Here is a 72,089-nt window from a genome sequence, read left to right on the forward strand (position 1 = left end):
TTTGATTCCAAATTGAAGACTATCTTGACTACTGATGCCAGTCTCAAAAGTCTTGGGGCTGTATTCTCTCAAATGGTGAATGGGGAGGAAGTGGTTGTGGCTTTTGCTTCAAGGCCCTTAGTGAAGCAGAGAAGAATTATTCTTGTATTGAAAGAGAAGCGTTGGGAGTATTTTGGGCTATTTATCATTTTAAGTTTTATTTGTGGGGAATTCCATTTGTTGTTAAGAATGACCATCGTCCCCTTGTGCACATATTTTCATGTCACCAAAATGATCACATGACCCCCAGGTTGAAAAGGTGGAGTGAGGGGTTACAAGAATATAACTTTGTGGTGCAGTACATTTCGGGGCGGAATAATAAGCCTGCTGACTGCTTGTCACGTTTACCCATAGATGGTGAACATGTTTTTGAAGTTAGTGAGAGTGTGAATTGGGTAATTGAATCATCAATATCTAAGGATGAATTATTGAAGTGTGTTGAGAGGTGACAGGATAGTTCCACCAGGTGATTTGAGGGAAAGGATTGTCAATTTGGCTCATGAGGGTCACTTGGGAAGGGGCCTCACCAAAGTGCGTGTTAGAGAGAGATACTGGTGGCCTGGAATGGACCGAATGGTTGAGTCGATAGTGAAAGATTGTAATTTGTGTGCTGTTAATGACATGTCTCGCACCACATCTCATTCTCCTCTGTCTCCAGTGGAAATTCCATCTGCAGTATGGACTGAAGTAGGACTTGATATTGCAGGTCCTTTTTAGTTGATGCCCTGGTATGAAAGATTTGATATATTGTTAGTAGACTATACCTCAAAGTGGGTTGTATCAAAGTGCATGGGGGTAGTCAATTCTAGGTCTGTTATTGAGTTTCTTAAGGATGTATTTGTTTCAGAAGGTGTTCCTAAGTACTTAGTTACGGATAACGGGGTGCAATTTACCTCTAATGAGATGGATGTTTTTCTTTAAAATCTTGGAATTATTCATCAGAAAACAGCTCTTTATTCTCCCCAGGCCAATGGTCTTACAGAGAGGATGAATAGAGTGGTGAAGAGTTGTGCACAACGAGCTCTGGAGTCTAGGGTTTCGTTTAGAGGTGTGCTGAGAGAAACATGGTGGGCACATCGCACAGTGCCTAATGGAGGAAGAATAGCCTGTTCTAAACTAAATCTGGCTTGGCTTCCACTGAAAGATAGTGGGAATAGTGTGGAAGGTGATTTGGAAGATGATTTGAGAAGGAAGGAGGTGTTAACTAGGTATCAACAGAGATATAAACAACGGTATGACAGTAAAATGGGTGTCAAAATGAGGAAGTGGAATGTAGGTGATTGTGTGCTAGTTAAAAAATCTAAACATGCTTACAAAGGCACTTCCAATTTTATTGGCCCTTTTATCATTGTCGCAGTAAAGAAAAATGTTGTTACTTTAGACAATGGTTGCACTTGGAACATGTCCCACTTGGCCAAGTGTACTGAACTGAAATGGCGCAAAGGCCATTTCATGGACACTTCCTCTAATTGGGACTTGAGTAATAATTCTAGAAGACCAAGACATCTGCCTGGAAAGTTCAAGGATTATGTTATGTATTAGTAAGCCTTGATGTTTTGTATTAATACGTTGTTATTGGTCTTTGTTATTTTTAGTTCTTAAGGTTTAATTTTTTTTATTTTAATTATTATGTATGGGGGATGTATTATAATTTACTTTCTCCTTAAGGAATGTTTAATACATTGCATCATTCTGTGAGTAATGATATTCCAATGTAAACTGTGCCAGTTGCTGAGCTGTAGCTGTTGGTGGTTGTATATAATAAACTTGCTCTTGAAGTCATGAAGAATTGAGCACTTTTATAAGTATGTACCTGTTCTTGTTCATTTAGAAAGTGTGTGCTAGGCTGCTCTGTGGAAAGATAAGCATATTTTTCTCGTGAATGGAGAAAAGATCCCAAAATCTGAAACCCTTGGCAGCTAAGCTTGGATAACTAGCCAGGGCGAAATGCACTGTTTCTTTTGAGAGATGGAAGTTCATATTAAGAAGAATGCAAGTTGTGGGCAACTGTTTTAGAGTGAGAGAGGTTGAATTAATTATTTTAATTGATTTCAGGGTTCGTTCCCTCTTTCCTGCTGTCCTTCCTCACAACCCCTTCCCTCGAGAGGGCACATTGAAACTCTGTGCTATCGTGGCAAGCAGAATTGGTGGTGCTTAGAGGTGGTCCTATTAACCATCACCCTGACCCTGAATATTAAGGATGCTGACACTACTTTTCCTTGGCGTGTCATTCCTGGTGGCCCTCAAGTAGGTGGCTGTGCAGTGGTTGGTACTGGAATCAGTCATCAGCGGTTTGCTGTGACTATGACTGGGGCTGGTGGAGTTGTACATTTTTGGCAAGGTTGTGCTACTCGGTATTGGTGTCTCAGTCTCTAACTCCGGTGCCTGTGTCTTTACTGCTATGCATGCACGGCTTCCCAAGTCTTGTTTACTTGCTCCAGGCGTGTGGGGTTGTGGGCTGTGCAGTACCTTTGATCCCTCCTCAAGGGTCTCAACAGTGGCACTTTTGTAAATAGATCAGTGTGGAGGTAGAGCAATGATGCTGAGAGTTACTATGTGTACAATGCAGTGGCTTTGGTTTAAACGTTTCCTACTTGTCTGCATTATCTTTTATATGCTGTCTAAATGTACCAACAAACGTGATTATTTTAAAAAAAATGTTCCATGTACCTTTTTTGCATGAATATCTAGTTGCTTCCCTTCATGAGTTTGATGTACAGTATAATTTGTTGAGATAGTGTTTTAACATCCTATTGTTAATGCTATGGGCTACAATTTAATTAGAATTAGAGTGAGATGTATAGTGCATATAACGCCATTACATGTAATAGGACGCATATTGAACATTTCTGTACAATTGTTCTAACACGGGAGGGTCAGTCCCTGACAATGAGGGGGAGTCAGTGGGTATATGTGCAGGATTTTAATTATTACTAACAAACACATGCCGCATATCTAACCATTTTTACAAAAAAATGTCCTGCATATTTGCACAACAAATCTTCGTACACATTTTGTTTAGTTATTGTGACATCTCTGATTGGAATTTCTGTTGCATGTTTATTAAATGTGAGAACTGAACTTTCGGCACCTGTGGGTGCTTTTGCCCATAGTATTGCCTTTGTCTGGTGTTTACATTTACCCCTGACATACTTCCATGGCGACTTACCTATTGGGATTGTTTTTGTAATAAAGTATCAATGGTACTAACACCTATGATTGCTTATTGGTGAAATATTATGGCAATCATTCGGCCCTTTCTACAGTCACCGTCTCATGATCTTAATTCTACCAACACTGCCTAATTTGCTCTGTGGTCCTTTTGGTCAGTCATGCAGCTTTGTTGTCATCTTTGAAACAGCCCTATATCAATATTTTGTGGGATCTGGGACATTCTGAAGGTATTGCAAATAGCTTTTCACTCTGCAGCACACTCCTCCACATGGATTTCTAAATCTTTGCATCCTCAGATGTCTCAAGTGCCATTTTTAGGTTGCATATTCGAGACCTCTTGTATATACTTCAGTGTATACTTAAATGTGTATGTACTTTGTGGGCTTTGGAGATAAGCCCTAGGATTTGTCTGCTTCTGCTTAGGGACTTTTGTTTTCTGTTCAACTGCCTCTATTTGACTGTTTTGATAGAAAACGACCAGTAGAGGTCAGTAAAATACCAATATTTCTATCTGCTGAGGGACTTTCTTTTTTTCTTTTTCTGGTACTACCTCTATTTAACTTTCTTAAAAGAAAACGACCAGCAGAAGTCAATAAAATAACAGAATCACTTTAGCGTTCTCTAGATTCCAGTCCATAGAAATTGTCTTCCATGAGCACCCGTTGAAAATATTTTTTTTTCAAATCTTGTATTTTCAGTGATATGACTACCAAAGGCCTTGATTTTATATTTAAAACAGAACTTTGGACTATACCATTTCCCACTGAAAGGCAATTTGTGTTCCCATACCTGGCTAGTCACACACTTTGGTGCTTACTTTTCCTCCATGTTAAAGAACCCAGGCTACTGTGCTGCATCGCTAAATACATACAAGGTCCGAAAGGCGAGACTGATTGCATTGCAAATGCTTGTTTTCATATTTTTTGATACTCCAGTGAAATCCTCTGTGCCTCTGTTTTTCCCCTCCTACATTCCACTTGTCTCATTTCCTGCTTTGCTGATTTCATCAGTGGTTGACGGACCAACAGTAACAAATCATTCACAGTTTGCATCTGTGAGAAATTCTCCCTTTTGTGTGACCACCTCTGCTGATTTTTTGCTTTTTGATATTGCTGTTTTTTTAAACTCTAATCACTGGGGCACTGCTGTCCAGTCCCCTTTGTATGTGGTCTGACCTTTAAAGCATGGTAAAACTGGCTAATCCCAAGTGGTTAACTTTCCAGTAAAGCCATTATATTGGGAAATATACCACTGGCACAGAATGTGGGGAACTACAGTACCTATAGCACCATCCACTAGGCTGACAAGGAAAAACATTGTTTCAGGCGGACATGTGTAGCATGACTGCCACATATTTTAAACCTCCAGGCAAACTTGTCAAAATAACCCTTTTTGACAGAATGGAGCCCCACTTTTAAGCATTAAGAAAGTCACCACAGATAGGCTGATTAACTCACAAGGTAGGATGTCTAGAATTAAAAAGAGGAATATGGAGGACTTTTATGTTCTCATGTTCTCATGTTCCTCGAGTGACTAGCCCCTAAAGCTATTTTAACTCTAAAGGGCTGTAGTTGATACTACGGCCCACATGCATCATTGTGTCATTTTGCATTTCTTAATTTGCGAAAAATAAGGAATCGCAAATTAAGAAGTGCAAAATGCTATGCATCATTTTTTTCGGTATTTCTTTGTGATTCGGTAAAAATCGAAATTTTTACCGAATCCCAAAGAAATACCGAATTCTTAAGTTAATTTTCGCAATTCCCATTGATTCCTATGGTCCAAAAGGCCCATAGGAGTCAATGCAAATTGCGAGTGGCACTTAGAAAATTTCATGGGTGCAGGGGGGGGTCCAAAGGACCCCCCCATGCACCCCTGAAATTTATTTTTCGCATCATGTTTCACACACACATGTCCTAAGGACATGTGTGTGTGAAACATGAATGTTGAAAAAAAAACATTCAAAGCATTTTAAACACTTTTTCCAAATTTACCGAGTGGTTCAACCACTCGGTAAATTTGGAACCCTAATTGCGAATTTCCACTTGTCAAAGTAATGATGCATTGCTTTTAAGAAGTCGCACATCTGCGACTTCTTAAAAGCACCCGCAATTTTAGAACTCGCAACAATGTTGCGAATTCTAAAATTGCTTCATGCATCCCAAAAAGCACTTTTGCATTCGCAAACGGCCGATTTTAAGGAATCGCACCGTTTGCGAATGAAAAAGTGCTTGATGCATGTGGGCCTACGAGAAAACTGAAGTTCAAATAAAATACTGTTTTTGTTAACTTTGGTTTGGAATAAAGCACGGATGAAATTCAACCACTGTTTGTAATGTGTATGAAAAATGACATTCAAGTAACTTTTAAAAAGTTAGACTTTGCCAGCCTGAAGCTCCAGTATGCTAATTACCAATTGCCTACAGCAGCTGTCGCCTATGTTTTTCCTTGAATGAGATGCAAACGCTGTTTCCAGAGCAGAGCAGTGCCTTATACCTTGCAGCATGAAAACCTGGGTGTGAGGTATGTGACTCCTATCAGGAACTTTTTTTCTGATTCGTTAGGGTGTAGCTAGGACTCACGCCCACCCACTGGGTAATGAATCCTACAAAGGTAACACATTAGCAACAGCTCATCAGGACACTTTCTGGGGCTTTGGCAGAACAGAAGAGGACTGGACCTCCTGTTGTGACCGGTATGGAGACCTGTGGGGCTGGATCTGCTCTCACTTGAAACCAGGACTCAGAAGTGGGCCCCATGGGTCAGTTGGCTTACCTCCAGTGTGGCTGGAGTGATACTACAAACTTCAAGAAGCTCTTTTCCTGGAGTGACCAGCTGACCAGTAGCCACTGAACCTGGCCTGCACATTGGCTGTGGACTCTGCTGGAGCGAGTACTGGCCCTAGGTTCTGTGCCCAAGGTCCTGGTAGCCTTGTAGGAGACTGAGAGGAACTACTCCAGAAAGTCTGTGACTAAAAAATGTTTTAGACTTCCAAAACCTCGAAGCTTCAGTGGGACCTCTAGACAAAGCTATCTGACTTCAAGAGGACTTCATCCAGACTTTGTTCGACCTCAACCAGGCTTGCTGCATCTGAGGATTTTGACTTACTTAAAAATGACTACATCAGAAAGTAAGAACTTTTACCACAATGACACAGTGGGTGTATCCCACCTCGGCTCCATCGCATTGGCCTGAAATAACATATAGGTCTAGATAAAGTATGAACAATGACTTCTGACTGGTGCTTCAATTTTCTTGAGGTGTTTTTCCATTAAACGTTTTTAAATCATATCTTGGGTTCTCCTTATTGGATTTTAATAATGTAATTTTTCTAATTATATTTTTTCTTTTTTTCTTTTTTTTTATTAATCATCATCAATTTATCAATTCATTAATACACATCCTTAAAAGAAGGTCAATATCTAAAGTCGACATGAGTTGTCATCATACACTAATACATATCTTATACAATTGCAATAAATCCTTGTTGCAACACTCATTTTAATAGAAGAAAAGCAACATAAAAATCATAATAATCATTCCTTCCCATTAATTCACCATTTATGCAACCCTATTCCCATCTTTCCCCCTTCCGAAAGGGACCCCCCTAGCTTCAGCCGGGGAAAATGTAACTTATACCTATACACAGCTAGTTACTCTCCAGCCTACGTTTCCATTCTATTACTGGAGCCCAAATACGCTTACCTAGATGCTTTGCTTTCCATCCTTTTTTCTCATATAATCCTTTCTCCAAGCTATATATAGCTAAGAGCTGTGACAGCCATTGTTGGAACGATGGGGGATTAGGGTCTTTCCATGCGGATGCTATACAGATCCTAATGATGGCTGCTGCCAAAAATAGAAATTCATGGTGAGCTACAGAAGCTCCCTCCCTAGCCACTCCCAAAATCATTAATATATTAGTGAAGCTTATCTGAACCCCCAACGCTCGTCCCATGAAAAGTTCTATCACATTTTTAAAGGGGGCTAAAGTTGGACATGAAGCAAACATGTGAATCGTATCTGCTTCCACACTTTGGCAGAGCGGACAGCTTACACTGCTTCTACCACCCCATCAAGCTATTCTTTCTGGTGTATAATACAATTCATAGATAGTCTTATAATGTTGGGCCTGGAGATTTGCCACCTTTAATACCGTGCTTGCCAATTTGAGCGAAGTTTCAAGCTCATCCCTTACTGTACTCCCTTTCATCCTCCACTTTGCTGAGAATTTCTCCATATCATCCTTCTTATACTGGCTCAATTCCACATATATCTGTGTGATTGAGCATCCCTCCTGACTTTGCAATTGTTCCATGACCACTTCTCTTTCAAATCCCTTAATCCCTCCTTGTTTATGTGTCAGGGCCGACCTAATCTGCAGGAATTTAAAGAAATCTCTACGTTCTAAGTTACATAAATGTTGTGCTCTATCAAAAGAAATTATACCAATAAAATCCCCAATAGTCCTGACACCAAGCTCATCCCACAAGTACAACAAGTACAACAAGTACAACACACATTTACATTTACATCATCTCATTAGTGGCAATGTAGTGAGTCATTCTCCCAAGTACCATTTTTTTCCAGATTGAGGTCCAGACCACTATTGCTGCCCCGAGCATCTTAAACTTGACTTTCTTATAATAGCTTGCCTCGCTAAACCTTAGGAGCCAGTTATGTGCTTCGCCATTTAATAGGAGTTCATAAGTATCTGGTATAACCTCACCTCCCCTCCATTTATCTGTAATTACCCCTCCCAGTAACCCTCTCATGTACTGGAAAACCGATGCCCAATAGTATGCCCTGAAGTCAGGCACTGCCCAACTCCTCTATCTCTAGGAAGGGACATAAATTTAATGGTAGGCAGTCTAAATATCGAGTTGTTAATGTCGAAGTACCATATTATCGAGTCCTAAAAGTCGATGGTAAGAAATATCGACAACCAAAATATCGTTGTAGAAAATATCGATTTATGTGTGTGTCAATATTATCGAAGACATGAATTTCGAAATCAGTAATATCGAAGCTTAAAATATCGATAGTCAAAAATATCGATATGTAAAAGTGATGTTTTAAAGTAAGTTAAGTAATGATATAGTAAAATGTTGTCTATATATAAGGTAATTTATATATATAATTCCAATAATTGTAGTTAGAAGTGTAGGAGCGGGATGTAGAGTTTATAGGGGATAAGGGTGGGTAGTGTTTTAAAAAAGTATAGTGTAATTATGTAATATTAAATTTCGAATTTTAATTAAAATTGTACATTTTCGAAATTAGATTTAAATATTTGTAAAAGGCGAAATTTTATATAAATTTATGGAGTATTGTTAAATTAATTGTAGTTTGATTTTGTGTATGTAGTACAAATTTTTGAAAATATATATTGATATTTAAATATTTACGAAATAATTTTATAATAATTTTAGGAGCGGGATGTAGAGTTTATAGGGGATAAGGGTGGGTAGTGTTTTAAAAAAGTATAGTGTAATTATACAATTTAAAATTTCGAAATTTCATTTACATTTCTAAATTTCGATTATTGAAATAAATGTTTGAACTTTTCGAAATTTTCTCGAAATTTTGGGAGTATATAAATAAAAATTTAAATGTTCTTTTGGGTATGTACTAAAAAGTTTAGAAAATATTAAATTTTTTTTAAAATTTTATAAATATTTGTAAAATAATTTTAGGAGCGGGATGTAGAATTTATAGGGGATAAGGGTGGGTAGTGTTTTAAAAAATATAGTTTAATTATAGAAATTAAAATTTCGCATTTTAATGAAAAATTCTAACTTTAGAAATTAGAAATAAATATTTGAACAAGTCGAAATTATATCGACATTTATGGAGTATAGTACAACATTTTTTAGTTTGATTTTGTGTATGTACTAAAAAGAATTGTAAATATAAACTTTTTATATATATTTAACATATATTTGTATAATTATTTTAGGAGTGGGATGTAGAGTTTCAAGGGGATAAGGGTGGGTAGTGTATAAAAAAAGTATACTGTAATCATACAATAATAAATTTCCTATTTTATTAAATTATTTCTACATTTCGAAATTTTAAATACATATTTGTTAAATGCGTAATTTCATACACAATTATGTTATGTTTTTTATTTTTGTGATTTTGTGTATGTAGTAAAAAGTATTATAAATATATATTTTCGTAGATATTTAATAAAGAAATGTATCATAATTTTAGGAGCGGGATGTCGAGTTTATAGTGGATAAGGGTGGGTAGTGTTTTTCAAGGGAAATTTTTTGGGTTCAGGGTCAGTTTTTAGTTTGTGGGTAAAGGGGTATTTTAGGTTTCAGGGTCAGTTTTTAGTTTGTGGGTAAAGGGGTATTTTCAGGTTTCTGGGTCAGTTTTTAGTTTGTGGGTAAAGGGGTATTTTTATGTTTCAGGTTCAGTTTTTAGTTTGTGGGTAAAGGGGTTTTGTTAGTGTTCAGGGTCAGTTTTTAGTTTGTGGGTAAAGGGGTATTTTTAGGTTTCAGGGTCAGTTTTTAGTTTGTGGGTAAAGGGTTTTTTTTAGAGTTCAGGGTCAGTTTTTAGTTTGTGGGTAAAGGGGTATTTTTAGGTTACAGGGTCAGTTTTTAGTTTGTGGGTAAAGGGGTATTTTTAGGTTTCAGGGTGAGTTTTTAGTTTGTGGGTAAAGGTGTTTTTTTAGAGTTCAGGGTCAGTTTTTAGTTTGTGGGTAAAGGGGTATTTTAGGTTTCAGGGTCACTTTTTAGTTTGTGGGTAAAGGGGTTTTTTTAAGTTTCAGGGTCAGTTTTTAGTTTGTCGGTAAAGGGGTATTTTTAGGTTTCAGGGTCAGTTTTTAGTTTGTGGGTAAAAGGGTATTTTTAGGTTTCAGGGTCAGTTTTTAGTTTGTGGGTAAAGGGGTATTTTTAGGTTTCAGGGTCAGTTTTTAGTTTGTGGGTAAAGGGGTATTTTCAGGTTTCAGGGTCAGTTTTTAGTTTTTGGGTAAAGGGGTATTTTCAGGTTTCAGGGTCAGTTTTTAGTTTTTGGGTAAAGGGGTATTATGGTGTTCTGGGTCAGTTTTTAGTTTTTGGGGTACAGGGGTACAGGGAAAAAATAAATTAAGATTAAATTTAAATTAAATTAATTAAATGATATTAAAATCAATTATATTACATTACTTTTTTTTCCATTTAATTTACGATAGTAATTTACATTGAATTAATGTCCTGCACTTACTCAAATTAATTGGTGATTGGAGTTAGAATAGTAAATTAAATAGGTTCTGTGTCCTGCACTTACCCTAATTAAATGGTGATTGCAGTTGTAATAGTAAATTCTTAAAGATTTTTGACAAGCAATTACCTAAAGTAAATGGTGACTGGAGTCGGAATATTAAATTTATTAATTCTGTGTCCTTCAAATATTGATATTATATGTATATGGGTGTATGATTAATAACTGTTATAGGTTCAGTGTATAGTATGTACTCTAATTACATGTGGTATATAGAAATAGATAGAACATTACAGTTATAATACATTAGCAAAAATATATAAAAATGATTTTGTAATAGGTAATAGAAAATAATTACACAATTTTTGTTGACTATAATTTTTTTATTGAACAATTGAAAAATACGATCACATATACATTTTATCAAGCTATGTTTGGTATAAATATTAAAAAAAGAAGGACAATGTTCTTTTAATAATCACATTTTTGAGTAGTTTTCTTGAAAAGTACTTTTAAATTGTAGAGAAAAAGTGGTTAGTTAACATAATGCAATGTATGATATTATACATACATAATATAAATATTATTTCTTAATAAAACATTAAACATGTGTAATGAAAAACATAAATCACAAAATTTCTATAAATATAGTGATATACAGATGATGATATTAATATATGAACACTTTTAAATGTATAATGTAATATAAATATCTTTAATACAATATTGTTATGTATAATTATTATTATTAATAAATATGTTTAAATAATAATAATATTCACATATTCGTCATATTGTAAACAAGTAAATCAGGAAAACAAATACAATATTACACATTTAGTTATATAATAATTTTAATAAATATTACATTAAATATTTATACATTTTTATACTTAATGTAATAAATATTAAAAGTATGTAAAATATAATTAATATAAAGCAAAAAATATGTACATTTCACAATGTACTATGCAATTTTTTGTACATTACACATAATTTCGAACCATATATATAACAATAATGGACATTTATAGTAGTACTTTTCACAGTTACATATAATTCGGTTCTTTTATTTTGTAACCACTCTTTGTCTTTTTGCGTTATTTTGGGAAAGAGAAAGTCGTGGTTGGAAGCAGGTTCACGTTTGAGTACGTACGATTCTACTTTTATCTTTTTAAAGTATTGTAACTAAAAATTAAAGGTACTCCTTTGTTATTTTGGGGTTGGTAAATAAAGTATGATATAATGGAGTGGACTCAATACGTATTTTCGTTAACAAGTTTTTGGGCCATTTGAAATAGTGGGAGTTAATGAGTATGTGGTATCATTTAATTAAAAATAAAACAAATCGGAATGTTATGTTTATATATTATGGTATACTCGTTAGTGTTATGTCGGTGGGATTGTTTTGAATTTTTTTATCTCGTATTTTGAAACAGCTATTTCCGTTTCCGATTACTCTTTTTTTTGGGAAAGGAAGTGTGTTTCAGTTGTTAGAACGGAGATGTATAACATTCTTCCTTTATATTTTGAGTTCTCTGAAATATTTATCACAGTTTAAGATAACTGTCGTCATTTTCAATGGCATTTAAATAGTCGTTTTATTTGGATGATGGATAGTTTTAGCACAGTTAATAGAAAAATATTTAATGATTTGTTGGATTAAGTGTTTGAGATTTACACATTGTATTGTCGGTAAAGGATTAATCTTTATGATGTTCTATTTAAAGGTAAGTTATTCATTTTTATTATTTTGTTTGGATGGAAACAGTATTTAAAAAAAAAAAATTCATATAATGATATATTTATTTAGTCTTTTTATAATAGTGTAAAAAAATAAATTTGACTAAATAAATATAGATTTATTATATTAGAATATGTGTGTTATCATATTCTGGATATTGTTTGATGTTTATCCATTGATTTACGTATTGCAATTAGTTTAATGTTTTGGCTATCATTTTTAAATATTCCAGTCCTCTTGTTGTAGGATATAGTTGGACTTGCTGTTGAAGATATAGATACATTTGAGCAGTTTGTCTAGAGATTTTTGGTTTTAGTTGTATGACAGATTGCTCTATACGTAAATCCTGAAAGCTTTGCTCTTTTTGTATAGCTGTGAGTAGCTTGTGTAATGTGGGTGTTGTACGTCCAGTAGAAGAGAGGAAGGCATTGTGCCAACCTTCAACAGCATTGTTCGTTTTTGCCTCTTGGTTCAGCGTTGGTAGATACACATTCCACCAGGGAATTAAAAATTTAGGCTGGCGTCTGTGGCCTGACCTATGTAGTCTTCCTACCCAGTTGTCCTCAAAGTAATCTAAAAGTGGGGCGAGTCTTTGCTCATTTTGGGTGTAGAAAGGACTTTCAATTAATAGATTGTAATGTTCTGCCACATCAGTTACTGGTACATATGCCAGAGCAATGAGATTTTTGATTTGGTATGCAAAAGTTATATTTGTTGCATACTCAACACTAAGGGCAGATTTTTGTAAATGTCTCCAGAGACATTAATTGAAATGAAAATACCATCCTTGAATGGATGTGTGTGGGTAACTTTTCAAAATAGAATTAATCATAGCTTGTTCGAAGTCTATGATGATTTTCATTGGGAAGTAGTCAGAAGTTTGTTCTTTTATTTTTTGCAAAATTTCTGAGTAAGTTGTGGCTTGTTTGTTCGGTAATAAACAGTATATGAAGGGGATACAGGTATTATGATATTGCCCATGAATTGTGTATAATTGGTAGAAAGGTTTTGGGCATATAGAAAAAGTTCCATCCATCATCCAAGTAGCACTTTCTGTTAATTTTTTCATATTGTTATTAGTTGCAAACATTATTATTCTTTTGTCCTTGCTATGATTATCATACAAAATAAATGGCTCGTCATTATGAGTGATTACAAGCTCAGGCGGAATTATGACTTCCTCAAAAGTTCTAGGAGTTGGTATATTGGGTCTACTTGCTTTCTTTGTCCTTGCTATTGTTCTTTTAATGGAAGCAATAGATGGTAGCTGACCTCTTGCTTCTCTGGGAACTTTAGGTAGTAATTCTTTCAGAATTACGTTGGTAGGTAGTTCTGATCTGCTACTTAATTCTTTGATATTCTCGAGAGTGGATCTCACTTCGATTTCCGAGATGTTTGGTGGGTGATTATGTTCAGTGGTATTAAGAACACTAGTTTCCCTTGTTGTAGCACGGCCATAGCATTTATTGGAGTAATATTTCGTACACTTCCAATTTACTTTTAGGTCTTTTTGTTTCTCCTGAGTATAAATGTAGCCCATATAGCATAACAAAAATTTGCCTTTCTGAGATGTAATAAATCTTGCATCATCAGTCATTCTTATTTATTTATGCGACTTTTAAAGCGCGCAAATACCCGTAGGTGTCTCGGCGCTATAGATCAAAAGTAGTCAGACAGAAAATAATTAAACAGAAAGAGCAGTTTACTGAGTGAAAAGCCACGTTTTCAACTGTCTCCTGAAGGTCATGAGGGTGGGGCTGATTTTGATGTAGGTGGGGAGAGAATTCCAAAGTTTGGCTGTGGCTATTACAAAGCATCTGTCTCCCCAGTTAACTCTTCGGGTGCGAGGAATGTTAACACAATGATAGGAAGAGGAGCGCAAGGTTCTGGGGTTGTTTTTAGGTTTAAAGGCCTCTCTGAGAAAAACAGGACCTATGTTATTGATCGCTTTGTATGCTATACAGAGGGACTTAAATCTGGTGCGGTTTTTGATGGAAAGCCAATGAAGGTTTTGCAAGTGGGAGGAGATGGATTGAAATTTGGGAATCTTGAGAAGGACTCTGGCTGCCGCATTCTGCACTAGCTGAAGTTTATTAGTAATTTTGGCCTGTGCATTCAAAAAAAGAGCATTACAATAATCTATACGTGAAAAAATCAAGGAGGTGATGAGTGTTTTTGCATGAGAACTGGGGATATAAGGTAGTAGCTTTTTTATTTTCCGTAACGTAAAAAATGAAGAGGACACCACATTGTTAGCATGATGGGTAAATAGCAATTTATCATCAAATATTACCCCTAAGTTCCTCACCTTGGTGACCGGGGTGGGGGGAGGACCTAGCTTGTCAGGCCACCAGATGGGAGACCAGATGGGTTCCAGTTTACCAAAGACCATTATCTCTGTCTTGGAGGAATTCAACTTTAAGTTCTGGTATCTAGAAAAGTTAATATACAAATATTAATAAAATGTGAAATGTATAAAAGATTTTAAATAAAGCAAGTACTCTTATAGTAATTTACTTACCAGCAGTAATGTTCTATGTATCGAAAGTAGGTGCTTGTTGAGTCCGATGTTGTTGTTCTATTGCCACGGTCTGTTGAAAAAAAATTAAGTTTGTTATAGGAAAAGTTACAATGTTTTTTTTGGTTTTATTTTTGGTAGTTTATAACGTCTCTAAAAATACTTTACTTTAATTGGATTTTAAAAGAGACATTTCCAAGATAATATTAACAGAAGCATACAAAGAGTCATTTTTTGTTCGAGTATATTCTATAGAGTTTATAAGGACTAGTTATGTTTTATTTCTGAACTTACCTAGAGAATTAGAGTAGTAGCAGAATGTTTGTTCTTTGATGTGAATTATCTGTTTTCTGTAGCTTTGAGGTCTGTTTAGAGAGAAAGTTTATGAAAATTAGCAATGCGTTTATATGTTCCATAAACAATACAGACTTGTTATAAAGCATTGTTACTTATTTGCTGAAAAGAACCTGGGATGACACATGTATTATGAGTTAAAGCAAAAGAAACATATTTAAGAACAGGATTAAATAATTTTTTACACAGCATTGTAACGTTTTTTCCCCAAAACATTCTGGCTTCACAATATGTATTAAGAGTTACAGCCGAAGAAACAAATTAGAGAGTTAGAAATTAGGACACTAATTGTCAAATAACGTTAAGTAAATACTAAAAATATGTAGATACCTTTTTTAAATGTAAAGTGTCCAGTATCTTGAAGTTGAAGTATAACTTTATTTGTTTGTAGAGTCTGTTTAAAGGCAAAGTACATAAAGAAACAACAATTTAGGTTACAAATCTTGGTCTATAAGTAATAGTAAAAAAGATTAGCATGTATTAACAGAGCTATATCATTACTTACTTGTAGTTTCAGGACGAATTTTCTTGCACAGAAGAATATAGCTCCCAAAATTGGCAGTATGTGGTCACGAAGAATATTCCCTGCAAGTTGTATGGCTGTTTGTGACTGGTTTATATAGTCTATGTGTAATTAAGTTTGCTATCTGATTGGTCAGATATGTAAAGACGAGTTACTATTGGTTAGTTTGAATTTTTTTAAACTTAAACATTTAAGATATATCTTCTTATATTGTTTATCTAGAGGAACTTAAATGATATATTTATGTGATAAAAAACTCTTGTAATTAATATAGAATATGTACAATGAGTACTAAGTCTAAAAAATGTATGTTTACAATTACTTTATATCCAAATATCGTTAGTGTGCGAAAACACAATTTTTTACAGTTTATCTTACTTAATAATTTGAAAAAAAAATAGTGAAGTCTTTTAAAATGTGTGTATTACTAAGAGAATAGATTTATTGGTGTTATATATTAAAAATAGAGTATTATTTAGCAATCGATATTTTCATACAGACAAAAATAGTGTTATCGATTTTTTAGTATTCGATATTATTGTAGTGTGCTATATGTAGTATTGAGTGTCGATATTATGGTAGTCGAAAATACTGTTAACAATATTTGTGTAGACGATATTTTTGTACATCGATATAGTTTGCTCGATATTTTTGTCGTTTTTATGTTAAGTATAGGGTGTCGATATTAGTGATATCGATGTTTGAGACTCGATGTTATAGTAGGTCGATTTTTGTGTAATCGAAATTCTGTCAGTGATTCAAATTTAATAGCCCTTCACGTTTTTCCTTGCGACCAGATAAACCGGTTAGCAACTCCTTCCATCTCTATAAACCAGTTATTACCAAATTTCAGTGGAATAGTCCTGAATAAATACAGGACCTTTGGGAGAAATAGCATTTTTATTATATTGCAATGCCCTACCATTGTCAGATGTAAATTATTCATTCTATCTAGGTCTTTTTTTGATTTCTGAATTACTGGCCCACATTTTTTTCCACTATTCGCATTAAATCAGATGGTATTATTACTCCAAGATATGTAGCTGAAATTGTCACTCTTTGATCTACCAGGGTAGCCTTGTCGTTAACCACGATTTGTGTCTTGCCTTGGTTTAATTTATAGCCAGACATTGCCCCATAAATAGCTGCTTCTTGTTCTATCTCCACCAAAGCAGACAAAGGTTCTGCAGACGTGATTGCCAAGTCATCTGCATAGCCTATGATCTTCGTTTCAAACCCATTCAGCGTTATTGGTAAGATAGTTCTATTTAGCTCTATTCTCCTAATAAAAGAATCAATATAAAAAGCAAAAAGTAGCGGAGAACAAGGACACCCTTGCCGGGTTCCTCGCCGGATGTTAATTACATCGCTCTGTTCGCCCACAGCTCGAAGTCTGATCTTAGGGTTTCTATATAAAGCCTGTAGTGCCTTTATACACCTTGGCCCAACATTTACTTTTTCTAATACAGAGCAAAGAAAGCCCCACAAGACCCTATGAAACGCTTTCTCGGCGTCGAGCTATATGAGAGCCAATGGGTCTTGTGAGGCTGCTGTACCATCAAATAAGGTACAAACTCTTCTGATATGGCCTTCCGTACCCCTCCCAGGGATGAACCAATGTTGTCTGGGTGAAATTGCCTTCCCTATTATCGAGCTGAGGCGATTAGCTAAAATCTTTGAGTACATTTTAGTATCACTATTCATGAGGCTGATTGGTCTTTATGAGCCTGGGTCCGTTGGAGGCTTGCCCTTTTTCAAAAATACCACCATAGTGGCTTCTCCCCAAGATTGTGGGGTATTTCTCCACTCTGAGTTTGGGTCATTACTTTACAAATATCTTCCTTTAAAACTAAAAAGAAATTCTTGTAAAATTCTAGGGGGATAAGATCCGGCGGGTAAATCATTAATTGCCCTCTGAATTTCTTCAGCGGAAAAGCAAGCCTCCATAGCTGTAGCATCTTCCTCCGAGAATCTCTCAATTGAAGTCGACTCAAGATAGTCGTCTATTTCCTTCCTCTCCATGACCCTGCCCTTATCATATAATTTTTGGTAAAAATCTTGAAATACCATGCATATCTCTTTGGGGGTGGTGACAGCTACCCCAGTATCTGAGTATCTGAGATCATCTTGGATATATCCCCTCTAGTTGCTACAGCTTTATGTGGTGCCGAATAATAAGTGCTACCACCCCCACAATCGTTTTGTTGTTCCCACAGTCCGTTATCATTCATCATTTGGACTAAAGCCCTATGGATTTTCTTCTTTCGTCCTACAAACTTGGTGGGACCCCCCCTTCCACAGCCCATTTAGTCCATTAATATTAAAATCCCCACACATTATGATTGGGAGTGGCCAATTAGCAATTTGCGTATTAACTTGATAAAGCATCTCAGGGTCATTAACTGTTGGGGCATAAATCGTGCACAGAGTGAAGTTCAAACCTGGCATGTGAAGTTCAAACCTGGCATTTGACACTCTACCATGGCCCATCGGCCGTAGATATCCGTAAGGCCTTACCGCGGGCAAGTATCGGAACCCTTTGTCCTAGTAACTTGTGTGGTGCATGCTAACAACTGGAAACCCAGCTGTTCCAACAGAAATTTACGTGATACCTCAACATGGGTTTCCTGTAGACATATCAATCAATCAATCAGAAAATTTGTATAGCGCGCTACTCACCCGTAAGGGTCTCAAGGTGCTGAGGTGGGGGGGGTCGCTACTGCTCAAACAGCCAGGTCTTGAGTTGTTTCCAGAAGGAGAGGTGATCCTGGGTCAGCCGTAGGTGAGTGGGGAGGGAGTTCCATGTCTTGGCTGCCAGGTAGGAGAAGGATCTTCCTCCGATGGTGGATATCCGAATTCTTGAGACGGAGGAGAGGGCGAGGCTGGCGGATCGGAGCTGGCGGGTGGGTGTGTAGAATGTGAGGCGGCTGTTGAGGTACTTCGCTCCCAAGTCGTGGAGAGCCTTGTGTGCGTGGGTGAGGAGTCTGAACGGGATCCTCTTGTTGAAGGGGAGCCAATGCAGGTCTTTCAGGTTGGCAGAGATGTGGCTGCGGGGCGGGATGCCCAGGATCAGTCGTGCTGAGGCGTTCTGGATGCGCTGGAGTCTTTTCTGGAGTTAGGCTGAGGTTCCAGTGTAGAGGGTGTTCCCGTAGTCCAGACAGCTGGTGACGAGGGCCTGGGTGACCGTCTTCCTGGTTTCGGTGGGGATCCATCGGAAGATCTTTCGGAGCATGCGCAGGGTGTTGAAGCAGGATGATGAGACTGCGTTTACTTGCGTTGTCATCGTGAGAGAGGAGTCCAGGATGACGCCTAGGTTTCGTGCGCGGTCCGTTGGTTTGGGTGCGCTGCCCAGGGCAGGGGGCCACCAGGAGTTGTCCCAGGTGGAAGGGGATGGTCCGAGGATGAGGACTTCCGTCTTGTCTGAGTTCAGTTTCAGACGGCTGATCTTCATCCATTCCGCAACGTCTTTCATTCCCTCCTGGAGGTTGGCTTTGGCGGTGGCGGGGTCGTTGGTGAGGGAGAGGATCAGCTGGGTGTCGTAGGCGTAGGAGATGATGTTGAGGTTGTGTTGGCGGGCGATGGCTGCGAGGGGGCTCATGTAGACATTGAAGAGGGTGGGGCTGAGTGAGGGTCCTTGTGGGACGCCGCAGATGACTTCGGTGGCCGCGGATCGGAACGGGGGAGGCGGACTATCTGGGTTCTTCCGGCGAGGAACGAGATGATCCACTCCAGTGCCGCTCCTTGGATTCCAGTGTTCCTGAGGTGCTTTGTCAGGGTGCGGTGGCAGACGGTGTCGAAGGCTGCTGAGAGGTCCAGGAGGATGAGGGCAGCCGTTTCCCCGTTGTCGAGCAGGGACCTAATGTCATCGGTGGCTGCGATGAGGGCGGTCTCGGTGCTGTGGTTTGCTCGGAAGCCAGACTGTGAGGGGTCGAGGGATCCGTTGGTCTCGAGGAAGGCGGAGAGTTGTCTGTTGACAATCTTCTCGATGACTTTGGCTGGAAAGGGGAGGAGCGAGATGGGGCGGAAGTTCTTTAGGTCTGTGGGGTCCGCGGTGGGTTTCTTGAGGAGGGGGCTCAGCTCGGCATAATTCCAGCTCTCCGGGAAGGTGGCGGATGCAAAGGAGCTGTTGATGATGTTCCGGAGTTGGGGTGCGATGGTGGAGTCGGCTTTGTTGAAGATGTGGTGTGGGCAAGGGTCGGTGGGGGAGCCGGAGTGGATGGTGTTCATCGTGCGGGTGGTGTCTTTGGCGCTGACAGGGGTCCAGGTGCAGAGGGTGGAGGTTGGGGGCGCTGGTTCGGTGGTTGGGTGCGTGGTTTGTGCGCCGAAGCTGTTGTGAATGTCGGCGATCTTGCAGTGGAAGAACGAGGCGAGAGCGTCGCAAAGGTCTTGCGAGGGAGTGATGTCGGTGTTGCAGGCGCTGGGATTTGAGAGCTCTTTGACGATGTTGAAGAGCTCCTTGCTGTTGTGGGTGTTGTTGTCCAGTCTTTCTTTGAATGTGGTCTTCTTGGTGCTTCGGATCAGCTGGTGGTGTTTGCGGGTGGCGTTCTTGAGGGCGGAAATGTTCTCTGCTGTTTGGTCGTGGCACCAGGCTTTCTTGAGGGTACGGCAGGTTTTCTTGGAGTTTTTGAGGTCGATGGTAAACCACGAGGCATTCCTGCTGCCGGGTCTGCTGGGAGGATTCTTCAGTGGTGCGAGTTCGTCGGCGCAGTTGGTGAGCCACTGTGTGAGGTTGCAGGCTGCTTCGTTGGGGTCCGTCGTGTTGGTGGACGGGTTCTGGCTGAGGGCAGTAGTGAGCTGGTCGACGGTGATCTGGCTCCAGCTTCTGCGGGGAACCTGTTGGTGGTGGTGGTGGGTCGTGGTTCTCCTGAAGTTGAAGTGGAAGCAGCTGTGGTCTGTCCAGTGTAGTCCGGTGGAGTGGCTGAAGGAGATGTGCTTGCTGGAGGAGAAGACGGGGTCAAGCGTGTGGCCGGCGTAGTGGGTGGGGGTGTTCACTAGTTGCTTGAGTCCGAGGTTGTCCAGCAGGGCGGTGCTGTTGCAGTCCTTGTTGTTCTCCAGGTAGAAGTTGAGGTCCCCTAGGAGGATGTAGTCTGTGGAGGTGAGGGCGTGTGGACTGACATATAACATCAGCCCGCAGGGATTTAAGATATTCTTTCACATTCCTGCGTTTACCCGCATCATTAAGCCCACATACATTAATAGTTACTATCCGCATGTCATTTCTTCAGTTTCCCTTACTTTTATCGTGTGCCTCCTAGTACCCTTTCTTTTGCTAAAAGATGATTTTTTCTCCCCTTTATCCCCCTCAACCCGCCCCCTCTGTATTCCCTGCCCCCTACCACCTCCCCACCCCCACCCTCCACCAAACAAAATGAAGCAAGCAGACTGAAAGTCTCTATGATGGAGTCTGAAAGTCGACCTCCCTTCGCCGCTTTCCTGACTAAAATAAACCTAAAAAAGTGCTGAATATATCTTAACCCTCCTCCCCCTTATACTCTAGTGTATCCCCCCCTTTTTAGCCGAACCGAGACAACAACATGCAAAAAAAAGGGGTAAAATGGGGGGGAGAAATCTGGTTAAGTGCATTATCAAACGTTCTCACACAGATATCTATGAGGGGTTATATTTTTTCTATATAAGAAATTAGTTATGGGATTTTTATTGTTTTCTTTTTGGTTTTTGTTGTTGTTTCAATACTGGTAAATATGTTATATGCTTTTCTATGAGTTAAGCCTGACTGCTCTCTTCCATAGCTACCAGATGGGGAGCTGAGGTTTATTTATTGAACTTATGTTTTGGACCTGACAAGATTTTGGACATATAAATTGGAAAGGTCTCACATTCACTCCAACTAATAAGCCATTTTCTTACAGTACATTTTAAGGAATCACAAATTGCGATTTGGTATTTTGTAAATGCAATTCCTAACATGTCTATTACATTGTATAGATTACTACGATTGAATATCTAAATATGTGATGAGGACAATAATCCTGTATAATGCCTTCTGTATGTACCTAGTAAGATAATTGAACCAGTGGGTTCTCTTCTGGATTTAGCAATTCCTTCAGAATTTGGACACTATTCCATTATGATAAATCTTCAATTAGTTCTTATGATTGCAAGTAAATGTAAGTTTTTGTCTGTGGCAACTTTCAATTTTGTGTCACCCTATCTCTAGACGCTCTGTTGAACTGCCAGTAATTCTTAGCGTTTCTGCTTAAAATACTTGAGGATCAGCATGAGTTTGATGTCAGCCTATGCAGACTGTCAGAGTATGTGAATGGTACAAGGAATACATTGTCACGTGCACAATGATCATGGAAGGCATGTAGATAAGTTGTGGGTGTGTTTGAAACTCCCTGCCTCTAGAATGGTTGTTGATTCATTGAGTGCATAAAGTTGCAAATCCTTACATTGCTCAGACTCCAACTCTTGGCATGCCCTCAATCCCCATAAAGATATTTTTTAACTGAACTGACCTGGCCAGAGAGATCTGGTGATTGGGAAGGGCTGACATTTTAGCAGGGCCTTGTAAGGCTCTGAGGATGTAGTGTCTTCTTATTGGAAGTTTAATGGTCCAGCAATGTCCCTAGGGGTCCCTGACACGCACAGGGGAAAGGGGTCTATAGCACTAGTTGGAACTGTAGTATCTATTAATCGCTTCCTTTAATTCTGTTTCATATGCCATGGGCCGTGGAGTGCCCCGGAAGCCCACTGAATCCTCCCCACTTAAAGTCCATGTTGAGCCTTTGGCCCAACTGATCTGCTCTCATGGTTCTAATTCTCTAATTACATTGATAACAAAGAGCTCAATATTCGGCTTGATGGCGATCTGTCCATGGTACCTCTGCAGCAATGTTTGGGCAGGTCTGGGCGTGGAATGGGGGAAACTGGCTAAAATGTAACTCAGATAAATTTGGAGCACTGGTGAGGGGAGCGTGCACATGTACTGATCTTGTAAGATGAAGCAATGCCCCCCCATGTAATTCCTCTTCTATCTTGAGGTTTGCTTTGATGCTGGTTGTACCCCAGTGCCACATACATTGTCTGTAGTAGCAGCATGCTTTTAGAATCTCTGGCATCATAGGAATGTGATACCTTTTTTAAATGATAATGATAAACTGCTCAGCAGTAATTGTCTCTCAATTATATTATGCTGACTCTTGCATCTAGACGTTACCAAATACCCGTTACACCACCTTCAGGTGGTTCGGCACCACCTGGAGACCTAGGGGCCAGATTTACTAACATTTGACACAACGCAACACAGCAGGACAACTGGCTTTGCTGCTTCAAATGGGGAGGGCAGGTATTGGCCATATTTCTGTACATATGTCACATTCCTGCTTCCTGTCTGCACTGGCAGTCTGTGTGCTGCCAAGTGCCAAGGCAGGCACCCTAACGCCATGGTGCAGGTAGGATTGTTTTTGTGCAGGAAGGGGCACCTTCCTGCACAAAAATAATCCTTAGAGACATTTCCTCTTCTACATGAAATGCAGAATTCAGCACATTTAGAAAGAGGAAAGAACAAGGAAAAATGTACATATGTATTCTCTTTACAACTCACCTGGGAAGGCATAGCATTTTGCTGCATTCCCAGTTTTAATAGTGTTAGTAAATGTGGAAATGCATCAAAAACAATGGGTGGCTGCGAGAGACCACACTGGCTCCTCCATGAAACACTTTCCCAGTTTATAAATTTATGTCCAGTAATTCCTACATTTTATGCTAAAATTTTCTTGCCCAACAATATGATATGTATCCCCCCTGGTGTTGTATTTTCTGAATGTATTTTTGAATGTGCAATGTTTTAATTGTATACTTTTATGATGTTTTTTAAAAACAATTGAATAAAGTTTATAAACTGAAACACTTTCCCAGTGCAGGGCAACGGCAACGGAAGGCAATGACTGGCGCTACCTTGCGTTTCTCTGGATTTACTAGTTCACACAGAGCCACGTAGATTTACAATGCCATGCAGAGCCACGTAAGGTGGCACTGAATGGCATAGTAAATCTGACTTAAGGGCTTGCGTTGCCTTGCATGACATAAGGATGACACAAGTCCTTAGTAAATCCGGGCCCTAGTGAATAGTTATGATAAGCCTGTCCTTGCTGCATTACAATAGTTGCCTTTCTAGGGTAGACTTCTCTATAACATTATTTACATGATTCAGCATGCAGTAAATAGCCAAGCTGTGGTTAGTATTCACAACTGAATTCACTTTATATAGCCCAAGACTTCTCAGATAACCTGACAATACTGTATTTCACCTAAGTCCTACTTAGGAATTATTTTTGCCTCTCACTCTTGGTGCCAATATGTCTTCGACTTCTTATATCAAAGCCTTGCAGGCTTTTTTCTAGAACTTTATCATCTGGGGTGTTTTCTTGGATGCTCTCCAGCATGGCACACAAAGCCTTTACAGGTGCATGTGTGCTGAATAATGAATATTATAATTGGTGGGCGAGTAAGATCGCTAACTCATTGCAATTAACTCGTTGGATAATTACATTGGTCCTCGTGCCATCAAGGTGACTTATCTGGGCCTCCCTCTGGATGATAATTAATCCTTTGCATGCTGATAAGAAATGTTGTTTCTTCAGCTTTGATCAAGTGAGACTGCTACAGACCCCGTTTGAGCTCTGCAGACAGTGTTGCAGTACCAAATAGATCCATAGGTCAGCCGCAGCCAGCACAGGTTGGTGCCGTGGGGCGGGGCTTAGCATGCCGGGAAGCCGACAGACGACAGCATAGGTATTATTTTTTATTTATTATACCTATTCCGCATGTGGACTTCCCCCCACTCCCACTCCGCCCCACCCCCGCCCCACCCCACTTACCTGTGCCGGACGCGGCTGCCATAGGTCCAAGGATACATTACTGCAGCCTGTATACAAGCTACGGCACCACAAAGCTGAAAACGTGCAGTGTGCTGTCTGAGGGTCACATGCAGGGCTGTGCAGGGTGGCACGAATCATGACTCTGTCATTAGCTGGCTTCCCTAGTAAATTATCTACTCCGTTCAGCTAATTAACCCCCATGAATTTTAGCGCAAAGTCAAGCCAACCCAAGGCCAATACCAGATAAAAAAATGTATGGATTTACCAGATACCTGTATTTTTTAAGCACACACCCAGCAGCATGTAATATGTTAACATGACAAAATACAAGGTGGTAAACCTAGGAATACAGAACTTACAAAGAGATTATGCCCCTGAATGACATAGTATCATTTTATCACTGATTTTAGTTTTGTATAATGCTGTTATTTACCTCACAATTTTAACATTGTAGGGGATATTTACAATGAAGTGGCGGAGTGAGCCTTGTGTTTCCCCCTGCGATGGCACTACACTTAGCAGCGTAGCGCCAAGGCAAGCACCATAGTGTGAGGGTGTCTGCATGCAGGGGAGGATTTTTAAGTGTAGGAAGGTGTCCTTTCCTGCGCATGAACAATACTGAAATGCAATTTTGTGACTTTCAAGTGTGGTGCTTAATGCAGCACACATAAAAGTCACAAAATGGATTTTTTTGTTTTTTAGATTGTTTACGTACAGGAAGGGGGACCTTCCTGTACATCAACAGTCCATGGCATTTTGCTTTACCATGTGCGCTGTTTGAAAAAACGAGGAGAAATAATACATTCCTCCTAATTTCGTCAACTTAAGACCCGGTTTTACCTGGCCTTAATTGGGCCCTGCCACCTATGTACGCTGCCCTTGTACATAGGGAGCAGTGTCAAAATAAATGGGTGTTGCAGTGGAATGCCCACCGCAACACCCAGTGCCCACCCCTTTCACGTTAAGCATAGTGTGAAAGGGGGCTTTATTTATAAGGCTAAACCCCTATCGCCACCACAACGTAGATAAAAGTGACATTGTGGTGGTGATTGTGGCTTGTACAAATGCCCCTGTGTTTCGTGTTTTTAATATTTGTATTTGTTTTAGTTATGCACTTTATGGTCAGAAATAACCAAATAAAGTTATTCTAAACGTAAAAAAGCAACAAATCATGAAGCAGACATAATTTGAAAAAATTGGGAAAAGGGTGTACATTAAGTCCTTTCCTGCAGTTAGAACATTCCTGCCACCTCTCAAGTCAATGACCAGACGCTCAGCAGCTAGCTGTTTTTCCTGGTTGTCTATTGCTCTGGGTAGTCAATTTTCCCTGCTGCTGGTATTTACAGTGTGGGAACTCTGGCTGCAGAGGAAGAAGATGACATGCTGGTGAGAGGCAGCTACTATGTTTTCTTATTGCCACACAATTTGGTCCTAGGGAAATTTCTGTTACACGGGTGTAATCTGGTGTGAGTTTGGTAAATTCACGTTACACCTTCTACTTAAAATTTACGAAATATACTACTACAACACATTGAATAATGATATGCCATTCACAGCAAAAATCTAGGCCCTTATTTATGAGGCCTTGCGCCAGTTTTGCGCCACAGGTGCGTCACTTTTTGTGACGCACCAGCGGCGTATAAAATGCGCCTTGTTGCGCCATATTTAAAAAGTGACGCATCTAGGTAGATGCGTCACTTTTTAAACCCCTGCGCAATCATTATACCTGCGTCAGGTATAATGTATGCAGAGGGGGCGTTCCCCCGCAAAAAGCCTCGTAATAGTGACGCAGTGAAATCTATGAGATTTCACTGCGTCACTTTTAGGATGCTGTTGCGTCAAAATCTTGTGCCTGCCTCACAGCAGGCGTAAGACTGACGCAAGCCCTTTCACATGGGGCTTCCCCCATGTGAAATGACGCATTGCTGGAGTTGCGTCACTTTTGTGACACACTCCAGCAATGCGTCACTTTTGCGCTTACAGATACGTCAGAAATACTGACGTATCTGTAAGTCCTTGCGACATGATGCGCCATACATTAAATATGACGCATCATTGGTGTCGAAAGGAGTGTGCGGTGAAAAGTGACGCATCGCTGTTTTCACGCAGCGATGCGTCATTTTTCATGAATGAGGCCCCCAGAGAGGCTTTACAGGAACCACGCAAATTACTAGAACACTAGGGTCTGCTTCTTACAGAATTTGTTTATTGCTCTACTTTTTTATTGCAAAATGTATCTTTGCGTCCAAAATTGACGCAAAGATGCATTTTGCACCAAAATATAGCGCAAATGTCACTTTTGCATTTGCTTAAATTGCTTATAATTTTGCATACTTTTAATTAATTTTATGTATTTATGCAATAGCAAATTGTGCTAATTTTTGCATACAACTAATTACAGTGGGGAATCCAATTCCCTGAATCTAAAAGTTAATCAATGCTGGTGGGAATTATAGCTTCAAGGAATCGAGTCATATGAGTGAAGCAAACTATGCCCCGCTGAATCTAGAACACTTCAAACACATGCTGGTAATGACTAAGGCTGACTTTGTGGGGATGGCCATGATCTTAGCTAGTTCTAGTCAACAACTTTAAAATCCTGGTAATGTCAATTTAACCTCCTCCTCCCCTTTGGTCCTAAAACCATTAAATTGGATAATAGTAACGTCTGTTATTTATTGCACATAGAATTGATAGAAATCAGGTATGAAAAGCTATATTTAAAATAATGTAATATTGTTTAATCAGGGATATGGTGTAAAACGAAGAGATTTTAGCTGCTACCTTCAACATTTGTGTTTGTGGAAAAAAGTGCCAAATTGGAAGTGTCAGAAAGAATACACGTTTGGAAGAAACTCAGAAAAAGTTTTTCCAGAAGGACGTTCCGATTTAGAGGTGAGGGCTAAAGTTCATGCAGGCAGAAAAAGTGGTGAAACATCTGCCTAGACTTCAGATGGCCAAGCAGCCCTATTTGGAGTTGATTCAATGGTATATGTCTGCTCAATAAGCATCCTCCTGCCCCACCATAGTGTGAACTGCGATGTGATGGCAACTGTGCCAGAAACAGTGGCAGAGCATTTGCCTTGTCAAGGCTGACTGGACCAATAGCGTGTCTGGCTGTGTTAATACAGTGGACACTTCTGTTCAGCTAGGCTCTATATGATCTTGGATATTGCCCTGCAAACACACTGCCTCCGGAATCTTTTTTAGGGCATCTGATCCGTCATTGCAGAGAGACAGACAAAGGGGCTCTTAGAATAGGGTGGCCAACAGGCATGGGTGCAAATTCAGTACGGTGAGAGTAAAAATTCAGGACAAGATGTCAAAATTCAGGACAAAAATTCAGGACAGGAGGTCAAAATGCAGGACAAAAATTCGGGGCAACAGGTATGCTTTGCAGACACATCAGTGGATGTCATGCAATGTGTATAAATAAATAGGCAAGGAACATAAGTACAAGTCACTTCTCCTACCCCGTCATCGCTCCTTCCCTGTCACTTCCCCTGCCCCGTCACTGCTCCTGCCCGTTCACTGCTCCTACCCAATCACTGTTCCTGCCAGTTCACTGCTCCTGCCCGCTCACTGCGCCTGCCTGTTATCTGCTCCTGCCCGTTCACTGCTCCTACCTGTTCACCACTCCTGCTCATGCCTAATCACTGCTCATGCCCCGTCACTTCTCCTGTCCCATCACTTCTCCTGCCCCATCACTTCTCCTGCCCTGTCACCGATCCTGCCCTTTCACTGCTCCTGTCCAGTCAGTACTAATACTCAAGCTTGATCACCGCTCCTGCCTCATCACTTCCCCTGCTCCCTCACTTCTCCTGCCCCCTCACTTCTCCTGCCCCATCACTTCTCCTGTGCTGTCACTTCTCCTACCCTGTCACTTCTCCTGCCCCCTCACTTCTCCTTCCCCGTTCACCGCTCCTGCCCGGTCACTACTACACCTCATGCCTAATCACTGTTTCTGCCCATCACCTCTCCTGCCCCATGACCGCTCATGCCTGTCACTTCTCCAGCCCGTCACTTCTCCTTCCCTGTTGCCTCTCCTTACTTTTCAACTCTCCTGCCCTGTCGCCTCTCCTTTCCCTTCTCCTATCCCGTCACTTCTCCTGTCCCATCACTTCTCCTGCCCCGTTCACTGTTCTTTCCCCGTTCACTGCTCCTGCCCAGTTCACTGCTCCTTTCCGTTCACCAATTCTGCCCGGTTACCACTCCTGCTCATGCCTAATCACCGCTCCTGCCCTGTCACTTCTCCGGCTCCATCACCAGGGCCGGTCCTAGGACTTCTGAGGCCCCGGGCGAAAGGGAAAATGTGAGGCCCCTCTAATTGCATATTGCATCGCAAGAAGTGACATCACAGAAAGTAACATCGCAGGACTATTGATCTTATTTGACATCACTGAAGTGACCTAATGTGGATATCAGTAAGACAGACAAAAATTTGAGGGGATAGAAAGCAGGTAAGCAAATATCCATTTCTTAAACGGAAACAATGCAATCAAACAATATGGAGAGAATGAACACATGAAAATACAATTCCAGTGAAACATAAATAGAGTAACTCCAAACGTTCTAGATTATTCTCATTGAGCGGCATTGATTCATTTAGGGAAGGCCAAGTATCTGGGTGTGTCTAAAGTGAAGGTGTGCTGCAGATTCAAGAGGTTTTCAACTCAACGTTTTTAATTTGGTGTTAAAACTGTAGGAAATGGTAGAGGCAGGATCGCAGGATTCTGATGTCAATTCTCAAACTCCCCTAAAAGACAGCACCATTGTTGTTTATATTTCCAACTTTATGGGGTTGTCCAACTTGGGAAAAATTGGGGTAGGGGTAGGAATGGAAAAAAAGAAGTTGCCATCTTCATATCATGTCCTGTATGCATCTGGAGGTCACTGGCCGCATCTGCCTGTTTCGCTACATCCTAATACAAACATATACATATAACAGGCTATCAGGAAGTTCATTCATAACAAACAGAGAAATAATACAAGGCAACAAAATGAGTGTTACACTTAATGACTCCTTCAATGATTATTTGATATAAATCCTCTGAGTTCAAAAGGCTATGCCCTCAAATTTCAAAGGAACCAGCAAAACATCAGCATACATTTCACAGCTGAATCTGAAGGAGAAACAAAACAGGAAACATAAGCCGAACTCTGAAAAACAACATAGTAAAGAGCCCAATGAGTTCTTTCTTACAGGGCAATATTGAATAAGGAAATTTGTTGTGACATATCAATATCCCGTGTGTAGCACTACATGCTTAAATATAATCTTCCCAGCCTTTCTTCTGCTAAATGCATCAATCATTTCACTGTAGTCCATTGTGGCTGCAATATCTCCTTCAATTGAAAGAAGGGTCAATCCTGATACTCCTTCCTGGGACATCGTTGAGTGTAAACAAGTCTTTATCAACTTGGGGCGTGAGAAACTGCGTTCCGCAGATGCTACTGTCTCTGGAATTGTAAGCAGAATTCTTAGGGCAAGCACACAATTTGGATAGATGTCTTCCAATCTTTAAATAGAAATATACTGAAGAGGCTCTAACATATTTAGTTTTTCAGGAAGGACTTGAGAAAGAAAGGAAATCTCCTGAAACAATTTAATAGCATCTATATCAGAAGATATAGCTCCATCAGCTGAGCTTTCTGATAAAAGATGATGCAGTTAATTGCAGTGCTTTTGTAGTACTCCACTTTTCCTGTCTTTTAAGCTGGAAATATTATAAAGAAAGTCATATTGCTTGTGGTGATTTTCAGCTGTCCAAATCGTCTGTTGATGCACAGAATTGCTGTATCAACAAGAGCATTAAAAACCTTGATGCGAAATAGGGGAATGAATCAATATGTGAACACGGAGGAGTAGTACACACGAATGCTATGAACAGGGAAGGAACACACAGATGACCCCTGTGAACATGGAGCAGTGTGGGGGAGATCCACACCCCTTCTTAGATGCTAACATAACCGGTGCTAATGGGAACAGACGCTAAAAATGTGACATATCACATTCTGGGTTAGCAAATGAATCATTTAAAGAAAGCAAGATGCATTTTGAATCTTTAAAAAAGCATATTTTAAACTTGCTTTTTGTGACTGATTTTCTAGGTATTAATATGTTGCAAACTCCTATTTTAGAATTTGCCTGAAAGTTTTTCTGTGTGAATGTCCAGGTCACGGTAAGCTTCCTAAAGTCTCTCATTGCATAGTTCATGCTGTAATGCACCCTGGGACATAATTGTGCTCCCAAGATGTATTGTGCCTTTGCATCTAAATGACTGACTCTCAGTCGCCGACCTTTGTGAGGGAGGCAGGTCTGTGTCAAGCTACTTGCTGGCATCCGAGCTACCACTCATTAGCCCGCAGCACTGTGGCCTGGGGTTAATAGTAGTTCTCACAGCAACAAGATGTGGTAATTACTAGTTAAAAGGCCATCATGCTGCTGGTTTTGATTGTACCTTTAATGGCCTGCTGCCTACACGGTCTGAATGAGAACTGCTGTGATGAAAAGATGAATTGTTGCTCTGTTCAGGCTCTTTGCCTTCCTCTATTGTATAAACTCTTTCCCTCCTTTCATGTATGTGGATTGAAATCTCAAGCGTATGTGTATTTCAAGGTTAAAATAAGAGCAGATTTTTGGCACTGGTGATAATGGACCATGTCACATATTAATGTGGATCCGTAGATTTATAAACCAATCAAACATCCAACAGGGTTACCTAAGGCTACTTCAGCCTAGAATATTTAAAATGTATCACATGTAGTAGCAATCTCCTGCAGTAAAGCAGATCAAAGCAATTTTACAATTTGTTTCTGCATGCTTATTTAGCACAGATGTGGATAAGCTTACGGATGAGGGATGAGATGCCCTGCACTTGCTGCCCATTTGTGTTCTGACCAAGCAGCAGGTGTTGTCTTGTCTCTTGTGTTTTGTTTTGTGCTTCTGAACCACAGTTTATGGTGTTCAAGCCCGTGCAAAATGGTGGAAAATGAATCCATCTTTACAATTAGTCTTGATTCACAACTGTGCCAAAGGAATGTGGTGCTTGGTCACACTCTTCCCTATATCCAGCTACAGAGACCTCTTTGAGCATTAGTGGCACTCCTTGGTGCTCCGGACTGTCGAATTTCACTTTGCGATGCTGGATCACAGCTAACCCCGGGCGGAGCTGGAGGAACGGGACTACGTGGTGGTCTGCGGAGTTGGGAACAAACTACGTGAAACTTCGCTTTGTCACCCTCCTCCACCCCCGTTTTAAAAATGAATTAGACATTGATTAGGTATGAATAAGTACAAAAACTGCGCTTGTGGATTTCTTGCGAGAAATGCGCGTGCGCAGTTTTCGCAATGATCACCCAACATAGGAGAGAGACGGTGAGAAAGAGGAGGGCAGCCCGGGGATTCCGCAGTACAGGTAAGTGTTTTTTTGTTGTTTTAATTAATGTCTAATTAATTTTTAAACGGGGATAGAGGCCGGGGCTGGCCAACTCTGCTCCTCTGTGGAGTGTGCAGAGATTTGCCTACTGTGCATTCCTTGAGAATGCGGAGTAGGCTGATCTCTGCACACTACGCTAGCGGAGTGGAGTTCTCTGCCCGCAACTAATCACAGCATAAGAGAAACCAAACAAAAAAAATTAACTGCAACACAACATGCTACCGAAGACTACGAGTAACAATTTAAGAAATTGAGTTGTTGGTTGACCATAGTGTGAGCCATGGTCAAGCAGCAAACAGTCATTTTTAGGGTGAGGTACATGCCAACCCTAAATTAACCTGTGCTTAACTGCCTGGTGGCTTGGCACAGGCCGCCTTGACATTGACGCCAGACTCTACATTGCAGCCTCGCAGATCCTCAGAACTGAAGCATTGCCCCAACTGGGTGCTGCAATCCTGAGCTGGACTTTGCACCACAAGCCCTGTTGATTGGATTATCGACGACAATGTAGGCCTCAGCGTCACAGCATCTCGAAAATGACGCATCGTTTCAGCTGCGCGACGCATCCTTTAATACAGATTATCGCAACAATCCGCAAATTCAGATTTAAGGTCCTATGTTCAGTTAGCCTAACTGGATTCGTACAGCCGGCCCATGCTCTATCACGCTCGGCTTGAATTTATGAGTTTGTGCAGGTCTGGCAAGGCGAGAGATGCACAATTGGTGCTCTGTTCTCTTGGGCGCTATTTTGACTGAAATCTTGAAAACTGCATATCTCCGTTTCTACTGATTTGATTTATGTCAACTGGTCTTAATTTATTTATTAAAGAAAGTTTTATTTTCCTAACTTGGTGTGTTTTTTTCACTGTTTTACGTTTGAATTGTTGCTCAAATACTTTACACTTTGCTTCTAAGTTAAGCTTGACAGCTCTGTGCCCAGATGCCATGGAGTTGAGCATAGGTTAATTTGGGGTGTGTGTGTGCCTTACCCTGACTTGGATTGTGGTTGCTGCTGAACCAGGGCTCACCCCCCAGTCAACCAGTAACCCGATTTCTAACACAAAATATCCACAGTTCCAGAAGAATAATGAAGATTTGGTGTATGAGGTTTAGTACGTATACCCAGTTGTGCCTTTGAAGTGGGGAGAAATGTTTAGAGGCAGACCATTGAAGTGCACAGGTGCCCTGCCTTAATGACACTGTTTCCAGACTAACCACAGGTAGTATGCCGCCCTTTGTGTGGAGGCAGGACACAGCCTATTCAAATGTAAGGGAAGCTGAGCCCAGCTCCTCCCTCCCATCCTGCCTGAGATGGCCCATCCAGTCACACCTGAGCTCCCTTATTGTGTGTAGCTGTTCATGAGGAATACACAAAGCCCAACTTTCAGTTACACACAGTCATGTGACCCAGAGACAGGCAAGTCAAGTCAACTCAAAAGAGCTTTATTTTGCCACATTTCTGTGACATAAAGCACAGCAAGTGAAACATACAACACAATAAAAGATTCATATGTGCATGGATAAAACATATAATATTACATCTTGTGCAGTTAATAATTTAGAAATACACACCATAAAATCATAACACAATGCTAAAGGGCTATCAGCAAAGAATATGAGGTGCATGAAAAAAACAATATATCAGAGAATTGCACATCCTAAAAAAAATATATAAAAACATTTCATATTGCATCCAGGATGAGCAGGTGTTGAAAGACGGTCATAAGAACATAAACAAAGTACTCAAAAGGTCTAGCCGCAGTGGATTATAAGATCAGTAAATTCAGTATTTCAAGGATTTGCACATTTCCGGAGTTTAACTACCTGCCAGATAAATGAGGCTACTGTGTAACAAACCCAGGGGGTAAAGAGGTTTTGTAAGAACAACAGCGCTGGTCTGCACTGTCCAAATTGTACTTCCTAAGAAGGGGGATTAGAAATAAATTACTGGGGGAATCATAGAATGTACAAAAGAACATAATATGTGAAGTGGATAGGATAGAAACTCCAGCTCAAGGACACCAATTCAAAAATCAGCGAAAGAAAAACAGTTTACAGGATAACCAATCATAAAAGGTAAAAGGTTCAAACGGAATCTTGTCAGCACTTAACAATGTTGAGTATGCTGTGTGTGAGATAGGTATGACGGAAGACCGTCTTGAAGATGTAAAAGATTATAAGAAACTACTGAGAATTTCACTTTATCCCCCTAAACCCTTTTTGACTGTGCCTTATTCAGAAACATATGCTTCATAGATTACTTGGTGACTTTTGAACATGAATCCAGGTCACTATACAGATCAACATATCCAAGCTCCGCACATATCAATTGTACATAAGAGAACAATTTAATCTCCTCGGCCGCATGCACTTGGAGACAATCTTTAAAATCTATTTAGTTAAGGCTGTTTCCTTGCTTCTCCATATGGAGTGCCAGAGTAACTAGGGCACCATATTAATCTTATCCATTATGTAAGGGGCCCGAAGTTCTTTATGAATTATAGTGTTTGAACAACTTAGTGGAACAGCCAAGAGATTTTGAGAAACTCATTTTCTACTGACTGAATGCCTTGTACCTTCTGGATGCCCCCGCCCCATCCCCATATGTGGCAATTGTCACACATATACATTGTTAGAAATGTGGGTCTCTAGTTGGCCATGTTTTGTACCTTTGTCCAAGTAGTGACCCTTCTTCCTAGTCAGGGTAAGGGGATACACTTCTAAAATAACCCCTGCTCACCCGCTAGTTAGCTTGGCATGAGCAGACAGGCTTATCTCAGAGGCATTGCATAAAGCATTTGTAAACACATATAGTAACACATTGAAGACATTACAAATGGATACACACCAATTTAGAAAAAAAATTTTTTTTTATCTAAACCCAATAAGACCAAAATGATAAAAATTCACAATACATATATTCAGATCTCACCAAAAATAGTTTATTTACAAAAATAAAGGTTGTAGTAACAAATGCCTCCACCTGGAGCTACTGCAACATTGTGACAGAGCAAAATCCCAAATTACGGTGCAACCGTGAGCTGTGCAGCGTCCGGCCCAGAATCATATAGACCCCAAAGAACAGTACCTTGGCAAACGAAGAAAATGGTGCAAGCATCGTGAGGTGATGCTTCGTTGGCGGCCTCGGTAATAGCCGCTAAATAGCCGCTAAATTATGAAGGCATCAATTTTTAATGATTTAAGTTCTCGGCCTTCTAATGGTCTGGTTATTTTCCAGAATATGACTGTGATGTTTATTTACTGGTAACGATCGGTATCGGCCGGACTGTCTACGCGGCCGCCATTTTAGAACGGGGTAGAAAACAATCTATTGATTAGTAAATATGATGTTTGAATCTTTGTGTAAAATAATGCTAGAATAGCATTTTTTTAAAAATATTGTAGGTTTTGTAATTGCTGAATCTCAGGAATAACGATTGTGTATATGGTTTTAATTGCAAAAACATGTTATTATCAAATTTTTAATCTTTCCAAATAAATGAATTTTTTTTTTTTTTTTTAAAAGAATTGTTTTTTGTATAGTATGTTTTTCATGGTACTCTTGGGCCCGACATATACTTAGTTGTAAATTTGGTAACCGGTGCAACATTGTAATCCTTCCCATTGAAGTAAACGTCCCCTTGGGATATTAACACCACCTACGATTTACTGAACTCAGGAGAAGGAGCTCTGCTTTTTATAAACACGAAAATAGCCACTTTCTAAAAGTGGTAATTTCAACCACACAATATGTTAATCACTTTTACTAAAATATGCATTTTTATGTTAAGGCACACTAAATCCAGATTTTTATCTTGTCCCTATGGGAAGTTATACTTGTAAGAAGTTAAAGGTATTCCCAATCTATCCTACAGGACAGATAGCCTTTCAATAGTAAAAAACAAAATAGACTGTATTTTACCATCAGGACATGCCAGACACACCAGTACATGTCCTAACTTTCACATACACTGCAGCATGCCCATGGGGGTACCTTGTGCTTACCTTAGGGGTGACTTACATGTAAGAAAAGGGAAGGTTAGGGCCTGGCAAGTGGGTGCACTTGCCATGTCGACATGGCAGTAAAAATGAATGAATTAATGAAAGCCATCTTATAATGCGCAAACTTAGCCCTTCGGGCATCAAGGCGCCTAACAAAAAACATGGTATGGAAGCCAAAGTGCCAGATTACAGATAAGCCTCAGCAAAAAGCCACGTCTTTAGTGCTTTCCTGAAAAGCACGATAGAGGGTTGTGCTTTCAGTTCCGGGGGGAGGGTGTTCCACAGCTTAGGGGCCAAGAAGGAAAAGGCCCTTCCTCCCCACCTGACTCTACGAACCCGAGGAACAGACATGAGCTTCTTGCTGGATGAAAGAAGATTTCTGTTGGGTAAATAAGGCACCAGCATAGATCTTATGCCATCAGAGCTGTCACCAAACAAGGCCCCGTAGACAAGGCACAGGATCTTAAAAGAGCTCCTGGCTTGCATCGGGAGCCAATGCAGGCTCTTCCTAGCTGATGTGGCAGAGGAGAGGCCGGGAGCAGCAAGGACAAACCTGGCTGCCGCCTTTTGAACAGTCTGAAGGCGTTTTATAAGGCCTTTATTAATGCCTGAGTAGAGCGCATTGCAGTAGTCTAACCGTGAGGCGACTAAGGCAACCACAATCTGTTTACGGCTTTGAAAGGAGAGATAGTGGGTGATTTTCCTAAGGATCCTGATAACCCCCCAACAGGTGGGGAAAGTTCTGTTTACCTGCTGAACCATGGCCAGCGAGGTGTCAATCATCACGCCCAAGTTCCGAGCGTATTTCGTGGGCAGTGGACAGGCTCCAAGGGATTGGGGCCACCAGTCACTTGACCAGATGTCCTGATCTCCACCAAAGACCAGGACCTCGGTTTTCTCTCCATTCAGCTTCAATGAGTTCCAGACCATCCACTGTGCGACTGCCTCCATGCAGATTCTGAAGCTGAAGGCGGAGGTACTCACCAAGTGGGAGAGAGACACCATGATTTGGGTGTCATCGACGTATGACACCACCTCCATCCCAAAAGATCTTACTAGCCTGGCGAGCGGAGCCACATAAATGTTAAAAAGAGTGGGGCTCAACGCCGACCCCTGTGGGACACCACATTGCACCGGTGGAGCAGGGGACAAGTACTCTCCCAACTTGACCTTCTGCTCCCTCTGATTGAGGAAGGAGGTCAGAAGGCTCAGTGCTGTGTTCTCCACCCCTATCTCCCTAAGACGTGCTGTTAAGATAGTGGAAGACAGGGTGTCGAAAGATGCTGTCAGGTCGAGCAGGACCAGAAGGGTAGCCTGGCCTGGTCGACCTTTGTACGAATGCTGTTTACAACCACGGTGAGGGCCGACTCAGTGCTGTGAGACTTCCGGAAACTATGTTGTGACGGATCCAGGAGGCCAGAGGCGTCAAGAAAGGCCATCAAATGTTGGTTGAGGTGTGTCTCAAGCATCTTTGCGGGGGCCGGTAGCAGGGATATTGGACGAAAATTCTTTAATATCTCTGGATCTAATGTTGGCTTTTTCAGCAAAGGCTTGACCACTGCCTTTTCCCAAGAAGATGGAAAAATGCCTTCAGTCATAGCTCGATTCATTACCTCAAGGAGGTGGGGCAGCAAGACTTCCCTACAGTCCTTCAAGATCTTAAGGGGGCAGGGGTCCAGAGGAGAGCCAGATTTAGTCTTAGTCAGAAGCAGGTCTAACTGCTGGTAAGTAAGAGGAGGGAAATTAGTCAGACTACTATAGGGATCCTTTGGCCGACATTCTGAATGGGCTGAGCCAAAGGGGATGGAGAACCCAGCAGATCCCTTTGCAATTCAAGAGTGGAATACATGTCAGCTATTTTAGAATGAAAAAACTGAAATTTTGTCACACAACTCTTGGGAGCTTACAATAGGGTCAGGAGTTTGCAGAGTGGACAGTGAATCAACTATCTTAAACAATTCCCTAGGGGAAGAAAGGGAGGCCGTTAAGTTTGAGAAATAGGCCTGCTTTTCCTTAATTACATTCGCTTTATAGTCTTTTAGAAGGAATTTCTGCTTTTCCTTTTCCCTAGAATCCCAGCTTGTTCGCCAGAACCTCTCCTGTTTCCTACAGCCCTGCCTTAGAAGCCTGAGTGTTTCTGAGAACCAGGGGGCTGAGGGTCTCTTCCTAGCAGAGTAGCGATATGAGGCGGGGGCCAAGAGATCCACTGCTCTTACAATGGAGTTTGAAAGTTCCAGAGCAGCGGCACTGGCGTCCCCCAGATGGGATATCCTAGCATTTGCCACTAAAGGAGCCAGAGTATCATTGGAGATTCTTCTAAAATTCCGCTTAAGTTCCCTTTTCCTGGGATCACATGGCAGAGTGGAGGGAAAGAGGAATTTAAGTTCCAAAGCGACAGCCAGGTGATCGGACCAAACAAGGGTCGTTGGAGAAAACCCCTTCCAGAGTATGGCCAGCTAGGTGGGTAGGACTGTCTACCAATTGCCGAAGACCACATGCAGCCAAGGACTCTACCAGGAAGAGGGTTTCACTGGAACCTGGGTCTTCTAAGTGGAAGTTCAAATCTCCCATAATAGTCAGATGGGGTCTACCAAAGTGGGGTTCTAGAATTTTAAGAAGATTATGGCTAAAAACCAGTTCTAGGTCCCGGCGGTCTGTAAATCAGAATGCCCGAAAAAGAAACTGAGGGAGAGGAGGTTATAGAAAAATAAATAGCCCTGAAGGAGTCAGAGGGGGAGGAGAGAGTTTCAGTGCAGCAGATGAACACTGCAGTGGTAGGTCTGAGAACCCTCTGACAGGCTGCTTGTGTGGGTGGCACAATCTGTGCTGCAGGCCCACTAGCAGCATTTGATTTAGAGGCTCTGAGCACACACAGTGCACTGTACTATTGACTTAGTAGTAAATGAAATAAGCCGATCATGGAAACTCCGATCCATAAACACAATTAACAGTGAAAGCATATGCACTTGAGCACTAATCCGCAGTGGTAAAGTGCCCAGAGTCCTAAAGCCAACAAAAACAGGTCAGAAACAGGAGGCCCAAAAGCAAAAAATCTTTGGATAAATCTGCTGCAAAAGCAAGGTCTAACACAACCCACTTTCAGCCTAAAGCAAGGGTAGAGTAATCAGTCCTTTGATGGTCTTTCTTGCTTGGGGAGATAGAACATATACCTGTCCCAAAACAGTAGGGGCACGTTCTGGTTCTATGTCTTGCTGAACCCAGCTGGATCCCTCTGTCCATACTCTCAGGGCCCACTAAGCTAACCAATGGGGAACTCTCCTTCTCTCCAGCGGACCCCATATGTGCAGCACCTAACCTCAGGTGCTCACAGGTGTGTCCCAGCAGGCAGATAGTAACCACATGGCCAAAACAGAGGTTTGACCCAGTCCTCCCCCTGGGTCTGACTCCCCCTTCCTTGGGGCAACTCTGTCCATCAAGACAGGAAGCCACAGTGGCCACTGACAGTTGTCTGTGACAAGACTCAGGCCTTATGACACTCAGGGCTCTCCGACCTCTGTGGTGTCAGAGAGTGGTACCCCCAAGCTCCAGAATTGTCAGGGTACCTGTGGCAGGTGTCCTGCACAATTTGCCCACCAGTTCAGGGTGCTATCTTGCAACTGGTACACCAGCCTAGGGTCTGTACACTTAGGATGGGCAGGAGTCAGGGGTGAGGCTACCCTCCGCCTGCCCTCTCTACTGGGGCCCTGATCACTCCCACCTGGAGCGGTGAACCCAGAAGACAAACTGGTAGGGGCTCTGTTAGCAGTTGCCACTTCCTCCAGGTCAGGGGGAACACCCGGAATGTGGCCCTCCAACCCAGGATCTCCACCCTTAGGCTGGACCTGTGCCTGGCAAACCAGGATTTCCGGGGGAGTGCACCAACCTCCCCTGAGGGAAACGTACTCCTCAGGAGTTGTGCAAGAGTCTGCCTGGTGCAGGTCTCCAGCCTCCTGTCCACCTGACAGAGCACAAAGACCTCCCAGCCCAGACGTGGCCTCACCAGGGTCAGTCCTGGGGTGCTCTGACCTCAGAGCTGGCAACACTTGACCCACTGGTCCTTCCACTGGGGGCTGCTTCATCCCTCTCTCTGGACTCATGCACCCTCACAACACTTGTTACAACAGCCCTCCAGCTCACCTTAGGATCCCCCTCAGGGGATGGCCTCCTGTTACAGACCAGGCCCCCCTCCTGGTGTTCCCTCATGAAACCAACCAGACCTTGATTTCGGGCACCTTGGGACACAGCCCACTTCTTCTCTCTCTGAGACAGGACATGGGGCCCTACACCCCTCCCACTGTTCAGGGACCTATCTGGGCTACCACAACACTCCCCTACCTCACTTGGTTTGGGAAGACCTGAGCCACCTTCTTCAGGCTCACCCCCAGGTGCACACTTTGCCTCGCCATCCAGTGCCTCGCACAAATAACCAACATCACTCTCCTGAGACTGACAAGACAGTGTCTAACTGTCTCTGCCCCTCAACCTACACTCTTCTGGGCAGTCTTCACACTCACATACCAGGTCTTCTGCCATGGGGGAACCCCTCTCCCTGTACCTCTCATCTAGAGTCAGTAGAGCGTCCCTTCTAACATTAGAAATATTATTCCCTCTGCCAGTTCCCCAATTCACCTCAGGGACACTGTGCACCACTGGAGCCACCTCATAAACCTGAACCACCTGGTGTATGTTAAACACCAACTTCAAGTCAGGCGCCACATCTCTGGGTGTGTGTACTTCTCCCTCAGCACTAGATGACATATTTTTGCTGCCACCATCTGAGCTGGACTCCACCTCCAGCCCAGCCAATCTCACTTCCTGAGCTACACACACTTCCTTTTCTTGGGCTAAAGCCCTCTTGGTCTCAGCCTCTGGAGTTCCCGTTCAAACTCTCCCAGCCTCAGCTCAACAGCTAGAAGCCACTCATTTTTCTCTCTTTCTCCCTCAATGTCAGCAAAGTCTTCCTCCTCATAATCATCTGGTAGTGTTGCATCCCAAAGTGTGACATCATAAGAATACAGGCATGCCTCAAGACCCATCCTTGTGGATCCTCTCTCCACAGGCAGCCCCGTCTCCTTGTGAAAGGCTTTTATCACCTTTATCATGCAGATGTATAGGTGACAAAAGTTGATTTACATTTTGTCAAGACTTCACAGGTGCAACAGCTAATCAGAGTCTCAGTATCAAAAATACATCCAGAAGGACACCAGAAAACAGAAGAAAACAGTATGTGGTTGCGTAATGGTCTGCACTCTACTAGGAGTGTAGACCAATTGCTGTATTTTAAGGCATAAATGCAAGTCCTAATCCTCACCACTGGCCACCAATGTTAGAAATGGGGGTCTCTAGTTGACAATGGTTTGCACCTTTGTCCAAGTAGTGACACTTCCTCCTAGTCAGGGTAAGGGGTGTATCCTTCTAAAATAACCCCTACACACCCCCTTGGTAGCTTGGCACAAGCAGACAGGCTTATCTAAGAGTCAGTATGTAAGGTATTTGTGCACACATATAGTAACACAGTGAAAACAGTACAAATGGACACCATACCAGTTTTGATAAATAGGAACTCTTTATCTAAACCCAACATGACCAAAATGACAAAAATTCACAATATAGATATTCTGCTCTCACCAAACATAGGTTATTCATACAAACAAAGTGTGTAGCAACAAATAACTTCACCTCGAGCTACTACGACTTAATGACAGATGAAAATCCCAAAGTATAGCGCCGGGACATTGGCCTAGAGTCACATGGACACCAAACAACAGTACCTCGGCAAACGATGAAAGCAAAGACGATGCTCGGCATTGGAGAGTTGATGTTTCATTGGTGCTGGGCAGCGGCGGTTCCCTACGACCACGGGGGAGGTGAGGTGTTGGTTACTTACTTTGATGCAGGGGAGGTGAGGCGTCAGTACCTTACTGTTGCCAGGGAGGTGGCACCAAGGGTTTGGTTTCTCACAACAGTGTAAGGTCAGTGAATTTCGGAAAGCCACCCACATCAGGTATCAGTTCCGAGAGGTGTCGGTAAAGTCGGGGCTGTGGTGTGAGTTGGGGCGGTGTGTTGTGAGCATCACAAGCGGTGCCTTCAGCTCTGGTACAGGAAGTGGCCTTGGTGACGGCTTCAGAGTTGATACGGTGTGTCATCAGCAGGCATTGGGGCTGCAGTGCAAGTCAGTGCGGTGAGTCGTGCACTTTACGAGTGGTGCCCATGGCTTTAGTGCAGGTTGCCGCGTTGCTCCACCGGCATCAGTGTTGCTTTTTCCCTCTGTGGCAACTGAAACAGCAGTTTCAGGTTCAGGAAGACTGAGGGGATGAAGTGTTTGTGTGCCTGAGACTTTAAATCAGGAGGTAAGCTCTACACAAAGCCACTTTGAGATCTTCTTCAAGCAGGATACACAAACAGGGGGCATATTTACATGGAAAGTGGTGTAGTGTGTTGTTAAGCCATTAAGGATAACAACATGCTCTATCACTTTAGGAACATAGGGCTGCATCATATTTACAAGAATATGGTGCAGCACTAAGTTTCCCCTGCACCCATGCCAACTTTTAACCGCCTAGTACCAACACAAGCACCCTTTCACCATAGTGCAAGCGTGTCTGCGTTGAGAGGAGTGATTGTTTATGTGCAGGAAGGTGTCTCTTCCTGCAAATAAACAATCTTTAAATGGCATTTTGTTACTTGTATGTGTGCTGCTTAATGCAGCACACAGAAGTTGCAAAATGTCATTTTGTTTATGTGGAGGAAGGGACACCTTCTTGAATATAAACAATCTCTGCCATTTTTCTGTTTCCATGTGTGCTGCACAACTCAGCACACATGGAAACAGCACAAATTGTTGTGCTAGTGTAAGTTTAAGTTTTCACTTGTCTTAATGTTGACACTGCCCCATATTTACACCACCTTTGTAAATATGAGACAGTGTCAAAATCAATGGGTGTTGCGGTGAAATGCCCACAGCAACACCCAGTGCCCTCCCCTTTCACACTAGGTATAGTGTGAATGGGTGCCTTATTTACAAGGCTGTGTTAAGCCATGTTGAGTGGCTTAACATTGCCTTGGAAATAAGGCAAAGCCCCTATCTCCACCACAAAAGTGACGTTGTGGTGGTGATATGGGCTTGTAAATATACCTCACAGTTCCTCTCTTTGGCAGAAACAGCCACTGCAGGCCAACCCCAGCCAGCAAAGGGGCAGTACTTCTCTTCCAGCTTTCCAAGCTATTCTCCTTGGCAGAGGTTCCTCTTGAGTCCAAAAGTAATATAAAGTTCTGAGGTCTGGGTCCCAATATTTTTACCACATTTTTATTTGTTCTCTTGTGGCATAGAGTTTCTTAGCTCAGTCCAAACCAGTTCTGTCCTCTCTGGTCCAGCTTCCTGGCAGGAGGTGGATACAGCATTGTGTAAGGCAGACATGGTCATTCAGGTGCAAGGAAATCTCCTCCCACTTCTCTAAATGCAGCCCAGGTATATTCAACTCAGCACTGAGTCATTCAGGATAGGCAGGACACACCTCAATCCCCCCTCCCCCAAGTGTCTGTCTGAAGATAATGCACATCCACAGCCCCTGTCACTCCAAAACCAGACAGTCAATCCACAAACCACAGAGACACACAAGATGGCTAAGCAAGAAAATACATAACAACAAAAGAGAGAGTGAGGGGTTCTTCACCGTAGTGAGTGGAAGGTACTCCTTGTCCCCAGGACTGAAATATGGTATAAACAAAAGAAGAATATCACCAAAATAGAAACTGGGATGTCAAAGAAGGAAGCAAAAGGGTATTGTCCTTTTGTTTAGAAACCCCTCATTCACCAACCTGGTTGGTGACATGCTTCATCATCGGGGTCCACCTAGATGGTCGAGTGCCATCCGGGTGTGCTGCGACACCTGACTACAGGGGAGCTGCTTTTTGGGTGTGGAGTGCAAGCAAAAATAATGTTAAAAATTGTCCTGGTATGACTTTATTCACAAGCTACTGGACAATGGTAAAAACAAAGTGTAGATACTGATAGGTAATAATGACCAGTAGTATCCAGTAGTGACCAGTAGTATCTATGTGTGTGTATAAAAAATGGGTCTACATGTTTCAACCTGTAAACGGTAATCCCAGGTTTTCGTCAGGACCAAAAAAGGAAAATGGTTGGTGTACACAAACTGACGTGTATCCAGACCTAAATTCCTAAGAATTTGCTGCAAAATTGTGCAGCAGGCTGTCTCAAACCCAAATGGGCGAGAAAAAGCAGAGAAACCTGTTGAAGGAAAAGGAAACAATCACAAACAAATAGTGTGCATGCCTGTAACGTAGTGTAGGTTCTCATAATTCTGCATGCTTCATGCGAATCCCATTTGTAAATTGAATGATAATCAATACGGTGCCAGGATGTGGATACTAGCGTGGGTTATAGCTGGTATCAAGTGCATATACTGGCCATATCATGGTAGTGGGTGGTACTAGATTGTAGCCATCAATCCTTGCTCACTCATTCACACAGATCAATAAACGTGTGATTGGTGGCTGGGAAATAGTATTAAATGTAACACTAGCACACAGAAAATTATTCGTAGCGTGACTACTTCAACTCGCTGAAACATTGGTGAGTGAAAATAAACATGCATGCATATATAAATCGTTGTATCCAAGTCTTAAGACAGCTGTCAAGGGGGAAATCTTACTATATTCAAGGGTCTCAATTGCTCCGGGAGGCAGAGGGAGGCTTGTTCAAGAGAAAACCTAGTCTGAGGTTAGAACAATGAAAAGTGCCGTAAATAGAGTGGGCACGGCGGAGACCAGAATCTCGGAAACAGAAGACTCCATTACCTCCCTCAAAAAAGATATGGCGGAATTGCAGGCCTCGCATAGACAGCTGCTGTGGCGGGTGGACGATGCGGAGAACGGAGCACGCAGGAACAACCTGCGCTTTGTGGCCTGAGGGAAGGAATCGAGAAGACCGACACTGCGGCATTCCTGCACTCATGGCTAACGTCTCTGTTCCCACAGGCTCGCTTCTCTAACTGTTTCTTGATCGAGAGAGCGCATAGAGCACTCCTAGCCAAACCACCAGAACTTTCCTGACTATAGCCAAGATATGCAAAAGCAAAGGAGCTCCTACGACACTGTAAAGGCTAAACTTTGAGAACTGAACATATCCTATATGTTACTCTTCCCTGCGAAACTGAAGGTCCTGTTTAAGGGCAAGTCACACTTCTTCAATCGCCCAGAGGAGGCCTGGCACTGGCTGGAGGAGAGACCGTTGCTATGAGAGGCGGAGGAGGAGGGACGTAGAATCCGTGATGAGCAGGCGGCGGCCAACTTCAGGAGAAGCCCAACCGGGTCACAGAGAACAAGACACCATCGGGCAGGCAGACAATCGCAACGGACACCATACCCGCCCCAACAAGTAGTGCCCGGAGGAGACCGAGGGGGTGGCGCCGCTGCCAACAATGGGGATCCCAATCAGGGGTCCAGATTCAGGTGCCTGCTCCCAACGTCAGGAAATGTGACGGACCACGAGGATGATACGAATATCTCAGACGTGGAGGAACAGACGGAGCAATCCATACACCCACTAGCCGTTGCCATCCGAGATCTGCAGCAAGGAGAGCCGGGCAACGCGGAGGCTACTGAACCTGATACGCGGGACTCCCATTCCTGAGAAGCTGAGGGACTGAGATCCAACATAGCAGTTCTTTGCTTTGGGACACGCAAGTAACACTTTTTGTCCTTTGGGGTGGGCATACACCACTTCAGAACTTGAGATTGGACAGCTAGACATTTCTTAGCTGGGGTTATTTAAGGGGTGGGCGACAGACCTTGCTGCCTGGTAGTCCGAGCCATTGATGGTTGTACGGGCGGGATGGCCTGGGGGTACAGGTTGGGTGGGGGCGGGGGGAGCAGGGGTTGTTCATTCAGTTTGGTTGTTTGAGGGGGGAGTGGGAGGGGGAGGAGGTACGTGGTTGGGTGCACACAGTCATGGAGGTTGGCGCATTCTGTGTTTTTTTGGTACGGGCGACCTTGTTTGACCCCACCGCCTGGATTACAAGTAAATTGTTGTTATACTTATGGCCTCTGAAAAACTGCACGTCCTGACGTGGAACGTGAATGGTCTGGGTAACAAGATTAAGCGTGGTCTGGTGAACAACCATCTCAAGAGAGTAGGCCCGGACATCATTTTCCTGCAAGAGACACATTTGAGGGGCACGACCTGTGCATTCATAGCAAGGGGTAGATATAAGGCGCTAGGACATGCGGGATACACAACGGACTCTAGGGGAGTAGCGATTATTGTTAACCCCTTCGCTGTGTGGCTAATTTCCCCGCGGTGCGGGGGGAAGGGGGCCGCGCACGGCGCCGCTGTGCTGATGACGAGCCCAGGCTCGTCATGCAGCACGGTGCTCGTGTGCTCATGACGAGAATTAGCCCCGCGTGTGAGCGTTCCACGGCTCATGACGAGCCCAGGCTCGTCATGAGCACACGAGCACCGTGCTGCATGACTAGCCTGGGCTCGTCATCAACACTGAAGGGGTTAAGAATACCTTCCCTTTCCATGTCACGCGTACGTGGGGGGACCCGATGGGAACATGTATAGGAGTAAAGGAGTCCTGGCATAGGTGCACCTACACTCTTGTATCAGTATATGCTCCACCCAAATTGCAGGCAAATGCGCTAAAGATGCTTGCGACCATACTCTTAGACACCTCAGATACCATACAGATAGTGGGGGGTGACTTCAATGATGTGATGGACAGGGGACTTGATAGATCAGGAGCGACTAGCAATCGAAGAACTCAGACTCCCCTAGCTCAAATGATGTTAGAGATAGGCCTGACCGATGTCTGGAGACTGCTGCACCCGAACACTATGGCCTACTCATTTTCCTCGGCCGTGCACAAGGTATTTTCCAGGCTGGATTATGTCTTTATGCCTAGACAGGAAATAACTATGGAGGGCACGGCGGAATATTTGGCAAGAGGTCTCTCAGACCACTCGCCGCTATTAGTATCGATGGGCCGGACTGGGCACAAGACGGACGCCACGTGGTGCCTTGCCGCCTGGGACCTGACTAACTAGACAATACTTAAAGGCATTAGGGCGGATGCACGGGTGTACCTGGCTGAAAATGATGGGTCAGTGGACTTGGCAGTGACCTTGTGGGAGGAGCTGAAGCCGGTGATGAGAGACAGAATAAATGGCAGATTAGGGGAAGAGAGGAAGAGGCTACAGGAGGAGGTGGAGACTGTGGAACGGACTATAGTGGAGCTGGAGAGGGAACACTTGCTTACTAAATGCACGACGACCTTGCGTAAACTGCTGGATAACCAGAGACGCTATCGAGAATTGGTGTCAGAAGAGGCGAAAACGCAAAACCTGGCCACACTCCACCGCCTCTACGACGTGGGAGAAAAGTCAGGTAAACTCCTGGCCTGGCTTAGTCGTAAGGAAAGGACGGCGCGATGGGTAGAGGAAGTCATTGATGAGAAAGGGAAGACTGTGTGCTCAGACCCCCACATTGCGGATGCGTTCGTGGCTTATTACGAACGCTTCTACGAAGCCAGACAACTGGGCACGTGCGAGGACTCACTCCTCTATATGTCACAGGTCGATCTCCCTGTAGTGGATGCTGAGGTCCTACCGGCGTTGGAGGCCGACATTTCCCTAGAGGAGGTCAAAGCTGCCATTGCCGGACTAAAACCGGGCAAATTGCCGGGACCAAATGGTTTCCCCCCGGAATTCTTTAAGTGCACGGCTGACATTTTAGCTCCTCACCTGAAAAATCTCTTTCTTGCAGCATATGAGGAAGGGAGTCTGCCCACTGACCTCACCATGGCGACCATAGTCCCTATCTACAAAGAGGGCAAGCCACGGGGTAACTGCGCCTCCTACCGTCCCATCTCCTTGCTGAATACGGAGGTGAAACTCCTTGCCACGGACCTGGCGCGACGCCTGAGACCAGTGCTACCCGACCGAAAAACATTTAGACCAAACCGGCTTCCTACCAGACCGGGCCACGAAATTCAACCTCCGTCACACGCATAATTGGCTGCAGGAGGTGAGAGATAGGGAACCGCCGCATTGGTTCCTTTCCTTGGATGTCGAGAAGGCCTTTGACTCCGTGCACTGGCCGTTCCTGGAGGCCGCCTTACAAAAATGTGGTTTCGGCCCCAAATTTCGCTCATGGGTACATCTACTCTATACCAACCCTCGGGCTAAAGTGAGGGTAAACGGGCGGCTCTCCCGCGAGATTTTGATCCAAAGAGGAACCCGACAGGTGTGTCCTCTATCGCCGCTTCTCTTCACGTTGACAATTGAGATACTGGCGGCCAGGATTAGGCAAAACCAGCAGATCTCAGGGTTTCAAGTTACGGACGCAGACGAGACGCAGGAGAAACTGTCCTTATACGCGGACGATGTATTCCTTTACATCACTAACCCGCAGACCACAGTACCTGATTTGTTCTGGGAGTTGGACTGCTATGGCAGCTACTCCGGATTCGCTATAAACTGGCACAAGTCCGTCCTTTTTGATCCCAAAGGAGACACGAGTGCGGGAGCTCTTCTGGACAGGTTGGTGGTGTCCACGGAGGGCTTCCAATATCTGTGAGTATTCATTACGCTGGACAGGCAACTGTCGCGCCAAAAAACTGTTGAAAGAATACTCGTGCACTCCGTCTCTGATATGGACCGCTGGCGCCAGCTCCCTTTGACACTCCTGGGTAGAGCGGCAATGTATAAAATGATAATACTACCGAAATATTTATACGCCCTACAAAATTAATATTATCTAATCCCGGACGGCCTCCTCCGTAGAATACACGCTGACCTCCGATCTTTTATATGGCTAGGTAAGTAGCCGAGGATAGCGCTGACCACCCTCCAGCGCCATCAATACAGTGGTGGAACCTCGCTCCCGAACCATGAGGCTTATCTACCTGGCTGAGAAGCTGGGCGCAAAAATTATGGCTTACGCCGATGACACCCAGCTCTTGTTCACTTGGGGTAAAACACAATTTGAAACGGCCGCAGCACAAAGGTGTCTGACGGCCGTATTCACTTGGTTGGCACAGGCTAGGCTTAAATGCAACGAGGGAAAATCGGAAATTATACTATATGGTCACTTTCCAAACCAATTTATTGAATTGGTTTGGCCTCCCGATTTCCCCCGTCCTCTCACTGAGGGGGGCCCTGCCAAGAATCTGGGCATTTGGTTTAATGAAGATCTGCGATTTGCAGAGCAGATTAAAAGACTGACGGGAGCCTGCTTTGGGACCCTTAAATCCCTAGGCAGATTTTTCCCTCTCTTGCCCCAGCCGGCCAAAGAAACGGTTGCCAGAGCCCTGATAGTGTCCCGACTAGACTACACCAATGCTCTCTACCTGGGCTCCCCCTCCTTTTTGTTAAACAAACTGCAGCTTATCCAAAATGCGGCGGCAAGACTTCTGCTGGGCATCCCTAGACACATCAGCATAAGATCACAACTGGCCGCACTCCATTGGCTGCCGGTGGCCCAAAGAGTGCAATTCAAGGCTCTGGTTCTCACTCACCGAGCCCTACATGATACTGGCCCGGCGTATCTGAAGAAAAGAGTGACCTTTCACGTGCCCAGTCGACATCTCAGGTCAGCTTCTCAACGCAGGCTGGTAATACCGCGCTTCAAGCGCTCTAGACTGGGCGGCTTATCATTTTCAGTTAAAACAGCTACCCTCTGGAATGCCCTTCCGTTCACTCTCAGGGACACCAGAGACCTTAGCTGCTTCAAAAAGCTGCTTAAAACTCAACTTTTCAATCAAGCTTACTAATATAATGCTGTGCTTTCTCTGGGATTTCTCTGTGGTTATGATCCATGCCAGGATACTCAAGAGTAGTCGTGCGCGTAATAAATACCCATATAACATAACATAACATATTATTGGGCGGAGCACTTGACCCCCATTAATGACTGGCTCCACGCCCTGGCAGACCACCCTACGTATGCGCTGGAACGTTCCAAACTGTCCCCACATAGTTTGCTCTTGTACTTATACGGTAGATCAACAAAGAAGTCCTTGCTCCCGGCCACGAGCATCACACTCCGGGCCTGGAGAGTGGCCACGAGACACACGGGATGGGATAAGAAGCCCACCCGACAGACTCCACTCTGGCACTGCACATGGCTCCCCGAGCTGCATAAACTCACAGGCTTTAAGCAGTGGGATGATATTGGGATTTCCACAATGGGAGATGTCGTCGCCAGAGGAGAACTGAAATCCTTCGCGACCCTGAGGACAGAATATGGGCTCCATCGTTCGCAGTTTTGTAAATACATTCAATTGCGACATGCATGGAGGGTGCAGGCTTTGACTCTAGAGGGTCTCCCAGAATATGCGCCGCTGGAAGGCAGGCTACTACAGGAGCAGGTACCAAGCAATGCCGTATCACTAACATATAAAACACTCACAAACAACATGCTAGGTGATCTGGCGAAGCTTAGGGGCACTTGGGAGCAAGAAATAGGAACACTTGAAGATATCGACTGGGACCTAATACTAATGCACCCGAGGGAGGTGGCTATTAAAACCCAGCTCCGCCTTATCCAGTACAACGTGCTCCACAGGACATACTTTGATAGGGTGAGGTTATTTAGAATGGGGAAAACATCAGATGATAGGTGCCTACGATGCCAACATGAGGGAGGGGATTTCTTCCATATATTATGGGCATGTGATAAAATACGATCCTACTGGACACTCATCTTTACTGAATTGAGAGCAGTTCTGTCGGTACCGCTCACACAGGAGCCCAAACTGGGCATCTTGGGAATGACTAATGATGTTGACCTCCCCCGCCCCTTACTGGTAATCCTGACACTGGCCCTGGTAGTAGCGAAACGAGACATTGCAAAATACTGGGGGGCTGTGACCATCCCCACGGTGGAAGAGTGGAGAAGAGGGTTGGACCTTTACATGGCGGCAGAGCGAGTGACGTATAAATCAAGAGGCTGCCCGAAAAAGTTTCAAAGGGTCTGGTCGAAGTGGAGACAGTACCATGGGTTGGATGGTGGGTTGGGGGTGGGAGGCTCGTGACTGAGCCCCAGGTCAGGAGGAAGTGCGGGCTGGTGGCGGAGATACACGTCCGGAGTGAAACTCGATGCGACAGTCACGCCATGATTAATGAAATGTCCTTGTACCATTTGTTTACCAGGGAGGGAGGGAGGGATGGGGGTTGCAGGAAATATATAATGCCACTACCATGACTGTACAGTTAAGTTTTGAACAAGGGGATGTTATGCTGATTTTTCATTCACAGTGATGCTTGTTGTGGGAGGGAGTGGGGGGGGGGATTAAAAAACTGAAAAAGCAGATGCTTAGATGACTAACGTGGATACCCCCTTTGCTACGGTGAGGGTACACCGGGAACGAATCGAAGATACTGTCAGACTGACTTTTGGGTTATGCACCGGAGAGACACTTGGGGTTCCATAATCTGAAATCTACTATGTAACACTGTCTTACTTAAATAACGATGCCAACGTTCTTATGTCTGAGTATCTGCAATAAAAATTACTTTAAAACTTACTACTTTTGGCATTCGCAGAAGTTAGGATTTTGTCTTAAGTTTGTCTTAAGACAGACTTAAGTTAGGATTTTGTCTTAAGTCTGTCTTAAGACAAACTTATGACGAAATCCTAACTTCTGTGAATACCAAAAGTAGTACGTTTGCGATTTTGTCTTAAGTTAGTTCTGTGAATCAGGCCCATCGATACTACTGGTCATTATTACCTATCAGTATCTACACTTTGTTTTTACCACTGTCCAGTAGCTTGAGAATAAAGTTTTTTCTATAAGTCATACCAGGACAATTTTTAACATTATTTTTGCTTGCACTCCACACCCAAAAACCAGCTCCACTGTAGTCAGGTGTCGCAGCACACCCAGATGGCACTCGGCCATCTGGGTGGACCCCGATGATGAAGCATGTCACCAACCAGGTTGGTGAGTTAGGGGTTTCTAAACAAAAGGACAATACCCTTTTGCTTCCTTCTTTGACATCCCATTAAGAACCTTCCCAGGTTCTATTTTGGTGATATTCTTCTTTTGTTTATACCATAAGCAAGAAAATAGCCACCTTCTAAAAGTGCTATTTTCAAACACACAATATAAAAACCACCTTTACTAAAAGATGAATTTTTGTAATCTTTTCTCTTGTCCCCATGGTAAGTTAGTTGTCAGGGCTTTTAAAGACCGCGTATAAACAAAGGTGTCCTGGTGCTGAGCACTGTCTAACTGGTTTCCATGGGTGCGGCGGCTTATTCAGAGGAACAGCCGTGTCTTCAGCCCCTTCCTAAAGGAAAGGAGCTCAAAAGAATTCCTGAGATGCACTGGCAGGTTGTTCCAGGCTTTTGCGGCACAAAAGAAGAAACTGCTGCCGCCCCAATTAGCTTTTTTCACTCGGGGACCAATCACTTGTTTTCCTTCCGAGAAGTGCAACACTCTTCTGGGGACATACCATTGGAGAAGTCTGCTCAGATATTCAGGACCACTGCCCATCAAAGACTTAAAAACCTTACACAGCAATTTGAATTGTGCATGTTTTTTTTACTGGGAGCAAATGCAGGTGACAAAGTCAATTTCTGACTGAGACGAACCTTGGGGTGCTCGTTAGCAGCCTAGCTGGGTTGAGTCACCACGTGAAGGTTTCTGGATAGAGATGAACCTATAAGCAATAAATGAGCTGTTTGAAAAAGGAACAAAAGTATAAACGTTAATCACCCTTACTACTAAGTGGGAGATGGTATGTGGGCCCATGGCTCTCACTAGTCATTCTTAATTCAATGTTAGATGTCCAGGGAGGTGATTGCTGACCTCGATTGCCCTGACGAATTTGCCGCAAATGAAACATGTTGGCTGCCCTTGGAGTGGTTCACAACATGCCATGTTTTTAAAGCTGAGCAAACTCACATTTCAGAGTAAAAAGTCACAAGTATATGTGTGAGTGTAGCTCAATTGTATCAGAGACATCTCCTGTCTCATTTTCACAGGCTCCTTACTTTATGTTTTGTCTCTACACCTTTCTTTCACAGGACACACACTTTTTCTATTTGAAGAAGTTATCGATGATGACAAAAATGTGGGCAAGTTGGTGAGAACCTGCCAGTAGCTCCTCTGGTGGTGCGCACGTGAGATACTTTCTCATTTCACCAAATATTTTTCTTTGTGGCACACATACACTTAATTAGAGTGGGTATGTTGTATGTTGAGTGACTTGATCGACTATTTTTCTTTTCCGTTCTTGTTTTAGAATATTAATCAAGTGGGCACAGAGGATTAGGTCAGACTGTATAAATGAGCATCTGAGTTTGGGTGGAGATAAAAATACCCCCAATCCTATACAAAAATACATGAATGTGCCTGTTATTCCCAGATCTTTTATGTTTGAATATATGGTAAGTGGGTGCACTTGCCAGGTCGACATGATAGTGAATACTGCAAGCAGACACAGCATTGACAGGTCTGAGAACTCTTTGAAAGGCTGCATGTGTGGATGGCACAATCAATCCTGAAAGCCCAATAGCAGCATTTGATTTACAGGCCCTGGGCACACACAGTGCACTGTACTAGGGACTTAGTAGAAAATCAAATAAGCCAATCATGGAAACGCCAATCCATAAACTCAATTTACAGGGAGAGCAAATGCACAGTAGTGCTAATCCGCAAGTGCCCAGAGTCCTAAAACCAACAAAAACATATGAGAAACAGGAGGCCCAAAGTAAAAAAGTCTAGGTATGCGCTTTAGCACTAATCCGCGGTTCAGTGACTAAATACCGAGGGACATAATATAAAATGTCCAAAATATTGACTCCAAAATATCGAAGTATAGACTATAGAATCCCTATCTACATACAGGTAAGTACTAAAATACTGAATCCAAAATATGGAATGCTAAAATATAGTTAACTAAAATATCGAATTTTTTAAATGTATTAAAAATAATATAAAAGTAATTAAATATTAAAAACAAATAAATAAAGCATACTCAAAATATTGTAAAAAAGCTTAAAATGTAAAAAATAATAACTGTAATATAAAAAAGTAGAGATTTTGTTGGATAGTGAGAGTGTAAAAATTACTGTTCCCACTCCAGTGAGTGCAACAGTAGGGAAAGCGTTGGATAGCGAAGGGGTAACCATTACTATTCCCACTCCAGTGAGTTCAACAGTAGGGAAAGCGTTGGATAGCATGGGGTAAAAATTACTATTCTCACTCCAGTGAGTGCAACAGTAGGGAAAGCATTGGATAGCATAGGGGTAGAAATTATTATTCCCACTCCACAGAGTGCAACAGTAGGGAAAGCGTTGGATAGCGGGAGGGTAAAAATTACTGTTCCCACTCCAGTGAGTGCAACAGTAGGGCAAGCTTTGGATAGCATAGGGGTAAAAAGTCATTTTCCCACACCAAAGAGTGCAGCAGTAGGGAAAGCGTTGGATAGCGGAGGGTAAAAATTACTATTCCCACTCCAGTGAGTGCAACCGTAGGAAAAGCGTTGGATAGCTTAGGGGTAAAAATGACTATTCCCACTCCAGTGATTGCAACAGTAGGGAAAGCGTTGGATAGCGTAGGGGTAAAAATTACTATTCCCATTCCATTGATTGCAACAGTAGGGAAAGCGTTGGATAGCGTAGGGGAAAAATTACTCTTCCCACTCCAGTGAGTGCAACAGTAGGGAAAACGTTGGATAGCGTAGGGTTAAAAATTACTATTCCCACTCCAAAGAGTGCAACAGTAGGGAAAGCGTTGGATAGCAGAAGGGTATAAAATACTATTCCCACTCCATTGAGTGCAACAGTAGGGGTAGGCGTTGGATAGCGGGAGGGTAAAAATTACTATTCCCACTCCAGTGAGTACAACAGTAGGGAAAGCGTTGGATAGTGGGCGGGTAAAAATTACTATTCCTTTTCCTGATAGTGCAACAGTAGGGAAAGTAATGATTTAATATTAAAAGAAAATTAAATTATTATCCATACCAATAAAAAATAAAATAAAAATAATTAACATTTAATAAAATTGTATTACCAATTAATAACATTAATTACCAATTAATAAAAATGCATTACCAATTAATAATGATCAATTATTATCAATACATATAAATACAATATAAATATTTACTTTATTACAATTAAATTACTTCCCACCCTATTCCCCTATAAATCCACAACCCGCTCCAAATAATAAAAAACACAATTAACATAATTATCAATTAATCAATTAATAAAAATTAATTACCAATTAATGCAAATCAATTACCAATTAATAAAAAAGTAATTACCAAATAATAATTAATTATCAAGCAATTACTTATCAATACAGTACATCTAAATAAAAATAAATATTAACTTTATTACAATGAAATGGCTTCCCATCCTATTCACCTATAAACGCACAACCCGCTCTAAATAAATAATAAAATTAACATAATTATCAATTAATTAAAATTGATAAAAAGTAATTACCAATTAATAAGGAATTATCAATCAATTAATTATCAGTACATATAAATAAAAAATAATATTTAATTTACTATAATTAAATTACTTCAATCAATCAATCAAGGCATTTATAGAGTGCACTACTCACCCGGAGGGTCTCAAGGCGCTTGGGGGGGGGGGGGGGGGGGCGCTCCTGCTCGAACAGCCAGGTCTTGAGTTTCTTCCTGAAGGAGAGGTTGTCTTGGGTCAGGCGAAGGTCGGTCGGGAGGGTGTTCCAGGTCTTGGCGGCCAGGTAGGAGAAGGACCTTCCTCCTGTTGTCGCTCTTCGGATGCGGGGGACGGCGGCGAGGGCGTGGTTGGTCGATCGGAGGTGGCGTTTGGGAGCGTAGAAGTTGAGGTGGTTGTTGAGGTAGCACGGGCCTTGGTCGTGTAGGGCTTTGTGTGCGTGGGTGAGGAGACGGAAGGTGATTCTCTTGTTGACGGGGAGCCAGTGCAGGTCTCTCAGATGTCCGGAGATGTGGCTGCGTTGGGGGATGTCGAGGATGAGTCTGGCTGAGGTGTTCTGGATCCGCTGGAGTCTCTTCTGGAGCTTGGCGGTGGTTCCGGCGTAGAGGGCGTTGCCGTAGTCCAGTTGGCTGGTGACGAGGGCCTGGGTGACCGTCTTCCTGGTCTCGGTGGGGATCCACCGGAAGGTCTTCCGTAGCATGCGCAGGATGTTAAAACAGGACACGGAGACGGCGTTGACTTGTCTGGTCATGGAGAGGGAGGAGCCCAGGTTGCGTGCGTGGTCTGTCGGTTTGGGTGCGGTGCCCAGGGCGGGGGGCCTCCAGGAGTCATCCCAGGCGGAGGGCGAGGAGCCCAGGATGAGGACTTCCGTCTTGTCTGAGTTCAGTTTCAGTAGTAAGTTTCAATGGGGTACACCCTAAGAAACCTCTGACCTGGGTCAGTGAAGTTAGTTACAATAGCAATGGTCAGTCTATCGATTCCTTAGAACAATAAATGTTGAACAAGCAATTAATCAAGTCTAGAACAAAGTGATGTAGTATGCCCAAGTGTGCTAATGTTATTTAATCATTTGTTCAGCACAATTTTTTAACAGGTACCTGGTTCAATTCAACAGGTATCTAGATGCAAGGAGTATCATTATGTACAGACAAAAAGAAATATAATTATTCAATTACGTCATTGAATCATAAATGCATCAATGGACATTCATCTCATAAGAATATACCATTTAGGAGCTTCATATAAGGTAACAAGACAAACGTTGTACACCAATTATTTACATGAATGTCGCGCTCAAAGTGATAGAAATGGGAAAAGTTAGGTGGGATAGGTGTGATGGGGAACAGGTGAGGACTGGGTAAAGGTGGTTGTGACTAGTAACAATCACAGTGGATAAAATAAACCCTTTACAGTCTGTATTTAGATCTGAAGTTCCAATATACACATATGCATAGGAGTCGTGTTACTCTGTTGATTGATCCTATGATTGGTGAGCGATTGTGATCAAGTCTACGTTTCGACCCCCTGGTTAAAGGGTAGGTTTGATCCTCTTATCGGGGTCTTCATCAGGACATGGAAAAACAGGAGCGCTTTAGTAGGGGCCCTTACGTGGCCATTGCGGTAGGACCTTCACGGGTTCCTTTCATTTGGAGTAGTTATCCCACCTTCATTGGGAAGGGGGGCCTTCCTTGCAATGGGTCGATTCTCCGTACCAGCTAAATCAGCGTAAGTGTGGTCATAATTCAAGTGGTTCGTTATGTTTGACAGCAGACGCTGTCTACACGATCCGTCGTACTCGCTTGCCGGCTGGGTCTGCATGAGTTCAGTTTCAGGCGGCTGGTCGTCATCCACTCGGCTTTGTCTTTCATCCCTTCGTAGAGGTTGTTTCTGGCGGCGGCGGGGTCGTTGGTCAGGGAGAGGATCAGCTGGGTGTCGTCGGCGTAGGAGATGATGTTGAGGTTGTGTTGGCGTGCGATGGCCGCAAGGGGGCTCATGTAGACGTTGAAGAGGGTGGGGCTGAGCGAGGAGCCCTGAGGAACGCCGCAGATGACTTCCGTGGCTGCAGATCTGAACTGTGGAAGGCGGACTCTCTGTGTCCTTCCAGCGAGGAAGGAGATGATCCACTCCAGTGCCTTCTCCTGGATTCCGATGTTACTTCCCACCCTATTGCCCTATAAACCCACAACCCCCTACGTAATTAAATGACGCAAAAATTAAATTACATAACATTCATTACTTTAAAAAAGGTAAACATACAATCCAAAATTATTAAATAATTTTGACACATATACCACCATACAGAACACTAAAAATAATTGGATATTATGGAAAATCGATATTTTAAATTCGATATTATGGAAATCGATATTTCCTATCCCAAATTCGATATTCTGACTAACTATATTTTGGCAATTTGATATTCTGTCTTATCTATATTTTGGAGTCGATATTCTATCCTGTCTATATTTTGGATTCTATATTTTGGTCGTTTACCCTAATCTGCAAGTGCCCAGAGTCCTAAAACCAACATAAACAGGTGAAAAACAGGAGGCCCAAAGTCAAAAAGTCAGGGTATTAACCCACTGGAAAAACCAGGTCTAACATTCATGCATAGATTTTTAGGAGTTCCTTAACTGGTTTAGTACCCAACCTCCTCACAAATCTGTGAACACCATGCATAGCCTGTTCAAGAGGGGCCCCCTTTTGCAATCATGGGTTTTCAGACACATTTGTCATCAAAGAGGATTCTAAGATATGAGAATGTTGCAGACTCCATCACTTTTTAATGAAATGCACAGGTCTTCTGCCATGGTCTTACTCCACATAGCGTTGTAAACGTTTTAGAAACTTTAACTTGTAGATCAAGATCATGCATAAGGATGATATAGTCATCTGTCAGCCCTCGGAGCCCTCGGCCTGTTTGTGCAATCAATACTGCATCATCTGCATAAGAAAGAATCAATAGTGGATGGGAGACAACGTAAGGTGTGCCCCGCGATCTTGAACTCAGTACTGTTTGCACCCTATTTTTGTACAGAGTGAAGAGAAAAGGGGTATGCAAGCACCCTTGTCATACTCCTCTCAAATTCTTAAAGTGTCTGGTGCATTAATTGTTTCGCCCATAGCCAAAACATGCATTTGCATCTCTATATATTAGTCTTATGAAGGTAATGATTGTATCCTCTATTCCTAGTTGTGAAATGATGAACAAGAGTTTAGAATGTGATACACAGTCAAAAGCTGCAGACAGGTCCATAAAACAAAGAAAAATTGTACTCTTTTTTGCAACAGTGTATTTCCCTATAAGCAAGAATAAATGTAAACCTTCGTCCTCCATGCCTAATCCTTTTTTAATGCCATACTGTGTATCAAAATTTTATTTTCCCTGGCTCAATCCTCAAATCTATGCAATAAGACACGCTCCATCACCTTCTTTGTGGAATCCAGGAGGGATATGGACCTATAGTTTTTTGGGAGGGATTAATCACCTTTAAAAAAAAAATTAGATTATAATCGAAGTGCTCCATGTAGATGATAGGCCTACATTAACAATGGCATTAAAACATTCAAACATTCATAATCAGCAGTGCCCACAGGTCTTTGGGTTCACAAAATACATCGAGTGGGACCCCATTGGTGCCCGTCACTTACCCCCCGCTACTTTCCTTCAGGGCCCTCTTTACTTCCTCTAATTGGCATGTTAAATAAATAAAATTACCCCTAGGAGCATCATGGGGGTCATCAGTTGGTACCTGCTTCTTATGCCCATCATTGTATACACTAGAGAAATAATCCATCCACTTCTCTTCTTGTATGTCGACCTCCATATTCGGATCAGAGGTTCATTAAAGTAAGGAGCGTTGATTACTTCCCAAAATGTTACACTGTCATTTAATATGCTCGCCTTCTGTAGCACCTCCCAGGCTTCTTCCTGTATCTGGAACTTCCTGGTCTCCAGAGCCTCTTAGTAGAGCACATGTGCTGACCTGATATATTCCGGTATTCTAGACTTGGTGCTCAGAGCATTATGGAGCTCCCTCTGTGGCTTGGACAGTGCACATCGAACCAGCCCCTGGTGTCAGACTCAATGGGACGGCTGGTTTGCCTCAATGAAAAGCACTTTTTTAAAATTGTGACTGGGTCAGCCTGAGGATCCAGGCAGATGGCCACCTCACCCCTAGTGTGTGCCACTATACTGGCAAGGATATTATTGGGATCAGCCTTCCCCTATTTAGTAGTATACCCATTCTAGTTTGCCAAATGCGGCAAATATCCCAGAGATGAGGGGACCTTAATCTCTGGGTTAAACCTCTTCACCCCAAACTACATGTCAGAGCTGCATGTTTGCTAAACACAGTGAATTTACAATCAAATTCCATCACCCGACTAGTTAGGTCATCAGTAATTAAAATATAATCAACAGTGGAGGAACCTACATTCTTTAGAAACAAGTTCATTAACCATCCTGAGATCCAACTTAACAAGCAAGTTGATTAAGGCAGAGTCATAGCCGGCGTGCCTAAAATGCATCAAGGGTTCATTCCGGAAATCTCATATCCCGCATGACACTTTTTCATGAATGGGCAATAATGGGCCTTAAAATCACCTGCCCATAAAAGGCTTTTCAGATGGGGATGACCCCTTAATATTAAATGGCAGGCCATGTATAAATCGACATCAACCTGTAAACCCATCCCCTCAAAGCAGTTATTATAGAAATGTACAATTAACAAATCTCACTCATCATGGATATCGCATAAGAGTAGTTGGAAGAACAAGGTATTGATCTCCTTCCCAGGAAAGCATTGACAATGTAGATGGCCAAACCTCCCTTTGCTCTCCCCACATGCAAGGAGATGGCATGTGTATGATAAAGAGAAAACCCACCAATAAAGTGTTCCTGCTCTTCCCATGTTTCCTGAAAACAGATGATGTCATAAACAGCTAGCATATCCCACCAATCAGACAATACCAATTTTTTCTGTAATCTTGCAATGTTCCATGAGATAATCTTTAATTGATGGCTAATCCCTTCAATAGCTAAGTGTTTCCTTTCAAGGTCTGGTGTGAAGGAGCTATCAATGCCTCACTAATTGAGTTACCACCCTTCACTTGTGGGGTGTTATTGCTAATGATGGGGGGCGACTGGCTTGGATTGTCTTTGCTCTTATTTCCACTATGTGACAGTCAATCCAGTGCATTGAGGTCACTAAGGAACCAACCCGATTCCCCTTTTTCCAGTCATACTAAGAATTGTCTGTTGGACTTCGGTCCTCCTAGTACCAGCCATTGAGACCATACTATGACTGCCCATCATGAAACAGGTGGTTTCATTATTCAATGGAAGTGTATCATGCATAGTCCTATAAAATAAAACCAAGAGGGAAGACATTGAATCCATTATGTAGGAGTTCCTTGCTCCCACATGCCTGTATTAGCTTTCCTGTGAGAGCAGGATCCTGAAAGTTCAGAACCAGACAATCCCCTGCTATTGTCTTAATGGCTTTCCCCTCCCGTCCTACATGCCTTATAATAACATTCTGGTACAAGGTATTGAAATCAGTTAGACATATCCTGGACCCTAGCCATTGGACACATTTATTCTTAAGTTCTCACCATGACTAGCTTTTATTATCTGCAAGGGAGGGAGCTCCTGCAGAACCATCACATAGGAAACAGACTCTGAAGAAAGATTCAGGGCAGGCCCAAAGGGGGCCCTTGGCACTTCTGATATACGGGACTGCCTGCTCAATATTACATGTCGATCACTCAGACAATCAATCTTTCCTTGCCCTCGTGCTTGACCCTGTTCCTTTTGGCCGACAGAGGTGGATGACAAGGTGTCCGGTCTTGGGGGTTCTCCCCTCAGAGGGACAGATGCCTGCCTATTACCAGTCCGGCAAGAAACGGAGGCAGTCCCAGTTGAGACAGTCATGATATTAGGCACGCAGTCCAAGCGTCCATCACTAAACTTCATCAGAGTTTCAACAACAGAAAGTCTGGTATTAATTAACTTGGGTGGAGTGGAATGAAACATCTGACTCCAGGCACCATCTGCGGGCAAATGGGGGGCAAACTGGTGTTACACAGTGGCACCATGTTTAAAGTGCTCCTTAAGTGGGTAGCACAATCAGTGCTGCAGGCCCACAGTAGCATTTAATTTACTGGCCCTGGGTACAGGTAGCAACACTTTACTAGGGACTTACAAGAAAATTAAATGCAACTTGGTTATATGTAAATGTGTCCATGTTTTAGGGAGAGAGGACAAGCCCTTTAGCACTTGTTAGCAGTCTAGCAAAAATGAAGTCAGCTAAACAGGAGGTCTGAAGGCGAAAGGTTAGGGGAAAAACTACCTCAAGGAGAAGTTAGGTTGAAGTCACAAAAAGATTCCATCTATTTGAGTGCAGCCCTTTCTGAATCGCAAATAATCCACCACCTTTTATGTGGACTATGAGCTATGACTACCTTGAAATCACAGGTCTCTCTCTGTCAGGGAAAGCCACACTAATTTACTGGTTCTTAATATAGCCCTGTGTTGAACGTGGCCAATTTTATTGCTTGAAGTTCTTAGGCCTGTATCAGTTTCATAAGCAATTTTGCAGATTAGCAGGGCTAATAGAAGAGTACTTGCCTTATAAGATGCATTACATAATGTGCAGGCACTGCCCCCAATTTGGTGCCAGACATTCTGGCACCACTGCACCCATTGAGGACTGTTACTTAGATTGTTCTGCTAAACCATCAGCACACAGTGCCCCAATCCTCATATGGGTGGAACTAGATATTCCACCCACCCTTGGTGTGCGGACCTTACACATGATGCAGCTGAAGAACATACATGTTTGAGGTTTTACAAATTCCCATAATGTTGACCCACTCAATGGTTGCGATCCATAGTTTATTTATTTTTTTTTTTTTGGAAAACCTTTATTTACGAATTAAAGTACACAGCTATTCAGCCTTACATCCCGGAGGCTAGGCAGCATTATAAAGAGAGGATGATCAGTGCACACAGTGCATATTGTAAAATCGTGCAAGGTTTAGTTTTATGTTATAAATGATGAAAACATAAGTTAAAGTACAATAAAGAGCACCAGAACCAGTGCGAAAAAGGCAAGGCAAAAGTACCTAAATGCGACAGTACCCAGCGCAGGAGAAGGCTGGGCCTTAATCCCAAAGAGTACACGTATGAACAGTGCAAAATGGACGATGTCGGGAGGGGAAGAGTACAGGATGTGCAATGTAATGGCATTTGGGTTTGAATTAAAGGCTAAGGGGAAAGTCGTACCTCCAGTGGGGCAGTGTCGGGTGGGAGACAGATATCACCCCTGTATTTGTTCCAGGCCCCCCAGATCTGAAGCCACTTCTTGGGTTTGCCACGGGCAACGTACACTGTTTTCTCACGAAACATGCACCAATCCATATTGGTCTTCCACAATTCTACAGAGGGAGGCGACGTAGCGCCCCATTTCTGAGCGATGTCACGCTTTGCCACCATGTTTCCCAAAGTGACCCATTGAGTTTGCGCATTATTGTAGTCCGTGGGGCCCCACACATTCAATAAGCAGCGCCGGGCCTCAGCCGGCAAGTCGACTCCAGTCACCTCACACATCACCGCGTGGACCCGCCTCCAGTAGGAAGCGACCGCGTGGCACTCCCAGATAATGTGCATGAAGGTGGCCAGTGCACCACATCCACGCCTACAAAGTCCGTCCACCGAATGGCCCATATGGATCAACCGGGGGCCGGTCACATACACTCTATGCAAAATTTTCAGTTGGACCAAACGTAGTCTGGCTGGGATTGCCACTTCCTTGGGGGATGACACCGCACACTGCCAATCCTCATCATCTAGTTCAACTCCATCACGCACCCATTGTTCTCTCACACTCAGAAGGAGGTCCGTTCGGACATTAATCAGTTTTTTATAAACCAACGAGATGGCACTGTCCGGCATATGACCATCCAGCAGCCTATCTTCCAACGGGGACGACTCCGGGACCTTCTCTCCCACCGGCAGCACTGCCAGAAGGGCGTGTCGCAATTGGGCGTACCTAAAAAGTTCCGTCGCTCCCAGTTGAAACTCTGTTTGTAGAGCGGCGAAAGACTTTATCTCACCCTTGGCCATCATGTCGTCGACCTTGGAGATACCAATGAGGTCCCATCGGTCAAACCCCTTGGTGTGCCACAATTTACCCAGTAGGTCCGAGTCGTAAAGTGGGGTGGCCAACGTGAGCGTCCCCTTCCATCCCTGTGCCTTCGTGACAGCCCTCCATATGTGTACCGCTGTCCTGGTCGGGCCCGTCATTCCTCCATCCAGAGATCTTGAGTACAACGCCCTGTAGTATTTCCCATCGTCAAGGAGCCACCGGTCCATGGCGTATCCCGGACCATCGTCTGGACCGTAGAAACCATGGTTGAGGGCGGCTAGTTGGGAGGCCCAATAATACCTACGGACATCAGGCAAAGCGATACCTCCGTCATACCACGGAAGCGTGAGTTTGGCTATAGCAATACGCAGTCTGCCGTCCCAGAGAAGGGCCCGCTGTAAGCCCTCAACCTCTCTGGAGTACCCGGAGGGGACTGGGTCCTGGGTATTCTGGAGCGCATACTGGGCAGGGACATCCTTTTGAACAATGCCGCACGTCCAAGCAGGGAAAGCGGTAGCTTCCGCCACCCCTCTACGTCACGCCAAAGGCGTGCAAGAGAGGGAAGCAAGTTGTTCGCATAACGTGTCTGGGCATCGGTTGAAATATAGATGCCCAGGTATTTAAACCCCTGCCTCGCGATCTGTATGGTGCAGCCCCTAGGGAGCCATGGAGTATCACCTCTCAAGACGTATAAGTGTGATTTTGACCAGTTGACGACCAGGCCCGAATACCTATCAAAGTGATGCAGCACATTGCATACCACGATAAGGGACTTGCAGGGAGAGGTGAGGTAGAGCAAGATGTCGTCAGCGTATTAAGACACGCGGTCCTCAAAGCCAGAAGACCACCGTATCCAGTTGATATCTGGGTGAACCCGTAACCAGGCAGCCAGGGGTTCCAGCGCCAACGCAAATAACAAGGGCGACAAGGGGCAACCCTGCCTGGTGCCCCTGCGAAGAGCAAAGGATGCAGACACTCGGCCATTGACCTTAACATTGGCAAGTGGACTAGCATACAAAAGTTTGACCCATCCTATAAAGTCAGGGTCAAACCCAAACTTCGTCAACACAGCCCACAGGTAGTTCCACTCGAGGGAGTCAAAGGCCATCGTGGCATCCAAAGACGCCAAAACGGCCGGCTCCCGGAGTGTACGGATCCTCGCCATGACCGCGTGGAGTCTCCTAAGGTTAAGGGCGGTGTTGCTGTGAGGAATAAAGCCCGACTGATCCCGGTGAACCAATTCGCTAATCGTGCCCACCAGCCGATTGGCCAGTAATTTAGCCAGGATCTTAGGCTCGGCATTCAACAAAGAAATAGGGCGGTACGACCGGCACAGGTCTCTGGGCTTTCCTTCCTTATGTATGACCACAATGGTGGCCAATCTTTGGTCCGGGGGGAGCACGCCCATCTCTCGCGCCTCCATTAACATGTCCCGTAGGGGCGGGGCGATGGTGTCAGCTTTTATTTTATAAAGCTCCACCGGAAGGCTGTTAGGGCCGGGTGCCTTTCCGGACCTCAGAGAGCGTATCGCTAGCGCGACCTCATCTGCAGTTATACCTCTATCCATGTCGTCGCGTACAGTATCCGACAGACACGGAAGGTCCACCTCTCTCAAGAGGGCGGCAGAGTCCGCCTCAGACATTTCAGAAACCGAGGTGTAAACGGACTCAAAGTATTCGTCAAAAACCGTGACTATAGCGCTAGGATCGGTAACAGCCAAGCCGCCCTCCCCCAGCACCTCGGGGACCACCTGGGAGGCCATCACCTTTTTGTCGAGCCACGCAATAAGCTTGCCAGCCTTGTCCCCAACATCATAGATCCTTCCTTGTTGTTCTCTGCCCATAGCTTTGGCAGCGTCAGTAACAGTGGCCCGATACTCCGACTGCTTAAGTGAGAGAGTGTGGAGCAGTGCAGGCGTCGGATCAGTCTCCAATTGGGAGTCAAGTTCCTCGATCTCTGTTTCTATCCCCACCACATCCTCGTCTCTACGTCTGCGTGCCTCGGCTATTAAGGAGAAGGCTTCGCCTCTCAAGACAGTCTTGAAGGCCTCCCATAGGGACACCGCTGACGTAACCGAGCCCGTGTTTTCAGAAAAGTATCGCTCAATGGCTTTAGCCAGGAGTCCACGGGTCTTAGGGCTACGGAAGTACCACGGATTAACCGGCGCTACCCTCTTAGCCACCACAATGTCAAAGTCAAAAGACACCCAGACCGGAGAATGGTCCGAGATACCCCTGGCCATCAGATGGGCCTCTGAGACAGCCGACATGTGGGCCGCCAAAGCCAGAACGTAATCGATCCTGGAGAGGCTACCATGTGCTCCGGAGTGAAAGGAGTACTGACGCTGGGTGGGATGAAGAAGCCTCCAGCAGTCAATAAGCCCCATAGTATCCAAGAAGTCAGGAAGCCAGGACTGCGCACTCCGAAGATCTCTGGATGGATGTCTGTCTAAGGTCCCAGAGCCAACCGCGTTGAAGTCACCACCAACAATAAGCAAACCTTCGGGCAGACCCAAAATGGCGCCCCCAAGATCCTGAAACGTTGTCGTTTGCAAACCAGGGGGGACATAAACAGAAACCGACAGAAGACTAGGGTACGCCCCTCCCATCTACCCGTTGCGGCGACGTAGTGTCCCCTCTCATCAATCACGCTGGATTCTATCTCAAACGGGAGTGACATACGTACCATAATCCCCGCCCCACGGGACCCCGAAGAGAACCCCGAATGTGCCACCATCTTGAAACCTTTTCTATTACGCGTGTGGCACGTATTCCCTATCAAATGAGTTTCTTGCAGCAGAATGACATCAGGCATGCATCTCTTGAACATTTGTAGCACCAAACCTCTCTTAATACGATCCCCCAGCCCGTTAACATTCCAACTCAGAACATTTAACTTCTTACCCCCCATCGTCAATGTAAAGGCCAATGCCAGCCCTGCAGGGTGGCGTCGCTACAACACAATTAGCAGCATAACAGTTACCTTGCCGTGAAATAGAGAAAAGAAAAAAGAAAACACGTAAAAAAAAAACAGCCCATCCGCCCCCCACCCTGCACCCCTGCATTAGACTAAAGAGTCCCCCCAACTAGCAGTGTGCCTGTCGCCCCCAGAAAACTACTCTAAGAAAAGCCCCTAGAGGAGAAAGGAGTCTGTCCTATCCCCCCGTTTCCCCGTTCATAAAGCGAGGATAGTAATAAGGAATACAGTACTGCGTAACCGATTGCCTGGACAGTCCCATTGTCCGAATAAGGTCCAAAGGATCATTCTATTCCTGAGGATCAGGGCCACCAGCTGCCCCCTCCGACTGTTCCTCGGGTTCCTCTCGGTGCTGAGGCAAAGTATCCAGCCAGTCCCCGACGACTTCAGGCATGTCGAAGAACAATGCACGGCCATCATGCTCGATGCGTAGTTTCGCGGGGAACAGCATGGAGTACTTCATCCCCAGCTCGCGTAGTCTACGTTTCACGCCTGTGAAACTTTGCCTCCGCTTCTGCACCGCTTGGGTGAAGTCTGGGAAAAAGTTAATATCAGCATTCTGAAATTTCAGCGGTCCACCTCTCCTCGATGCCTGCAGAATAGCGTCCCGGTCCCTATAGTTGAACACGCGAGCGATAATGGGACGCGGAAGGGCCCCCAGCTGCGGACGGCCTCCGGGCAGTCTATGAGCTCGCTCAACCGAGAAAAACTTACTGAGGCCCCCAGGGGCCAGGTGGTTCTGGACCAAGTTCTCGACAAAGAGGTCGGTGGCATCCTCCTCGGCCCCCTCCGGAACACCTACAATTCGGACGTTCTGGCGCCTGGCACGTCCTTCTAAGTCATCAAGCCTGTGGGAAAACAGCGAGTTCGCAGCTTTCAGGTCCCGGACCTCCGATTGCAGATCCGATACATCGGAGGTCAGGCTCGATGTTTTTATATCAAGTGACTTGACCCGATCGTTGGTCTTGCCCAAGTCGGCCCTGATCAAGTTGACCTCAATGGCCAGCGTGTGGACCTTATGCGTCAATACCTCATGTTGCTTGTGCATCTCGGCTTTTATGCCCGCAATGGCACCCATGAAGTCCCGGAGAGTCGGGCTGAGCCATCCGGCGACACATCTCGATGCATGTCCTTAGGCCTCGCAACAGCACCGGGTGAGCCCTTTGGGTGGGCATATCATTCTATGTTGGTGGATTGAGAAAAGGTTGATTTTCTACTGGTCCGGGGCTTCCCTCTGTCGGGTTCACCTTTGCCCGCCATGTTAGGCAAGAGGCCACCACGATCGGGAAAACCCCCGGCCCTTGCCGGATCACCAACACAAAGAGCAGTCGCAGCCGTATGCACCGTTTGTTCAGCACCAACAAACTCTGGAACTCCGCAAGCTTCGCTTTGAGACGGGTCACTCTCCTTCCACTCCACCACCACACGGCCGTGTCGCAGTCCCGACTCAGGCACAGGCGCTGATGACGTCGTCGTCCCCAAACTTTCACACGGTGTATCTCCACTTGGGGACCTCGGATTTTCAAGCGGACAACGGGTCCCGTGTCAGCAGCAGTTCACCAACAGTTTCCCACTTCCGTGGGGCAGGATAGACGACAGGATTAATTCGGAGGATCGGAGGGTCTTCGGAGCTCCGAGCTCACACGGCCATCTTGGTTGCCCGCGAAGCTCCTCCCCCTGCAATCCATAGTTGCCAAAGTTTTCTGCATGTGGGTATTCTTGATAAATCCTGGCTCTTTTATTATGTTTCAGTTGTTATGCGAAAACAAAGAAAAGTTGCCAACGTCCATCCATTCTCAAAGATACGAGGACGATAAATGGTACATCCATATTCAACAACAACTAGCAATTTTGAAGAAGTTTTACCAAGTTACATGGAAAAATCCCTGAGGGCTTGCTAAGTTAGGTGAAAACTCTGTTGACTTTGTGTAGACCTATAATTGGAATCAAGACAAGACTTTTCTCGCATAATAAAAGCTTTGTACATCCTTTGCTAACAGGCAAATCCAGAGAACGTTTATAAAAGGGACAGGATATATTACTAAGGATTTGCACCTGTGTTTGGTAAACTCCTAAAAAGAGCCATTTCACAGTGAGATTAAATAAAAATATATATAACACTATACATGTTAAATAACTTACATGCCATGAATGTCCTCTTTCCACATTCCACAGCCGTGCCCCCAGACCCTCCAGTCTCCTGGATTTTAAAATCGGAAAGTAGGAATAGTTTATCAGACAAAGCAATCTTTTTGTTGCTGCTGCAAGGCAATAGGTTGGATTTATTTATTTGATTGGGTACACATTAGCACTTTGTTACATCTTAAATGACTGGTTTGCACTGACGTGGATAGATTAAACAGATCCCGCATTGAGAAGTTATTTTAAGCTAATTATTTTCTTTCTACTTCCTATCAATTTTTTTCAGTTTGGTTCATTCCATTTTTAGGTCTCGCCTGCGTTGTAGCGCAGCTGCTCGCTTGAAAGGTCTATGGGGCCGATTACGATCATCGTGGTGCAAAAGGGACCGCCCGCCATAGTTTCGGCGGTCCCGCAAAACAAATTAGGATGCGCCCTCCACATCGGCGGGTGCATCCTGTATGTTCACATTGTAGCGCGTGGCAGCACCCGCCACAATGTAAAAATACATGTTTTACATTTGAATGTACAACGTGGCAGGCACCGTGCGGTGCGTGCACCCTTCTAAATGCAAATGAAGGGGGGTATCATAGGTACCCCCAAAGTGCAGCACCTCACCCCCCACCCCCTGGGGCCCCGCAACGGACCCCTAAAGGCATTTTCTGCATGTCTTTTTGCGGCGGAAACTCCGCCGCAAAAGACAGGCATCCAAATACCCACAGCGGTGCCAACACGGCACCACCTCCATTAACTCCCTGTACCTGGTCCCGCAAGGCGGGCGGAACAGGCCCGCCTTGCGGGACCACAGCGGACGTCTTTCCGTCCGCCGCGGTACCTTTTCCCTTCCCACCGCCATCCTAATATGGTGGTAAGAATTTTAATGGTGATGGCTGTGAATCCGCCACCGCCGGGCTGGCGGGCCTCACCGCCGGCCCGGCGGTCGCGGATTCACCGCCATCATAATCGGCCCCTATAGTCGTTGGTTTTCTGTCTAGCTTCTTTGGAAGTGGAGTAGGTGCATGTCCTGTCTCCCTAAAGCCCTGTCCACTCACCTAGCATTGCCGCTCATGCTCGCTGCATCTCTTCACGTTGTGTCCTTGCCTCACGCTCTGGGCCCCCCCTTCTCTGAGAGGCTTGCATTCCTGCAGACGTTCAACGCAGTTTCATTCTGCTAACGTCACTTCGGGTTTCTCTCACTCAACGAATGCGTTGACAAAAGGAACCTCGCTGGCATTTCTCACTTAAATTCCAAATATTCATGCAATTGACAGTGTTAATAATTTGTCCCTTTAAAATGTGCGGACACCTTGCTGTTCACACAGGGAAGAGATCCAGAACCTTCCCAAATGCTGGTCCCAGCCGACAGTACACTTTTCTGTGTTTTCTGCGGCTGAAAAATTTAGATAAAGATAATGTGATGACGTAAAGTGTGCACGCCTGCGGGATGCTAAGGATAGCTGTACCTCACTTTCCTTTGTGCAGGGGTGTTTATTATAAAACTCTCTGCATAAACAAAGCTGCAACCTAGGGCTTCCTGTGCAGGGGAGAGGAGCTGCTCGGTCCTTGGACACTGCCCTGGAGTCCCCAAGGGCTTTCCCTTATGCCGCTCTATTCCCGGCAGTTAAAAAGAAGTAAGACGCTTGTCATCGAGGCAGGAGGCCCCCGGACGCAGTCCTCTAATGAGCACCTCTGCACCCAGCGTGCGTTACTCAAGGGCTCAAGTGACTGCGCCAACTTTAATAACAAAAACAAGGATTCTGCTGAACTCGAGCAGCGTTATGAGGCTAAGCGCCTCCGCTTCCAAGCACATCTCAATTATTGGTTCGAAAGAGTGTGACTTTTGTATGCATGCATGTATGTGCGCGTACATTTATTATATCTATGTACAGCGATCTACACACTACATATGTGCCCACTAAAACATACGGGTGTCCAGACCCGAGGGAGGAAGAGCTCCTTATTCAACTCCATTTTAATGAGTGATGTCATTTATAATGAAAAATCGTAAAGATGCGCGTGCATAGACGAGTGCGTGTATCTGTATACATAGCACGTTAACTTATGTACTGACGTGCTAAAATACATACTAAAATACACACGAAACGACAAACATTAAAATATAGACACAGATGAACACCTCCGCGTGTCATAGTCCTTATGCTGCACTTCTGGGCGGAGTCCTCAAGCTCATTTGGACCCACTGTGGGGTAAGCAACTGCGCAGCTGCCAGTCATCTTCTGGGGGATACTGTTCTGGTGACACCTCCTGTCCTTGATTTCAGGTCAGGACAGTGGCACTACCCATCCGTGTGCTACAGCTGCACACTGCAAAAGGGACAAGGAGGCCGATCCAGGGCCTGTGTGTGTTCTTTAATGAAATGTTCAGTGAGACCCTTAGATCCACTCCACCATCCTAACAGCCACTACACCATCCTTAGAGCAACTCCGCCATCCTTAGAGCCACTCCACCATCCTTAGAGCCACTCCGCCATCCTTAGAGCCACTCCGCCATCCTTAGAGCCACTCCACTATCCTTAGAACCACTCCACCACCCTTAGAACCACTCCACCATCCTTAGAGCCACTCCACCACCCTTAGAACCACTCCACCATCCTTAGAGCCACTCCACCATCCTTAGAGCCACTCCACCATTCCTTAGAACCACTCTGTCATCCTTAGGGCCACTCCATCATCTTTAGGCCTGCTCCACCATCCTTAAGGCCACTTCACCATCCTTACAATGCCAATAGCTCAAACTCTAACAACTGCGAGACCTATTGCATTGCAAATGCTTGTTGTCCTTGGGAATGAAAGTAATGTAGCTAAACATCTTTTACGTAAATAATAATGATGAATGATAAACAAGGAGACAGGTGGTGTTTGAAGGAAAGAGGCAACATGTGTCAAAGCAACGACACATACTCATGTGGAGAAGTGTGGCTCAATGGTTAGAGCAGCAGACCCTTATGCAGAGGTCTAGCCCGGGGCCAGGGTTCAATTCCCCACCTTGGTGGGTCTTGGGCTCAAAATTCCACAGACCTGATAATTCTCACCTCAGTGCCTATTCTAGTCATAGAGTCCCATTCTGCAACTCTGGGCAGTAGCTTGCTTGACCCCCACAACGCTAAGGATGCCTGGCCTTCACCCTGGGGGTGCCCAGGAGAGGACCCCTCACAGGGAAAGCCAGGATGAGTTCCACAGTGGTTTTCGTACAAGCGCCTTGAGACCCTTGCGGGTGAGTAGTGCGCTATACAAGTATCAATTTACATTTTACATTTACGTGAGCAGACATAGTCACAATACTATTGTGTCAGCAGTGTCACACTACTGTGCTGAGTAGATGAAGTATGTAGTAATCTTTGGCAAAGACATTTCACATTGGGACTCCAGCTGGTGGCCTGCCACACTTGGACCTACACCTCTCTTCGCAACACACACAAAGAACCTCAGAATAGTAATCAGCAACTAACTCACTGTGACTGGCCAAATAAACGCAGTCTCTGTTTCCTGCT

This window comes from Lissotriton vulgaris, chromosome 5, assembly GCF_964263255.1.
Source record: "Lissotriton vulgaris chromosome 5, aLisVul1.2, whole genome shotgun sequence".
Classification (NCBI taxonomy): domain Eukaryota; kingdom Metazoa; phylum Chordata; class Amphibia; order Caudata; family Salamandridae; genus Lissotriton; species Lissotriton vulgaris.